A 66,664-nucleotide genomic window follows, 5' to 3' on the forward strand; every position below is an offset into this window, starting at 1 on the left:
TTTGTAAGCCTGTTTTTAGTTGTTCCTAAATGCACCATTCATAATCCAAACTCATTCATTCAAGTTGCTAATCAATATAACATGCAAAATAAATACATAAAGTTCCATCCAAGCCCATCAATAAAATCCAAACTCATATATATTAAAATGAGGTGGTGTATTAATGTATTCTCATATACAAACTGAGCTTTTATCCTTAATAATAAATAAGCATCACAATCAGCCCGTTACATGGGCACCAGACACAGCACAACAGAAGACATTAGGAAACCTGGCCAAGGTCATAGCTCAAAGATATCCACCATAACTCCACCCATACAACCCAATATGGCCAACTTTAGCAAGCCCTCGTTTAAATGTGGGGTGCGGCTCCAGTCAGCTCATCATCAGCATAAATCTAGCCAGCCTTGTATTTTAAAGAGCCTTCATTAAGCCCACGTCGAGCAGTTCCTCTATTGTCCATCTGTACAAATGGTAAGAATATATAAAAAATCATGAGCAATAATTCAATCAATTTTTCAAAATAAGTAGTATGATGTTGGATAAGACCTGCTCGAGAAGCAGGTAGAATATAGCTTTTATCAATATGTTCGACAAAATGAGTGGAGTATCCACTATCCACTCCAGACTTATGTTTGACACCTCAAAACATGTGGAGGATCAGGATTCCAGACTTGACCAAAAAAGGGGCTGGATTGGAGTATTTTTTTTAGTGTGTGTTAGATTTACAATATCTAAGCAACACATCCAGTTTTGGACAGGGAAAGAAACCAGGAACAAAATAACCTATATATCTATATATATATATATAGATATATAAAGTCTTTTATATATATATATGCTTTCGCCTTGATCTGCATATATATCTATATATCTATATATCTATATATATAGATATAATCACTCTCATTTCATTATTACCCTGATCCTCTCCCTCCTTCTCCTTTCCAGCTTTCTCGTCCTTCAAATTCTTCCCTATATTTTAAACAACTTGAGTTTGATATCTCATTCTTGATTGAGAGATATGGGGGAAGAAGCTAAACAGGTGATATTTTTGTATTTTTCAAGTGTTTCTAATTCATTCCCATGCGTTTTGACTATTTTCGGGCTGCATTTAATTTGTTCTAATATTGGTTGATTGTTTTTTATTTGTATATGGTAGGAACAAGCTAAGGCAGAGGCTCAGCCATAGGAGAAGAAGATCAGAAAACAGAGGAGAAGAAGGATCAAGAGAAGCCATAGGAGAAGGAAGAGCCAAAACCACCATCTAATTTTTTTGTCTTGTACGTGGACTTGCATTGTGTTGGATGTGCCAAGAAGATTGAGACTTTATAATGGGAATTAGAGGTTCCTCTCTCTCTCTCTCTCTCTTTCTCCCCCCCAATTTTATTTGTATATTTAATCCTGTTTATGGATGGTATCAGGAGTGGAGGGGGTTGAGGTAGACATGGCTAAAAAGAAAAAAGTGACCATAAAGGGAATAGTGGAGCCCTCAAGCTGTGTGCATGAAAATCATGAAACTCCCAAAAAGAAGAACCAAAGTCCTATCCCCATTGCCAGCATCTGAGGGTGAACCCATCCCAGAAGTTGGAGCTTCCCAGGTCTAATGCAGTATCTTTACTTAGAACTGAAGAAAAAAGTTAAAAAAAAAAAACAATGGAAGTTCTCACTTTTTTACCAATATTCTTAACTCGCATGCATGTATGTGGTTTTGTGCTCTAGGTTTCTGGATTAATAACAGTGGAACTCATTGTTATTAATGCACTGTGAGGCCTGTGCTGAACAACTTAACAGGAAGATACTCAAAATGAGAGGTACTATATATATACGTCGTTGATCATGAGGAGGGTATGAAGAGAATGATGTACTATTACGAGCCAGTCTATGTGATGGAACGAATCCCATCCCCTCAGCTCTTCAGCGATGAGAATCCCAATGCATGTTGCATTTCATAATTAATTAGTAGTGTTATCATCATTTTGTTCATTTTTATTATAATATAAAAATATGCTGTGAGCCTGTGATCCTATATATGATAATGTAAAGTGTTCGACATGAGCAGCAGCTAGCAGCACCAGTACCAGTACTACTACTACTACTACTCGTGATGAGAGTTTTAGGGAAGTTCGGGGTAGTACTGTATGCATGTGAGGTCTCAAATCAATGTAATTAGATGCAAAATGATTAATAATATATATCATTCTGTATATCTTTATATGATATTATAGATCATACCTGCTAGCTTATATATATATATATATATGAGCTGATATTGACCATGCATTCAATCAATCTGATAATTAAACCTAATATCTGCACATATACTGCTTTGGTAAATGCATTTGCTAGGGAAGGACTTTCTGAGAAAGCGGAAGAGATATTTGAGCAGCTGCAAGAGGCTGGGCACGAGCCAGATGTGTATGCTTATAATGCTCTCATGGAAGCGTACAGGTAATATCCGTTAACTGGATGCTCTACAAATATGTGCCATTTTCATTAATGTACCATACCTACTTGCATATGATAGAACAAAATCTAATCTATTGATCAGTTGGTTTGGGTTGTTGGAAGAGTAGTAGAAAATGACCAGTTTATAAAGTGTATGCTTGGTTTTATTAGTGCATATACTCCAATTGTGAACTTTTACTTACCTATACCATCATAAACCGTAACCTTGGCTCTTCCTAGATCCTGAAATCAGTTTCTCCAGTGAATCCTTCATTAGATTTGGTATCATGGCCCTTTCTTCTTCATCAGTTCAAGTATGCTCGGTGTCCCCCTGAAGATTAACCTTTAATGTCAACAAGAGAGGTGTTCTTCTGATGGAGCTAAGAGTCTGCATCATTGTTCTCAGAGATCCTGTTGAAGCGCATTCCTTAGAAAACCATGTCTTAGCCACTAAAAGTAAATTTCTCTTGAAGTAAAATAGATTTTTAGATACTAAAATTTAACTCAATTAAATTAAGAATATTAATTAGTCCTTAAACACCTTATTTTGCGGTAGTTGATGGAAAAGATACATGTGAAGACACCTACTTAAGCCTAAAAGTTCAAGTATATAGATTAAACCTGATCATGTATCAACCCTTTTACTTTAAAATTGTGCAACTCAACACTCACATATGTACCATAACAAGGTCAATAGACCTGGAAAGAAAAACAACTTAAACCGGAAAATCTATGGAAAATCTAGCTAATACTACCGCTCTTTATTATATGATAGATAAAGCCGAAGGAAACTTTTAGAACTGAGCATTACAACAAAAATCTTAAAATTGACTGAAAAAACTAAAATCAAATATCAATCAACAAAATGACATATTCATCACGTCGATTCAACAAAAGCAGTAGTTTTCCAGCCCAACTTTCTGCATCCGATGCTAAGCATGCAGAACACAATAATATATCACTACAAGAAATGAAGTAGAACCCAACATACCTCATCAAATTCCATCTGAAAGGGTTGATAGTGCCCTGCTGCAGCAATGCCTCCAATCTTTCTTGACAGAAAATCTGAAAGTCCAGCTCCTATGCTGTTGCTAAATAAAGAGCGGTAGTATACTTCATTTGCTCAACTGATCCATTCCCTACGACCTCCTCACATTTTCTTCCAAAATAGTTGGATGTTTGGGAAGCAGAAGGGAGAAAATCATCATCAGACGATAAAAGCTCCATTACTTGTTGTGTATAGAAACCAAAGTACATATTAATACCTGCATGGTGTTCAGCTCTAGCAACCATCCCCTTTGAAGCTTTTGACATAACAAGGAAAGCCACTGCTACACATGACAACTGAAGTTTAATGAGAAACTAGATGATAATTTGTCAAGGAAGAGGCCCAATGGCACCCCCTTCCTCTTAAAAATGAAAAATAGTAGAATATGCATTAATATGAGAAATATTAAAGGGAAATTGCAACGCCTTACAAATTACGTCACAGTAACACTCCTACTTAGCAAACCATAACATGCATGTACATAAAATTATAGATTACCATGATTGCGTTTCCAATCAACTTTATTATAATCCAATAATTCTCTATACACCCAAACCATAGCATCAATACACCACAATGTGGTCCAACCCTCAAAGCCTTTTAAGCTATACAAATTCCATTATGTTATTACACAAATGGTCAGCTCAATGAGAGAGAGAGAGAGAGAGAGAGAGAGAGAGAGATCAGTGCAAAAGTAGTCATATTTACTAGAATTTCCAAAGCGACAAAGCTAGTTAAACTACATACATAACTGTAGAAATGGAATGTCATTTTACATGGGACAAAAATAAAACACAAGTTGTAAGTAAACTTTTACAGAGCAGGGAAAAGGTGTCGGAACTTACTCTCTCTCTCTCTAGCCTTAAGCTTCTCTTCCAACACAAGTAATTCCTTCTCCTTCATCTCAAGGAAGCTTCTCAGAATGTCAGCCTTCTGTGATTCAAATATGTCAAAAAAAAAAAAAGGAATTATGTATAAAACTATCAATGAATTATTCATCGGGTTTGGAAAACAAAGTTGCTAGAAATATATTTAACACTTCACTTGTACAAGTACATTTTATGGTGGATAACTCCAAATGATACTAACCTCATTTGCAGACCATGAGAGATCCAAGAGATCCCCGGTGTAGACATAGATCCAAGATTTATATAAATATATATAATACTATATATATATTTATAGTATTATATAGCCCAGTGTCGTATAGAGTAAGTACAAAAACCACCCAAAGGCACAACACATCGACACCCTTGAGAAGCCCCGTTGTGCCCTTTTATAGAGTAAGTACAAAAACCTCATGCCTCCCCGGTGTCACAAAAAACCACCCAAAAAATGTGCCCTTTTATGAGAAGCCCCTTATGGGCCGGGGGAATCGTTACACTGAGTCTGTCGAACTGACTCAGTGAACGACGGGAAAGCCCTAAAGAAAGACTGCATCACTTTGTCATTTTCTATCTGATGCTCCCTCAGCTCCCGCATCTCTGTCCTCATTGCATCCAGCTGACTCTTGTAAGCTTCAGCATCCTTCTTATATTGCTCAGCATCCTTCTTATATTGTTCAGCATCTTTCTTGTGCTTTTCAGCCTCAGACATGTATTGTTGCATTTCAACTTTGTCACATTGTCTACTTGACTCGGGGATGACCATTTCCCCAAGTCCCCGTGCATATCCAGGTCGATGGCCAAGAATCTCCCTAAAGACAGTCGCTGCTGCCTCATCACTACGTTGCTCTGGTCCTAGGCCATCCAACCTACCTTGCATCGCCTTCTGCACATTGAGAAAGCAGCGATTATTAACAAATAATCAGCTAGTGCTATATTAAGGCATGCACGACAGTATAGAAAGAAACATAGATCCCAACGGCTGTTTCTGCACTACTCACATAAGTACTTTCTGTAGCATCGGTGACAAATGCATTCTTTTTCTTCGACCAACGCGTCTCTTTGTAGAAGTCGACCAAATTCCCATTCTCATTGCGCTGTCATTTGTATGAACCATGTGACATTTGAACAACAAAGCTATGAGTAACCACCTTTAGTGATAGTAAAGTAATATTGTCACTAAAATCTCCAAGTAAAGTGCATTTTTACTATTCTATTTAAAATTAAAAGATTGTTTTCCCTTAGACATACCTTTTGCTCAAGTAATCGGACGAATGATTTTCGTCCTGATGTGTGATTAATGGCCTGCTTGTTTCGGTTCTCCCGATTTTGAGCTGAAATTTTCTGTCATACACAATAGGGAACAATTACTTATAATAGACAAACAGATTTTCCACCACAATATTTAGACATATTAAATATATACATATTATATGGTTGTATGTGAGAAAGACTATCTGTACCTTGAAGGCATCGCTGCCCCACCTTTCACACAACTTCACCCATACAATGGGGTCCACCAGACTAGTTCCATTAGCCAACGCTTCTGCGTGGCTTCCATAGGATTCATAAATCTTGTGCAAGTCATGGTGGAAGGAGTTGAAGCGCTTACGTAAGGCCTTTGTCACCGTCAATCGGTGGTTTTCGCGATCCCAGTCCAACACAAAGTCACTCTACATAAGGCAGCATGCAAACAATCAATGTGTCATCTCGTTATTTAGGCGATGATTATACTACATAAACAACACCCCAAACAAGGACAATTAAATTTTTTACTTACCCGAACACGGTCAATGAGCTCCTCTTTAATCGCTGGTTGCACATCCGACCAACGCTTGTAACTCATGTCACAGTATTGTTTCACAATCCACGATACTCGTGTTGTGAACATAGAAGCGTGTTCACAACATGGGGCTGTCTCACCATCGTTTATCTTCAGCATCACTTTCCCGTTCTTCCTTAGCTTGTCAAAGAAAATGCATCTAGATGGCCCACGAGTTCGTCTCCTCTGTTCTTGCGTTCCTTCGGTCTCCACTGGGGCATCTGCAGCTGTATTTTAAGGTACAATATATTAGTATTTTAAAGTGTAATGTGGAATATTCACACTTAATAACACATTCAAACATGCTAATGCTTTCAAAATTAAAGTATTGGAAAAACATGCACCAGTTTGTTCTCCAGTAGGTGATTGTTCCCCAGCAGTATTTGGTTGGGGTTCTTGAATAGGTTGTGGCGCGTGAGTTGCCACAACGCATGGTGGGGGACTTGGGGGCTGTGTTGAGTCATCCGAGGAGGATTGATTACACTCCTCCGTGCTATGATATGAAGATAATTTCGCACCGCGTGGTCGGCAGTGACGACCTGAGTATGGGATATAACGCCTTCCACCTCGAAGGCCTCGAAGTCTGCCTCCACCTCTTGAACTGGGTCCCGGCTGATTACCTGCACGAGTACAAGTTAATAACATAGTGGGATAAAATTGATGCCCTAATTGATACAAAATAATCGCAATATGCACAGACAAGTTCGTAAACAAGCAAATTTATCTACCATTTTCAGTTACTTTTAGGTAGACTAACCCTTACACTATGAGACTTTAAATAGACAAACGAATAACTGAGAGTCGGCCGTATATATACCTTGATACGGCATAGTGCATCCCAGTTGACACAGCCTCCCAATATTGAACGTAACCTGAAGCAAATTAAATCACATGTTAGATACTATTTAATTTAGGTATAGATGTTGTAAAACTTGAATACTACTCTCAAGATTGTTTGCTACTTGCATAATAAGAAAATATGAGTTTGCATAATAAGTAGTTCGAGCCAGGTAAAATGATTTTCTTCATGGTAGTAAGAAAATAAATCAAAACATATATTTCACCCAAACTCATATTGAACTGTCTATATACACATACCAATTTCAAAGTCAATCTCATATTGTCAGATGTCTATATACACATGGAAATTTCGAACAAGAATTCTAATATCTCAACCTTAAATGAACGAAGTTCCTGGGTTATATTTATAGGTCGCCAGACTCATCAGATGTTGTGTGCCCATCCTCATCTGAATGTTCCCCCTCATTTGTTAATAGGTCCTCTTCATCTGAATATTCCCCCTCACTGGCCGCATTTCCAGACTCAGAAGTGATCATGTCATCATTAATAAAGCCTGTTGAATCTATGCGTTGACCAACCGGATCCATGATTTCTCGTGCATCTACATGGCTAGGTAGTATATCAGGCCTATTCAGTTGAGTTGCCACTTGATCTGTGTTATCACACTGCACTGGTTCATAATAATATGATGGCTCATCTTCTTGATCGGCATCAGGAGTACTTGATTCCCCATCAAGTACTTCAAGAACTCTCGGCAGTGGCGGAATGTTATATACATTCCTATTTGCATTGTTCTGCACAACACCCCAATTCCCTTTCGCCCTTAAATCTCTTATGTAGAAACATTGATCAGCTTGACTCCCCAACACGAATGGTTCATCCTTATACCAAGTCTTGTTCATGTTGACACTAATCATATGGTCATCCACCCGCACCCCTCGTTTTCGATCACCAACATCAAACCAATCGCATTCAAACAGGTACACCCGACGCCACTCCATGTAGCGTAACTCTACAATATTATTAATAACTCCATAGAAGTCCAAATTATTTGTGGCCTCATCACCAGTTACCACCACTCCAGAATTTTGTGTACGACGGCGAAGTTCACGCTGTTTCGTATGAAACCTTTTTCCATTTATTATGCAAGCAGCATATGTTGCAACCCAACGGTCAGGCCCGCAAGCTAACGCGTACAGATCATCGGACACATCAAGTGTATGCGAGGTACGATGTTCCTGGATCTATATATTTAAAAAAGCAAATTTCATAACGTTTATTTTCGATTAGATCCAAATCTATAAAATGAAAGCTATAGCAGCACATCTTACATAGGAATGGATAAGAACTTACACGTTGCTTAAACCAAGTTGGGAACTCAGTTTGGTGCGTGCGCTCGATGCAATCTGGGTGTTGCACCTTACATTTCTCATAGTGTTCCCTGCATTTGGTGCATCGAGGCGAAGCAACATATTGAAGTTAGATGGTACTGGGTTCATAACAAATTGTATAGAATGAAAGAGGATTTTTAAGTAGACTCGTTAATGCTTACTCTATATAAGGTCCAATCTCCGCACAATTATTGAGCACGTACCAAATGGCTGCCCTAAATAGTTTATCTTCTCATTGCACGTTCGAAGGCATACCCAAGGGACGAACTTTCTGGTTGAAAATTTTGAACCCATCTAACGTTTCCTCTTCGTCAGCATCAATGTTGCGGTCCGGTCGACTAAACCTCGTCTCAATATCTTTGAGATACATGGAGCAGAATGTCAAGCATTCGGTGTGAATGTAAGCCTCGGCTATTGAACCTTCTGGGCGGGCTTTATTCTTAACATACCGCTTGAATTTGCCGAGATACCTCTCAAATGGGTACATCCACCTATATTGTACTGGACCCCCAAGTCTGGCCTCACGGGGTAAATGGACAGCTAGGTGGACCATAACATCGAAAAAGGAAGGAGGGAATATCATCTCTAGTTTGCATAGAATGGTGACAACATCAGTTTGGAGTTGGGCCAGGCGGTTGACATCGAGTGTTCGAGCGCACAACTCTTTGAAGAAAGTACCAAGTTCAGTCAAAGCCAAGCCAATGTCACTTCTTAAATACCCCCCAGCAGCAATAGGGAGTAGTCTTTGAAGGAAAACGTGACAGTCATGGCTTTTCAACCCTGAGATTTTGCAGTCACGTCGAGATACACAGTTCGAGATATTGGAAGCGAACCCATCTGGAAATTTGATATCAGACAACCACTCACAAAATTTATTCCTTTGCTCGACGTTTAATGTGTACTGTGCATGTGGCATTGTTACACGATCACCATGCCATATCAAGTGTAATTCTTTTCTATAGCCCAAAAGCTCTAAGTCACGCCTTGAATTGATGTTATCCTTACTTTTCCCTGGACTGTTCATTAAAGTGAATAAGATGTTGTCGGCAATATTCTTCTCAATATGCATAACATCTAAATTATGCCGAAGTCGAACTGTTGACCAATAAGGTAACACGAAGAATATGCTACACTTTGTCCAGTTCAGCTCTTCAGCAGTGCGTTTTTTCTTCCTATGAGATTTGCCAAACTGAACATCCCCAATCATCTGCAATTGATTTTGAATCTCTTCAGGACCAAATTCCCTTGGTGGCATGCGATGATCTTCTCTACCGTTGAACAACCATTTCCTCCTTCTCCATATGTGATATGGGGGTAAGAAACGACGATGTCCCATGTAACAATATTTTCGCCATATTTCAACCAATTAGAGTCTGTGTCTGCATTGCAAGACGGACAAGCCAATTTTCCCTTTGTTGACCAGCCAGACAGATTCCCGTAGGCAGGAAAATCGTTGATTGTCCACAATAAGGCAGCATGCAACATAAACGTCTCCTTGGTTGAGGCATCATATGTAGGTACCCCATCTTCCCAAAATTCAAGCAGTTCATCGATCAACGGCTGCAAGTATACATCAATCTCATTCCCTGGTGACCTTGGGCCAGGAATAATCAGAGATGTCATGAAGAATTGGTCTTTCATGCATGACCACGGCGGCAAGTTATAGGGGACAAGGATGACTGGCCAAATGCTATGAGGTTTAGCCAAGTTGTTGAATGGAGTGAAGCCATCACTTGCCAGACCGAGCCTAACATTGCGAGGATCCGAAGCGAACCAGCCATGGTCTTCATCAAATTTCTTCCAGCACTCAGAGTCGGCCGGATGTCTCATACAAGTATCTTCTTTCGTCTGTTGCTCTTTGTGCCATCGCATATCACCTGCTATCTTTGCAGACATGAAGAGACGCTGCAATCTCGGTTTCAAAGGAAAGTGACGCAACACTTTTTGAGGTACCGCGCGCTGTCCGTGTGTATTTGGTATCCACCTCGAAGCCTTACATACAGGGCATTCATTAAGAGCAGCATTTTCCTTCCAATATAAGATGCAGTCGTTGGGGCACGCATGGATTTTGTGGTATTTGAAGCCCAAACCGCGCTCCAGCGACCTTGACTCCTCATATGATCTTGGCAATAGGGCATCAGGAAAGGCAGACCTCAACAAATCAAGTAGCATGTCAAATGACTTAATTGACCACCCACCGATCGATTTGATGTGTAACAACTTGACAACGAATGACAATTTTGAAAATTTTGTACACCCATCGAATAACGGACGTCGGGCATCCTCTAGTAGCTGCTCGAAAGATGGTGAATCTACCATCTCTCGTGGCCTGTTTGCCGCAGGAGTGCTATCTTGGGGCCCATCATCGAAGGTGCCTGCCCGGATGTCATCCAACATATCCTGCATGTCATCTATGTAATCGTCTTCTTGGTTGATATCATCATCAATATCTTCATCACTCACGTTCCATGTTGTATCCTCCTCCCCATGAAATATCCACTGCATGTAATTTGGGTTGATCCCTTTCATAAATAAATGAGTTTCCACCTCAAATATAGGCAGCCACAGATTGTTAAGGCATGCACGACATGGACACCGGATGCGATCCCTTCCACTTGCATGGTTTCGTGCTTGTGCGAGGAAATATTTAACGCCTTCGGCATATGTAGGTGATACAAGCCTATCGGGGTCATTCATCCAACTTTTGTCCATCTGAAGCACGATATGGGAGGGGAAGAAAGTTAGTTAAGCATGGACCGTAAACAACTAAGTTCGATGAAAAACTGACTATAGTGCGCATTCACGTTTAGAAGAATGAATAAGTTGTTTGAAGAAGAGAATTGGAGGCACCGAGTTCACTTCATAAAAAGCATATTAGAAGGTGGTTGAGACACTAGGCTTTTAGAGCGTGGCGCCAATGGGAGTAACCTTTACGTGGAATTCAGGAAACTCTAATCAAGACTATGAAGGATGTTATAGAGGTTGCCAGCGTATTTAAAGAGCATATATGTGTGGCACTGTTCAGTTATTGCATACCAAAGGTTAGTGTAATATAGTTTATTTAAAGAGCATATGTGTGTAACAGTTCATTTTTTGAAGGCAATGAATTGTGTTGCTTACTCGTGCCTACAACTTACAAATAAGTTGCTTTCTTAAGATATAGGAAGGTGGTCTAAGCTGTGGTGTTTGCATACACCACTGGAATCATGTAACAAATACTGAATTCAAGATATGGTGTTTGTATAGTACCTCATATGTACTTGGGCAATGCCTATTTACTTGTATTATTAAAAAAAAATTAAACTTCTTGCAATAACTGGCTCATGCTTTATTATGTTGTCTAAAATGTCCATTTCATTCTATGGTTGTATGTGAGTTCCGATTTATGTTTTCATCTATGGAAATTACAATTCATCGTAGATAGATGATGTAATATTGTTAAAGCAATTTTCCTAACAAAAGTAAGCAAACAACTATAATTGGTCCGACATTATAGTTGAAGATTATATATAGAAGATAAGAAAAGATAGAAGAATCAAGAAGTAATCAGGTTTTCTTGATATCATCTCAGTTGGGAATTTGTTCATTTGTGAGGCCATAACACTGACCACTTTTTCTTGTTTGGTCGGCAGAAACTGCTTATCTACCTTATATACTCCATACTGTTTTAGGCAATTCCTTATAATACTTGTCCAATATATATAATCTAAGAAAATACATTGTTTAATCCAAGGATTGAAATATAGATGCATTAAGCAGTACTTAACAGCTTCATTCTGACTTGGTAATAATTGTTTTTGGGTTTGCATGCAGAGTCACTTTTGGTTGACATCTTTTGCATGGTCTTGCTTAAGGATCCTTGAGTTCTTTGTTGTTATTTTATATCTACCAACTGTGTTATTAAGTAAAGGAAATTAAATCATAACACAGACATAGATCAAATTCAAATTAATTAATTAGCCACTACAAGGAAAAATACCTTTACCAGCAAACAACATCACCCAAAACAAAGAACAAACAGCATGTGGAATTTGTTAAGTAAAATACAATTATTATTAGATGGATTATCTAATAATAAACCATATATATTAACCAATCATTAGAATGTCTAGCATATATAATAACACTAACAAGAAAACATCCATCTATGTTTTGAGAATTCATGAAATGAAAGGAAGAAGGAATTACGGACGTGTATGGGTATTCGCTACCTTCAATCCCCAATACAAATTGTTTCAGCTCACCCCTGGGTGAAATGGCTCACCAATAAGGCCGTCGGGCTCAGCCAAGTGCTTTTCAATCAAAATGACAGCACGTCCGTCCTACAATCTGCACCCAAAAATGAAACATAAAGTGTCAGATTAAATCTTAATAGAAGAGCCTAACACAAACGAAATCAATAAACAAAAGAAATATATACAAATAAAAGCAAACAAATATAGGAGTAATGATTTAATCAGAAGCTTAACTGCATAAACCAACTATATAATTTCAACTAGAAAGCACGTTCCTTACATCCTGTCAACTTAGGGAAAATCAACTAACAAGCACAACATCAAACCATTTAACTTCTATCCATACTTAGCACTAAGCCAAACTTTAAAAGTCCTTATTCCAAGCATCCAAAATAAATAACTAAGCAAACCCAATTGTTGCATGTTTGCTGTCCAATAAAGGCCATTGGGTTTTGTACATGAAAGATAAATGGATGGAAGCAACAATTGGGTTGAGTTCCTATAAGTTCAATAGTATTTCATGTAGTATTGTATTTTCAATATTCCTGTAAGTGTAGAGCTATTTTTTAAAAAATAGCAATTTGAAATAGGATGTCCCGTATACTAGTGCACAAAGTAGGAAAGCTAGTTATAAGCTTGAGATCGGCTCAGACAACGTACATATTAATACCAAGGGGCATACTTAGTATGGTCCTGGAATAAGAGCATGATTAAAAAACAGTTGTATGATGAATAGCCCTAAAGAAAGCAATATCGTTAAAACAGTTGAAAATATATTTATTTACAGTAATTCCACCCTGGCAGGAAAAGAGAGAAGGACAGAGTGGGGTTGGTGGGCACGCATGGCCAATAATTAAATGACTAAATATCCCAAGCAACTATGCAAATGTACCAAAGAAGTTTAAGTGTTCAGGAATTTTAATGAAGCACCAATGAAGAACCCAAGTTCACAATATTTTAAATCCATTAAGGGACTTCTTGATTGGCATTTTATGGTTGCAACTTAAATAAGGAACCCAGCGATCTATTGTAACTACACAACCAAGCATGCACCTGCAACTAACTCCCAGACTTGTTGAAAGCCCCATAACAGAATTGAGCAAGATCATTGAACTTAAAAATATATATAGTAAAGTAAAAAGAAAAAAGACTTTTGGCAGGGAGCATTCACCAAAAGTTTGAAGGTAGGAATGTGACAAAGTTGCCACAAAAGTTAGCAACAATTTTCAAAGCAATTTGTTGTCCTTAAGGAATCAGTAAATATATAGTGTGATTCCAATGAGTATGAAGCTCATGGGCTTGATTATTTAGTCATAAGAAACCTAGAAATTTGATATCAGAAGCAAGCACACCATAAGAAACCTAATCTATCACATGCATAATGTCTGATACAAGGAAATATAACCAAAAGACAAACTTTTATATAGACATGCCAAAACTTGAGTTTTCCAAGTATCATACCAAGAAAAATTTCCTTCCATCAAGAAAGATAACCCAATCCATAAAACCTTCTTACTAAGTTCATATCCTTAGTTAAGATTTTCTTCGAAGTAATACCTTATCGATTTATTTGAAAGAGAAAAAAGAGGAAAAGATTCATTTCAGCCCCAAAAGAAAAATGGTAGCTTGCATCCTAACCAGATTTTAGTGGATATACGAGAAATATGATGAGAACGACAGCTTAGAAAGTGAATTCAGATTTTTGTGCATGCCACACGCACACAAAAATTCCTAGCAACAACACTTAATCAGTTTGTGTTATATGAAGTACCAGTACTAAACAACACACCAATTCAGTGTGTACCTTCAGGGTATAGAGCCATAAACACCCAAAAAAATCCTGTCAATTATAAATACAAAGCACTTTCCTGACCTCCCATTCACTTAGGGTTAATCAACTACAAAGCACAACCTCCCTCTCATTTAACTTCTCTCCATACTTAGCACTAAGCTCAAAATTCCCCAACTCCTCATTTCAAGAATTCGGAAGGAATTAATGAAAATGACTAATACCATGCTTTCTATCCAATAAAGGCCATTGAATTTTCTACCCTCCAATATTATGAAGATCGTGGGTTAAGAATCAAAACAAATGATAGGAATTGACTTAGAAATGGAAGAGAACAAGGAAGTTACAAAAATCTGGCAATTTCACCATTAAAACTGCAATTCAGCTTTTTAGTAACTTGTTGCAACCAAATTAAATGAAGAGCTAAAGCTTACAAAATGGATGGTTGTTGCCCCTTGTTTACAATAGTTTTTCAAAGAAACAAATAACTTTAGTTGAGCAAAAGATGCAAATGAGTAATGGGGATGAAATGGACTGGTTGAAGAAGCAAAACAGAGTGCGATTCAAAATTTTCTGCACTACCATGGACAGCCAGCAGCTAAAGGACATTCATGCTCAACGGAAACATAGAGTATGCTCATTTAACCACAATCTCAACTACACAACCCAAGCATACTAGATTTTGAAACAAACATGAGAATTCACATCATTTTGGGTCTATTTGCATAGCATAAACAGCAACAAAACTATCAGCACCAAGGCAGGAAATTCTAATCGAGCGCTACCCTCTTATTTATTTCTACTTTTTTAAATATTGAGAAGATCTTCTGTTTTAAATATTCTGTTTCAATCATGTTTTGACTATCTTTAACCCTTTATGACTGTGTTAAACTAGTGCAACATGTTTATGTTTTGACTAAATTCTTCATATAACATGCATAATGTCTGATACAAGGAAATATAACCAAAAGACAAACTTTTATATAGACATGCCAAAACTTTAGTTTTCCAAGTATCATACCAAGAAAAATTTCCTTCCATCAAGAAAGAGAACCCAATCCATAAAACCTTCTTACTAAGTTCATATCCTTAGTTAAGATTTTCTTTGCATCCATATCTTAATAGTTATTTGAAAGAGAAAAAAAGAGGAAAAGATTCATTTCAGCCCCAAAAGAAAAATGGTAGCTTGCATCCTAACCAGATTTTAGTGGATACACGAGAAATATGATGAGAACGACAGCTTAGAAAGTGAATTCAGATTTTTGTGCATGCCACACGCACACAAAAATTCCTAGCAACAACACTTAATCAGTTTGTGTTATATGAAGTACCAGTACTAAACAACACACCAATTCAGTGTGTACCTTCAGGGTATAGAGCCATAAACACCCAAAAAAATCCTGTCAATTATAAATACAAAGCACTTTCCTGACCTCCCATTCACTTAGGGTTAATCAACTACAAAGCACAACCTCCCTCTCATTTAACTTCTCTCCATACTTAGCACTAAGCTCAAAATTCCCCAACTTCTCATTTCAAGAATTCGGAAGGAATTAATGAAAATGACTAATACCATGCTTGCTATCCAATAAAGGCCATTGAATTTTCTACCCTCCAATATTATGAAGATCGTGGGTTAAGAATCAAAACAAATGATAGGAATTGACTTAGAAATGGAAGAGAACAAGGAAGTTACAAAAATCTGGCAATTTCACCATTAAAATGGCATTTGACAGCTTTTTAGTAACTTGTTGCAACCAAATTAAATGAAGAGCTAAAGCTTACAAGATGGATGGTTGTTGCCCCTTGTTTGCAATAGTTTTTCAAAGAAACAAATAACTTTGGTTGAGCAAAAGATGCAAATGAGTAATGGGGATGAAATGGACTGGTTGAAGAAGCAAAACAGAGTGCGATCCAAAATTTTCTGCACTACCATGGACAGCTAGCAGCTAAAGGACATTCATGCTCAACGGAAAGAAACATAGAGTATGCTCATTTAACCACAATCTCAACTACACAACCCAAGTATACTAGATTTGAAACAAACATGAGAATTCACATCATTTTGGGTCTATTTGCATAGCATAAACAGCAACAAAACTATCAGCACCAAGGCAGGAAATTCTAATCGAGCGCTACCCTCTTGAATAAAATCCTCGGTTGCTTACAACATATATTATCATTGAAGAAAAGTGTTAAAAATAAAACATAAACATGTTGCACTAGTTTAACACAGTCATAAAGGGTTAAAGATAGTCAAAACATGATTGAAATAGAATATTTAAAACAGAAGATCTTCTCAATATTTAAAAAAGTAGAAATAAATAAGCACATATGGACCGGCCCGGTGTTTTCGACGTTAAAATCCATTGACTTAAAAATGGGTACATGCGTGGGTTAACGAATGTACAAATGATAGGAATTGACTTAAAATGGAAGAGAGCAAGGAAGTCAATAGTGAAATCTGAAAATTTCACTATTGAAATGGCATTTGACAACTTGTTAGTAACTTGTTAGAACCAAAGTTAAATGAAATAATAAAGCTCACTAGGAACTGGTATTTGTCCATTATTTTCACTCTTTGGAGAGAGACAAATAATTTTGTTTGAGCAAAACATGCAAATAAAAAATGGGGATGAAATGGACTGGTTGAAGAAGCAATACAGAATGCAGTGCCGTATTTTCTGCACTTCCATGGACAACTAGCAGATTTGGTAGATTCATGCTCTTAAACATCCCTCATTTAACCACAATCTCAACTACATATCCCAAGCATACTAGATTTGAAGAAATGCTATGCTTTCACATCATTTTAGTGTGAAAGCATAGCAAAAACAGCAAGCGTATCTGTCGAAAAACGAGGAAATTCTAATTTCCCTACTAGTTTGAATAAAATCCTCGGCTGCTTACATAGGGTATTATCATATCAGAAAAGTGTTAAGAATAATACATTCTCATCTCCACTAGTTTAACACATGGTCATAAAGGGTTAAACATAGTCAAAAACATGATTCAAACCACTGTATTTAAAAAAAAATGCATTCTCAATAACCTGCATATATATATGATAAGCAAACTAGTTTTAGGCCAGTTAATTGTCTTGGTGAAAAAAGTAGAAGTCAGATACCAGCTGTTGCAATCTGTGTCTCTACACCTAATTCCAATTTAAAGGTTAATTATATAGAATAGGTATTTATTACATTATTGCACCTTAGTATATTCATATGAACTGTTCCAATACAGTTGGTGTGAAGCTGTTGCATGCATGGTAAAGGAAATTTGTTTCTTGTAGTGAAGCTGCTACGTAAAATGTAATCAATATAGTGGCTTTCAAGGAAGCTACTTAAAATGTGTCACATCATTTGGTGTGACAAAGCATGAAAAATTAACAATAAAGAGTAGCATTGCTTTTTATTCAATTTATATTATGAACAATAAAAACATTGTTATGTGCACCACCAGTTAAGTGTACCTCTTTCAATATTGCATCACATCCAGTACTACCTAAATGAAGAAGCCCGCAAGAAAAAAAAGGATTTAAGAAGAGAAAGACAGAGGCAACAAAAAAAGGAGAGAGAGAGAGACTTTATTCATGATGAAAATCCATCTTTGAGACAATTGTGACAGCACAAAAGAGTTACATTTTATAGTTAAAATAAGCTTATAATCCTCCATTTTAGCCCATTAATTGTGGGCAACAGCACAGTTATCATCAAGGATCTAGGTTTTTTTTGCATTTCACGATCTCAAATAATAAGAGAAATATAGATAAATATTAAATTTTTTAAGATTGTATATTTATCCTACTGCTACTTAAAATGTTTATATGGGTAGTAATAATATAAGTTGAATGATCCTGTCACTTAAAACTGATCTGAAATTCAGCTTAAAATGAAAGTCAACATGATCAAGTTGGACAATTCATTTCCTAGCCAGCTTGTCGAAGTTAGTTATTTATTACATTATTTCTACCAATATTCATATGAACTGTTTCATCTTATTTAACCCCCAACTTCTACTTCTTTACACCAATTATCAAATAAATAGCTTGGGTTGTGTAATCATGTTGAGCACAAAGATCTAGTAGCTAGTTCTAAACCTAATTAATTAACCCTTGAATATTTTAGCTAGTATAGTCTAAAGGGTAGAATGCATGCATGCAAACAGAAAGAAGAATTGGAAGAAAAACAATGAAATTCAGCCAAATATCTAAATCAATCTTCCCTAATTGCGGCCTTAACTAGAAGCGAAGGATTTTACATAAGGTTCATCACAAATCAATGTCAATATTACTTTCTGCAACAAAAGTTCCACACTTATATGTTTTCTAATCTACTTTGATTGTTCACAAGGCATTATTTCTATTTCTGATAGTTATAGATGATCAATATATCATACAGAACTGAGAGGGCTGGACCTAAGTATTTGTATATATCAAAAACAGAAAATCTAATGGGTTTTTGAAAAAGGCATTTATTCTTTATGGATATCAGAGAAAGAGTTAACGTACAATAATTCATGATCAGGAAAACAATTCCCACAAAACTCTAAGAAATGCACATTCAAACAACGCAACATTATTCACAGAAATCTTCTAATTTCTGTATTAGAAGCTACTTGTAAAGGGCCATAAACGCTGCAACTGAAAAGGCTCTGTTTTTGCAAGAATATCACCCACGAATCGCTGCATTATAGTAATATCCACAGCTTAGACCACCACGTACGCATAAGGCAGGTATACAAAAATTTAAACCTCAAGGAAGGACACGGGAATCATATTGACAGTGACAAAAAATTATAGTAGAAACAAACAAAAAACCTATGAACCACTGCAAGAAATTTGGGAAGGTTTCTCTAATAGAAAAATTAGACCCCAAAAATATACCTGAAAGGGAATTTATTCCCTACAAATCAGCCTTGGTCGTTCGCAAGATAGATGCCCAAAGACTTAGTTCCAGCCAAATATGGAGGCACTATTTCCCAGTCTAATTCAAGGGGCAGGAAACGACTGGAAATATTGAAGCGACACTGTCGGGGAAGTCAAAAATCAGCATGTAAACTGGGGTAGGAGGCACTTTAAGTTGCAGGTGAGCTGTCCATGGAGGAACATGAAAGTATAGGAAAATGGGAAATGGGACTCCGAAGGTGAATGGAGGAGTTTCGGCAGTGAGGCCTTCAAGTGGCGTTCCGTCCGTCGCAAACAGGAGTGATCGTCGGCATAAGCAGGAGGTGGAAGCGCCGTTGAATGGTGTTTGGCGAGTGGGTTTTCGTATTTCTTGGATTTCGTCGAAGTGGAGAAGAACAGGGCGTGGGGCGAAAATGTTTGGGGGGAAATTAGAGATATTTTCGTCTTTTGCCTCCCAGAATCAATCCCGGCGTAAATTTGTTTGTCGCAACAAGTTAAAACATATTGCAGCACATAAATTTGTTGCTAAAACATTCACAATCGCCGTAATTAATAAATTAACCGAAGTAGTGCACTGTTTTGTATTAAAACATATGGCGAGTTGGAAATCGCTGCAATATATTGCATATGGCAGCGAATTTTATTGCAGCAGTTTATTAATCGCCGGTAAATGACATATTTCTTGTAGTGCAAGCAAGAGCCATGACAGAGATTGAAAACTTGATCAAGATGCAGACCATATTGCAAGTTGCAACCGTGGAAATCAGACAAACATGCACGATCGAGTACTGCAATCGGGCCATTCAATTCAGCTGAAATACTAAAAATTCAAGAACAAAAGAGTCCTAGCTAGACAGAGAATTGGATTACGCATGCCGGTCTGTGAGGTCGAATTTTAGGGCGTTGAAACTCGTTCATGACTGAGATTTGTCAAAAGTGGAAGGCCACAATAATATTGTTTTTCCAACAAGATACGGTCATGCATGCCCTGCCTTGTACGTCATGAATAGCAACAACTGAGATATATGATTATTGTCGATCGTTGGATTCTACGTATAACTCAGTCGGCATAATCAACCAAAATGTAGTTTGGCAAGTACTATATATACTTTTGTCTTGTAGTTAATTGATCTCTTACTTATGGAGTATATTGACCGTCGTTAGATAATTTGTCAAATTCATCATGGATACGCAAGGATTTGTATCCAAGTCTTTATTTATTCGTTAGATAATTTCCCAAATTCATCATGGATACGCAAGGCTTTGTATCCAAGTCTTTATTTATTTTTGAATTATTTCACATTGAGAAGATAATTTTTAAGATGCGTGTGTATGGGGTTTTATCAAAGAGGTGGGGACGTTAAGTACATAAAAAATACATGCAATATTTGAATTGGGGTTTAAAAAAAAAAATAGTGGGTCCCATTATTTTTTGAGAAGAACATTTGTACTTCATGGTAAACTTACGACTCGTTTGGATAGTGAGATGAAGTGAGATAAGATGAGATGGTTTTAGATGAGTTGAATAAAATATTGTGGTTTATAAAAAATATTTGGATATTTGCATTGGGGTTTTTTTAGATATATTTGTTGGGGTTTATAAAAAAAAAAAATAGTGGGTCACATTAGTTTTTGAGAAGAACATTTGTTCACGGTAGACTTATGGCTCATTTAGATAGTGAGATGAGATAGTTTTAGATGAGTTGAATAAAATATTGTTATAATATTATTTTTTTAATATTATTATTGTTTTGAGATTTGAAAAACTTAAATTGTTTATTATATTTTGTGTGAAAATTTAAAAAATTTATAATAATGATATAAGATGAAATGAAACTATCTTTGTATCTAACCAGGGCCAACAATATTATAGTACATGTTGTTCATGTAAACAGTAAATATTGTACATGAGAGTAATCATATGTAGGTAAGCCCTGCTTTAACAATCAATTAATTTGACTCATAGCTAGGAAACTTATGACAAACAATTTAATTAGTATTTATCCCTAATAATAAAATTGTTGCTCTAGGACAATAATTTAGTATTCCTCTTCCCATTTGCTCCATATGATAGTTTCCATATTTGATCTCTAAGGGGTTGTTTGAGAAGTTAGATTAACTGAGATGTTCTCATCTGAACATCTCAAAATTTTTCAAAACTTCATTTCTAAATATCACTCAAACACAAAATATTTTTCAATTTCAAATCTTAACTTTTTTATCTAATAATTACCTAATCATTATAAATTTTCAAACAAAACACAAAAACAATACAACTTTTTCAAAATTTTTAAAATAAAAATTATAATGTTAAAAATTGTTTGAAAAAAAAAATTGTATTCAAACAATTTTTAACTTTATAATATTTTTATTCAACTTTCTCTCTCATTTTCCAAAACCCAATAAAAAATCTTAAATCAAACTATTTCATTACCATTCACAAACCATTTCACTAATATTCACATAATTCTCATATCATCTTAATACCCAAACATGCACTAATTGCATATCAATGCTTGCTAATTATTTCTACTAAGAGCATTGGCATTTCCTTTATTAAAGCCATCTCTAAAATTTAACGAAAAATACATATATTTCATAAATCCAAAATCTTCATAGTCATAACGCCACATTGAATTAATCATTGGATTAGTCAAAATAATAATATAATAATAATCTTTTTAATTTATTTTTTCATATTTTGTACTTACACTAATCATATGTTAATTAATAATTTAATTTAATACTTGAATTATTATTTTTCAACTATTTTTTTTCCTCAACCTAATTAATACTTAAACCGTCGTAGCATTGATCTGATAGTTGGAGGAAGTGATTTTGTAATAAAATAATGAGAATAGACCATGAACAGTGTGTCTTCAAATATAGAGATGAAAGTAAATACACTGTAGCTCAAAGTTAGAGTTTTAATTGTTTACTGAATCCAATGTACCGTTTTTAACCATTCAAATTTTGAAGATTCCTCCATTTTGAAGAGACTGATGCCAGTGCTCTTAGGTAAGTTTCGAAGAAGATCTTGCTAGCAAAGTTTGTTTTGCATTGTACATTATAAGAAAATTAATAGAAAATACAGAATCGTCAGTAGTCATAATTTTTACATAGAAAGCATGAATAAACCTAAGTGGTCCATGCAGTAGCTACAACAACCACACATGAAAGAAACGTAGGAGATTGCTGCCACCATAGAATGTCTTCTCCTAGTACTCTAGCGCGCATGACGTGCCAAGAGGTCAAGTGCAGCTTCATTGTTTGTGTGCTAACATGAAGAACTTGTGAGTGAAATAAGATAACAATTAAAGATTAAGTAGGAGACGTTTAGACACAAAGAATTTTATTTTCAAACATCACTTAAAAATAAAATATTTTTTAATTTTTAATTTTTGACTTTTTTATATACCCATTACCTAATTATTATCCAAATATAAAAATCAATACAATTTTTATAAATTTCAAAACAAAGTATAACAATTAATACAATTTTTACAAACTTCAAAATAAAAATTATATTTAAATAATTTGTTAACTTTATAATATTTTTATTCAATTTTATCTGTCACCTTTCACAAAACTTACTCAAACATTTTAAATCAAACAATTTTAATACTATTCACAGAATTTTGAATTACTCCAAATATCCATACGAGCCATTAATCTTCTTTATCAAAGGGCTATAGCTAAAAAGTAGCTCCTAATTAATTAGAATGGATAGCTTCCACAACCATATGGGAATCATGCACCTTCGTTAGTCTTACAGTGTATTAAGGGAAGTTTTATTAATTTATCAATTGGTTTCAAATCTTTCCCTTTTCTGTTGTAAGAACCCGAAATAAAGGCATATATCGGCATGCACGCAAGGAACATCACCTCATTTTCCCTTAAAGTTACTGCTAGACTTGTCAGCTTTCATCGCGTACGAAAAACTCACAACTCTTGATCTGCTACTCAAAGCTAGATTGACCGTTGCTTGGAGTGAGACTGACGGCAAGAAAATATATAGGCCAAGTGCTGATCATGAGGAAATGTTCATTAATCATTGAAAATATCAAGTTTGAAAAGCATAAGATTTCCTTAGACGTCAGATCGGGAGAAATATCTAGATCTCCTAGTGGAAGATTTCCTTAGACTCCAGGCACTGAAAGTCAGTCAAGTGGAGACTGTTTATCAGAGCAGTTTGAAAACTGCATGAAGGATGAAAATGAAATTGTGGATCGATATCACATTCTCAAACCAAGATAGGAACAAAACGATATTTTTGTTTCTATATTACCTGGTCAAGAGGCTGGAAACCTGTTCATATTAAGAAGTGCAGGATGAAAATGCAGTTGTTCATCTGGAAATGATGATATACTTCGTGAAAATCTTGCAAACATGTTAATTTCACCTTTCAATTCATATTTTTTTTTTTTGGGACGTGACATGACTGATCTTTATTTCTTATTTCATTTTTAATTATATAAGGTGATCTTGACCTGAGAAGTAAATGAGACGTTATCATTTTTCGTAAATAATTTATGAGATCATGATGGGACCGATTGCGTACACCTTGATTAATCCTAATGATCAAGTCACTACAAGTGATTAGATTTTTTAAGTCACTACAAGAGATTGGATTTTTTGAGGTAAAATATTTTGTCTCAAAAATTTCAAATTTCATCTCAAATTATATTTCGTCTCAAAAAGACCGTCTCAAAAGGCTTTTAGAGATGAAAATCAAATTTTATCTCAAAAATTGATTTTTAGAGACAAAATTAAGCAGAACCAGTTGAAACCGTTCGAATGGAACTTCTTTTTTGAGACGAACCGATTTTGTCTTATTACATTGTTCGAATGAAATATTTCTCCATTCGAACCGACACGTCCATTCAAACTATATGAAATATTTATTCGAACTAATGATTATATTTGATTATGTTCGAACAAACAAAGTGTTCGAATAGATTTTATACATTTGAACTAATAAATTTTTCAAATGACTTGTGTTCGAACAAAAATTATGTCTGTTCAAACAGAAATTTTATTTCCAGAAATTATATCCGTTCAAACGGGGGTTTGTATATTAATGTTGTTCGAACAAATATTTATTGTTCGAACGTCCGTATTTCTCGGTTGTCATTTGAATGAGTTAGTTTTTGTTCGAATATATCTGTTTTTGTTTGAATGGAGTTATAAATGGTAATTTACTGTTCGAACGGTATTAATCATACAGATCAGAATTTAATTACAAATACCGTACTAATATTACACAAATTGTGATTCAAACATCAATTGTTCAAATGTTTTGGAACATCATAATATAAATGCAACCAAAGAAAAATAAATTTTAAAACTATGGTGGTGACATAGAGTTTTGGGATATCATTGACTAAAATTGTTCAAACATTTTTAGGTTGTTCAACTGCATCCTCTCTTCTAATCTCTCCTCAAGATCCGCTACTTGATTTAATCGGTTTAGCAACTTTTTTTCCTTTGACCTCAATCATTCTATCTCAAGTGTTGCTTCATTCAATTCTTTAGTTTTGTCGTCTTTCGATCTGGCTTTAGAAGAGGATGATGATGTTGAGGATGGTTTCACGCAACGTTCTAAGCTCCTCAAATATCCAGAACGTGATCCAAGAACTTGAGAAAGGATCTGAGTATCGTTGATAGATGATGCATCAGATGAATCCGCAGCAGTTTACTTAAGAGATATCATTTTGTCCTACAAAAACAAAAACATTAAAATTAGTATAAGTAACAAAAATATTGTGTGACAATGGAATTAAAGAAACTTAAAACTTACATAATTTGCCTTTACTTTGGGACTAGGCCAAACACCATCACGATTTTTATGTACTTTAGCATACAACTAAGTTAGATTATAGTCAGCATGACTTTCTTCTTTCTGCAAAAGGAAAATCTATATTAGAACTTAAATTCGAAAAGTGTATTATATGTTAATATTTAACAGACACTAAAATGACTTACTATTTTGTTAGACAAACGATGAAAAGATATAGAACCCACATGATGGTTTATCCTTAAATTTGATCTATTTGCTTTATTCACAGTACTCTGTTGCTAAAAAAAATATTAGGCTATGTTTGGGTACTCAAGTATCCTCAATACTTTCCAAGTATTCTCGTACTTTTGAAAATACTTCACATGCCAAACAACTTAAAATACTTTCAATGGGTCCCACAAACCCACTTCAATCTCTACTAATAACTATTCACAAACATTCTATAATACTTATCACTATTATACATAAATAAAAAATAAAATCACTATAATATTTATCACTATTAAATATAAAAAGAAAATCACTATAATATATAAATAAAAAATAAAATCACTATACTATATAAATAAAAAATATTTATCACTATTATATATAAATAAAAAATAAAATCACTATAATATATAAATAAAAAATAAAATCACTATAATATATAAATAAAAAATAAAATTGCTATAATATATAAATAAAAAATAAAATCACTATAATATTTATCACTATTAAATATAAATAAAAAATAAAATCACTATAATATATAAATAAAAAATAAAATCACTATAATACTTATCACTATTAAATATAAATAAAAAATAAAATCATTATAATATATAAATAAAAAATAACATTACTATAATATTTATCACTATTATATATAAATTAAAAATAAAATCACTATAATATATAAATAAAAAATAACATTACTATAATATTTATCACTATTATATATATATAAATAAAATCATTATAATATTTATCACTATTATATATAAATTAAAAATAAAATCATTATAATATTTATCATTATTATATATAAAAGTAAAATAAAATACTATATAAATAAAAATATTTATCACTATTATATATAAATAAAAAATAAAATCACTATAATATATAAATAAAAAATAAAATCACTATAATATATAAACAAAAAATAAAATCACTATAATATATAAATAAAAAATAACATTACTATAATATTTATCACTATTATATATATATAAATAAAATCATTATAATATTTATCACTAGTATATATAAATTAAAAATGAAATCATTATAATATTTATCATTATTATATATAAAAGTAAAATAAAATCACTACAATATTTATTAATATTAAAAAACCACTATAATATTTATGGGACCCACACATTTTTCAACTACCTACTCAAAAGTCAACAACTCAACATACTTTACACATCCAAACAACTCAAAATACTCTCAATGGGACCCACAAACTCACTCCAATCTCTACTTATAACTATTCACAAACATTCTCAACACTTCTCACTACCCAAACGTACCCTTAGTCTATATGTTTAATACATCTATCGTATACTATTAAAAAAATATAGCAACGAAATTGCCTGATAAGTAGGATCTTCAAACATATCACAAACATTCTCTCATTCATTTGATGGAATTGTTTGGAATGGATTTTGGCATGTCTCTATTGAAGTACTGAATTTCTTATAGTGTAGTTATCATAACTTATAATAGTTATAGATATATAGTAACTATATAAAACTTACACTATAGTAGCTGTATAACTAAAAAGTACTATATATATGTTAATTATATTAACTTATATAGTTATCATAACTTATAATAGCTATAGCTATATAGTAACTATATATAATACTTACACTATAGTAGCTATATAACTTATAAGTACTATATATATAATTATATTAACGAGTATAGTTATCATAACTTATATATAGTAGTTATATAATTAAGACATTGTAATTATACTAAGTACTTAGTATGTACTTATATATTTACAAATAATATACTAAATATATTAATTAAAAGTATTATAATACTATTCTTAGTTTTATTTTTATACTTTTGTACATTGTAATATTAGTATTTTTTTTTATAGAAGAGCCGGAAACCACCTGTCCATTAGCGGCCCCGTCCCAATTTTATTAATCAACCTCACTTATGGCGGAGGAAAACCGTGGTAACAAAACTGACACTCGGGATACAGACCATCCCTTGTATCTAAACCAAAACCCAAAAACAAAATACAAATCCAACTAAAACTACAGACCCAAACCAGCAAAACGAAAACTGGAAAAGAGAGAAAAAAACCTGCTTATACCAGCAAAACACGACCGAACCCCGAACCACTCAACCGCAAAGCAACTCCGCACGAAACGAAAACCAGAAACAAACACAAAACTCCTCTATTTCTTCCGCCTAACAGAAGGAAGTCCCCATTTATCAACTCTAATCAATCCCCGTAACAGAGGAGAAACCTCACCCATGCTCTGCCATACCACATCACCATCAATTGCCCCCCTTTTAGCTAACCAATCCGCAGCCCCATTTCCTTCCCTATGAATGTGCATAAACCGTATATCCATATTAATGATCAGAAGTTGCAATTCCTCCCAATAATCCTCCAAATACCAACTACCACAGCGTTTGTTATCTAACCGTGCCAGAACCACTTTAGAATCCATTTCAACATCTACTGCAATCAAATTCAAATTCTTACAATGTTTGACACCCTCCACGAGAGCTCTCAACTCTGTATAATTACTGGTACCGTAACCAATGTTCTTTGAAAATGCTAACAACAGATTTCCATGCATATCCCGGATCACACCTCCTGCCCCTGCCACACCTGGATTCCCAAGATTACTTCCATCCGTGTTGATCTTCACACGACCTGGTTCCGGCTTAGACCAAGCTATGTAATCAATCTTTTGTTGTTTGATTGGAACTTGCTGTAAATTAAAACAATTAAGAATGTAAAGGTCAATCTGATTAAATTTCTTAGGCTTTGAAAACCCTTGACAAATAACGCCCACCCACTGTTTGATAGATTGCCACACAACTTGACCAGATTCAATCTTCCCTTCCATACGGGCTTTACATCTCCTAGTCCAAAGCCTCCACGAAATCACAGTAGGTAATACACCCAAAATGACACCAGATTGAGAGGCATTAGAAGCTCTCCTAAACCAACTAAGACATGTTTCATACCAGTTCCTTCCAATAGGTAGCCCAAGCATTACTCCAATTTTTTTCCAGACTTCGGCAGCCTCTTCACCAGCAAATAAAACATGATTTAAGTCTTCATATGTCCTTGAATACAACAGTTGCATCTCGAGACTAAAGGAATACCAATTCTCCGAATTTTATCATCCACTGCTAAAGCACCATGCCAAGCCTTCCACATAAATACCGAAAATTTTTTTGGAAGAATGCTATTCCAAATCCACTTATTCCCCTCAAAATTTTGACCTCTAACACGAACACAATCCCAAGCTGATTTTGTTGAAAACTTTCCACTTTCACTAGTAGTCCAGATTAACAAATCACTGCCTTCTTTACAATTTGCAAAAACCTCTAGAACCCTCTCAGCAACTTCAGACCCGACAAGTCTCTCTAACCGAGCCATATCCCATCCTCTATCCAATATACAATCTTTTATCTTCAAAAGAGGTTGCTCACTTACCAAAACATTATCAGCAAGAGGCCCCTGATCCAACCATTTATCATACCAAAAAAATACATTACCTTCTCGAATTTTCCATTTAGAATTACTCAAAACTGTAGGAATGTTTCTGACAATCATCCGCCAAAAACTAGTCCCCTTTTTAGAGTCCAACAACATCAAAGGTTTATTCCCCACATATTTTGAATGAAAAAAATTTGTCCAAAGAGAATCTTCATGCATCAATTTCCAGGTAAGCTTTAAATGAAGAGCCTTTTGCATATCATCAAACGATCTAATACCCAAACCTCCTTCTTCTATTGGCATACAAATATTCCTCCAAGCAACCCATTTTTTCTTACCCTTTCCATCCCTTTCTCCCCAAAAGAAATCACTCATTAACCGATTTAATGATGAAATAATTAACTTTGGAACTTGTAAAGCTGCTAGTTGATGTAACGCCATACTAGCCAAAACATGCCTCAATAAAATCACTCGACCCCCCGCTGAAAGTAATTTCATTTTCCAACCACTAATTTTCCTTTTAACCTTGTTCTCTAACTCTTCCAAATCACCAATTTTCATTCTACCCGACACAATAGGCACTCCCAAATATTTGAAAGGAAACTTACCTTCCGAAAATCCTGTCAATCGTTTAAGATTCCTTCTTCTAGCCATCGAAAGTTTTTTGGAGAAATACATAGCAGTTTTCTCTTTATTAATCAATTGACCAGACCACTTCTCATATGTATTCAAAATATTTAGTAGACATCGAATTGATCGACAACCACCATTGGTGAATATGACCACATCATCCGCATACATTAGATGAGACACTAAAATCGTACCTCTAGGTTGAGAAAATTGTCCAAAACTTTTTTCTTCCACCTTTTGTTTTATAAGACGAGACAGAACCTCCTGTAAAATAATAAACAAATAAGGCGACAAAGGATCACCTTGCCTCAATCCTCTACCACCTTTAAAAAAACCTTTTGTAGTACCATTCATTAATATCGAGTACCAAGGCGTAGTAATACACTCCTTAATAAGACCACAAACAGCAGGAGAAAACCCAAAAGATTGAAGTACCTTCAATAGAAAATCCCACTCAACATGATCATAAGCCTTGGTCATATCAAGCTTTAATACCACGTTACCCCCATGAATTTTTTTATTAATAGAATGAACCATTTCTTGTGTTAGACTAATGTTCTCAAAAATACTTCTTCCAGGAATAAATGCACCTTGTTCAACAGAAATAATTTTAGGAAGCAAAACCGCCAAACGGTTTACAAGCACCTTCGAGCAAATTTTATAAAATACCGAACAAAGACTTATTGGTCTAAATTTATCAAACCCATTAGGCTTATCCATCTTAGGAATTAAGACCACATAAGACGACGTATAAAATCTCGACCATTTACCACCTCTAAAAAACTCTTCCACCGCTGCCATAATATCCATTTTCATAATATCCCAGACACTCTTAAAAAAATCCGAACCAAAACCATCCGGCCCTGGCGCACTATTAGAAGGAATGGAATCTAGAGCATTTTTCACTTCATCGAAGGTATAGCCCCAATAATCTCATTATCCTCCAAAGAAATAACATTCGAAATAATATGAGATAAATCCGGTAAACTATCATGACTTTCAGTTTGTAAAAATTGTGAAAAATAATTGACAGCACTTAAATGAATCTCCTCAGGAGATCCCAAATAAGTACCATCATGTAATCTCATGTCCGAGACTCTTTGTTTCCGTTTAAAAGACAAAATCGCATGGAAGAAAGATGAATTTTGGTCCCCTTCCGCCCGCCATTTCATTTTAGCCAATTGAGCCAATCTAATTTCTTCCCGTCTACGCCAACTAGCTAACTCCATGTTTTTACTCACAAGATCCTGTTCAATCGCCGGATTCCAATGCTGTTGTAGTTCAGATTCCAATTCCTCAATTTTATTTTCTAACCCCTGAATATGCGCTTCAGTTCTACCAAAAATACACTTATTCCATTCCCGTAAAGAACCTCTTAATTTTTTAAGCTTGAAAGCCAGCTTCAGAAGACCAAAACCACCCACCTCCTCTGACCAAATTCTACTCACAAACTGATGAAAATCTGGATGCTCTATCCACATCTGCTGAAACCGAAATGGAGAATGACCATACTTAAAAAGATCAGACTGAAATTGAATAAACATAGGCGAATGATCAGAAGTTGATCTAGATAAATAACAATTATTCATATTTGGAAATCTAGTCAAGCAACTGGCATTAACTAAACCTCTATCCAATTTTGCCCAACTACGTGCTAACCCTCTTTGGCCATTACACCAAGAAAATCTTCTTCCCGACGACTTCATGTCCATTAAACCACAATTATCAATCCAATTATTAAAATCCTCCATAGCCATTCTCGGACGTGGTCTACCACCTCTACGCTCCGAGTCTTCCCTTATAATATTAAAATCCCCTACAACAATACAAGGTTCATTACCAATTAGGTGGCCATTGAGAGACTCCCACAATTCTCTCCTCTCACCCAAATTACATTTAGCATAAACAAAACAACAAATGACAGCGTTATTTCCCACTCCAACATGAATTAAAATATATTGTTCTTTGCAAATAATCGGCTGAACTGAAATATCATCATGCCAAAACACCCAAATCTTACCAGACTCCCCATCATTTATAATAAACTTATCCATATGAAGAAACCGAGTGACCTCCTGCACCTTATCCGAGGAAGCAAAAGGTTCCATTAACGCAACAATTTTCGGATTTAATTTCCTAACCAAACTTTTTAAACGACCTCTAGACGTTCCAAATCCTCTAATATTCCATGATAAAATAGGACCAATCATAAAGAAAATTTATTTGGCCTAGAACTTACCCGATTCGAACTTCGAACTTTTTGAAATATTTTCCTCGTTCCTTTTCACTTAATATTCGCACCCTCATTTTCCGAAGCATAGTCTTTTTGTTTCGAGAAATGTTCCACGTGTAGCTCCGTATCTGGTTCAGAAACTGTATCCTCCATGCATTCATTATTCTCCTCAGGTATTTTTCCTAGTTCCGAATCAGAAACTATCGGCTCTAATTCCTTTTCAAAGATCAAATTACTATCCAAATTTTCTGTATTAACAACCCCAGTAAACCTCTCTTCCATCGACCCCTCCCCTGCCAGATTAACCAATTCATTCATTTTTAATCCCTCTGTTTCTTCATCTTCTATCTCCTCTACATGATAATCCTTACCAGTTAATTCATTTTCTTCAATCAACCTAACATCCATTTCTTGACCCTCCAACTTATCCTGAGGTTCCCCCTCCTTTTCACCCATTTCTTGAGCACCATAATCCCGAGTTTAATCCTGCGACAAAACTATTTTTTCCGTATCTCCTTGAGCCATTCCTGCGTCCATCATCATCACTCCCTTGCCTTTATCCAACTCAACATTATTTTCCGCTTGTATCTCTATTTTTTTTTCTTCAAAATCTTTTACATTCTTTCTTATCCAAATCTTTTCTCCATCTCTCCGATTATGCAATTTACAGGTACGATCATTGTGCCCTTGAATTTTACAATGAGTACAAAACGCTGGAAGCGTCTCATAAATGATTTCTTGCTTGCGTCCCGATCCAGGCATCCCAATCCAAAAATAAGAAATTGGCTCTTTTGATGCATCCATCTCCAAACATAAACGAGCTCCATCCGTGTGAGTTGCACATTTGGTTGTATTATCTCTTCTAATAAACTTACCAATCGGAGCAGTAAAAATCTTTAGAAAAGATTCATGATAGAAATTTGGAGGAAGCCCCGGCAACACAATCCAAACTGGGACCAAAGACGGCTCCTCATCTTCATTAAACTCTGGATTCCAGTGAAAAACGCGATACTGAATCCCATTTACTTCACAAGATTCACGAGAAATTGCTTTGACGAAATCTTGCTCATTTGTCATACGAATGAAAACATTTCTTGATCTCCACATAGCTGTAACCATCGGCATGCAAGATAATCCCCAGCGGAGATGTATAAACGATCGAATCACATCCAACGAAGGTCTCTGTCTATAGAGAACCTAAAAGGTTCCGCAGATCGAGCGACTTCCTCCTTGGTGAACTGAAAACACATTTCTCCATCCACGTACTTTGGCCCACGATGAGGCACCAATAATTCTGGAAGTGGTTGCGGAACCACAGATATCAGATCAGCAAAGGAACGTCGACTAGAATCCTTGGCCGCCATGGGCCCCTTCGGGAGGCCCGAAGCTATCTCTCGGCAACTTCTCAAATTCTTGGAGCGTTCTTGGAGTATCCACTATAGCCATTTGTAATATTAGTATTATTATATATTACTATTAGTAATGTAATTAGAAATATATTAGTATAATAACCTTTCAAACGGATATTTATCTAGTTTGAACGAGACGCCACGTCATTATAGACCCAGTTCAAAAACAATGAAACAAAAATCTCCAGTTTGAACCAGTAGCCATCGAGAGCAACGATTTCACCTTTTATCTCTACCGCGAAAACTGCCACTCAACCGTCCTAGCAATCCCACATTTGAACTTCTAAGAAGTATGGATCAAGTCTCCACATCTATTGTTTGGTTTTATGTTCGAATAGGTTGTGTTTAGGGGGGGGGGTATGGATTTAGAATTCTCAATCCCCCATTTTGGTGTCTTTCGTAGAAATAAAATCAAAATAATCGGTATAAATTATTGGGTTACACTCTTTAATCATTTCTACCGATTAAAACAAAGGATGACATCTAGATTTAATTTTTAAGTCGGGGGTGAGTTGACTCAGCCATGGTTGTTTGGCTTGTTCATGTTCGAACTAACTCTAGTCCGTTCAAACGCTCAGTTGCCAAACAACATTATTTCGTTTCGAACAAAAAAAATTCGTTCGAATGAACAAAGATTGCCTGTTCGAATGAATAAAATAGTTCATTCGAATAGATTTTACTAGTTCGAACATAATATGTTCCGTTTGAATTAATTATCTCAATTCAGTTCAATATAGTATAGTTTTTCAATAATATAATTTAAATATTATGGATAATTATATTCTTACTTTCTTTCTGGTTAAACAATATACTAATGACATCCAGTGGAATAAAACATGCGAGAGATCAGCCCAGCCAAAGTACTGGAGCAGCTCATGCTCAGGAGACGAGACCTATACTTATCGAGTGTGAGATCATTTTGTCTTACTTCTTTGATCTTTCATGGTTGGGAAGGAGTATACAATCCAGCTTCACTGAGTGGAGATGGATACCAATCTGTCAGCAGTGGGGGACTGCATATCCAGATATGGTCGGTGAGTTTTACTGTACCATGGGAGAGGATAGCGCTAGCGCTGATGTTCTGTTCTACACCTTATCGGTCCGGGGAGTGAGTATTAATTTCTCTCTCCGCATTATTGCTAAGTTTGTTGACATCCCGGTGTGGGCAACTCATATCCTGCAGAGGCTACACGGGGACCAGTGGCTGCACCTTCTGATTCTGACACACAGGTCGCATCCTCCATGCTAGGCCTGGATGTAGAGTCAGATGCTAGTTCAGATGGTAGTGAGGATGAGGATCTACCTGATGATCGATCAGGTGCGTCAGCTAGTTTAAGACCCTTTGGCTCCTCTATATGATGGGAGCAAGGTGATCCAACAGGCCAATTGTATATCATTTTTCAGAATGCTTAATTTGATTGTTGACTATAACATCGATCCGAAAAAATATAAGACTGATTTTAGGATCGATTGAGCCAGATTTTTGCTGCGGATAGCACGGGGGGACCCCATTGATCTGGCATTGTATCTCTTCCTCTGCATTCGATCGGAGTCACGCTTTTCCAATAGAGGTAGTCTACCATTTGCACTACTAATATCTAACCTCCTACTCCAATCGAGGGTTACAGAGTCTATGACTGAGGGGAGGTCGTCAGAAGATCACATTCAACAAGAGCAAGGGGCACTTGCGGAAGACTGCTCTAGAATAGCCTAGTGATCCTCCCACAGATCTAGCTTCTAGTAGTACTGTCGCTGTTGAGAGACAGCCTCCTGGGGCTATTTTGGATAAGGTACGAGCTCTGTTTGTAGAGTTCGTTAATGAGCCCATCATGAAGAAGTTTAGGGATCTGGAAGGACACATTAAAATCAAGAGAATGTTGATCTACGTAGCAAATATTGATCGTTTTAGTTATTATTTTATTTTTTTATGTTGTATTGAACATTTTATATTTATGATGTAATTAATGTATGATTTTTATTTTACGTGTTTGCTACCTTGTTTATTTTTTTCATTTTATATGCCGTTCATGATAATATAAAAAATGATACTATCTTTAAAGTTATATTTATATAAATTTGCCATAAAAGAAATCACTATAAAGTTTTGAAATTAATTAGATAAAATTAATTTATGAATTTATAAATATTTTAACTCACCACAAATCATAATATATAATATATACACATTTTTATATTTTGAAAATGATAACAAATAAATGGAAAAAATATTTATTACTTTAATGAAAAAATTATATGCACAAATCCAAACTAATAAACAAATTAATCGAAAAAATGTCCGTTTGAACAAAGAAATTTAAGTTCGAATGGTTATTAACTTTCTCCGGGATAAATAAATTAATTTCCCACCAATATTATTATTCAAACATATTATTTACTGTTCGAATATACATTAATTTCATGTTTGAATATGTTTTGTTCCGTTCGAACGGTTTTATTTTTTTGAGATAATTTTATTCGTCACAAAATATCTTGTTCGAATGGATATTTATCCGTTCGAATGAATTTAGTAGCTCAAGAATTTTTGGAGAGAAATATTTCGTCTCCAAAAATGACTTTTAGGGACGAATTTAATTCATCCCTAACAAGTTTCGTCCCTAAAAGTCAAATCTCTTGTAGTGAGTTTTAATTTTAATTTTAATTTAATTTATTTATATTTTTTACCATAGGACCTATTAGTAATCTAGAAACCTATTAGTAAATAAGTATACAAAAATAGTTTTAACAAACAAACATATTAGCCATTGAAAAATGCTAAATGTATTTAAGAAAAACATACAAAAAGTTTATTTCTCCACGTGTCAGTTATTAATATACTGAAAATCTTGAAATTTGAAATTCAAAAGAAAACTAACAAAAAGTCTTGGAAGTAAAATTATAAGTAAAAATATAAGTACATGTAACACTACTTATTATCTGTTATTCTAAAATCTTTACATGGACTACATATTATTTATATGACATAATTTGAAATTTAGAAGATAATATTTGATTTGTAAAATTCAAATTTTATAATTGAATAATTCTATTTGAAATTCTTTAATTACATGATTACAATCATCTGCCTAATTGTGGTGTGGTTTGGTTTAGAATATATATAAACTTTAAAATTTGAATCTTACAAATTATTAAATTATATTATGTAGATAAAGTGTGATGTAAAGATCTTTGAAATAGCATATTCATTTAAAATTTGGAAAAATATATTTACCATCTATTTTATCTTCATCCTCTCAACATTTATTGATTTGATATTTTTAAGAGTGAAACATAATAAATAATATTTAATTATTTAATAACACATCACAAAATAAAAAGAGAATAAATGCATTACTCACTAATTAATGGTATAATAAAGCAAACAAGGGATCAGACAGCTTTGAAAGTACTGTAATAATTACTGTCTAATTTCTGGCTGCAAAACAGCTCCAGTGAATTCTAAGATCATGACATACATTGAGATGATGAATATTGTGATTAGAAATAGAGATTTTTGGTTGTTATGTATCGAACTACACCAGAATAACTCATTTCTCTGGCTGTAATTAGAAGCCACAACGCCACTCTGGGCTTGATATAAAGCGCCGGCCACTTTGTCTCCAATTTCATTTGGTAGGTGAGAAAAAGACGTATGAAACTGAATTAGGAAACTAACCCAAATAACAATTTGAAGCAGATCTCAAATTGACAAGAGCCTCCTTGCGAGAAGCAATTGTTGACTGATAAATTTCTGTGGACTTGCTTCTGTCCCCAGTTTTTCCTGTAGCAATTCTTTGTTTACCAAGTCAAAGAGCTTAACACATGAAGTTGCCTCAAAATATTATAAATACACATGATGAGAGTTCCTACAATATTACAACTTCTTCAGTTGCCCCTTCCATCCAATTCGAAACTCATAGCCAAGATTCATGGGTTTCTCTTCCCGTCTAATGCTTCAGGCTACCATATTGTTTGTCCTGATATGTTTCAAATGCATATTTCTTGGAGTTGAATCAGCCACTTTAAGTCTATCTACAGACAAGGAAGCCTTGATCTCATTCAAGTCTAAAATTAATCTGGTGCCTCGCAATGCTCTATCTTCTTGGGACCCAAACACATCGCCCTGCAATTGGACTGGGGTGGTCTGCAACAAGTCTAGCCTGAGAGTGATCAGCCTTGATCTTTCAGGTTATGGACTTAAAGGATCCATCAGTCCTCGTATTGGCAATCTCTCCTTCCTCCGTTCCCTTCAACTCCAAAATAACCAATTCACTGGAAAGCTTCCCACTGAAATTGGTCATCTTTTTCGTTTGAGAGTTCTGAACATGAGCTCTAATGGAATACAAGGTGGGCTACCCTCAAATATAAGCCAATTAACTGAGCTCCAAATCCTGGACTTGACGGCAAACAATATCACAGGGAGAGTTCTTGAAGAGCTTACCTACTTGACAAAGCTCGAAGTCTTGAAGTTGGGAAGAAACCAGCTTTATGGTGCAATTCCGCCAGCCATAGGTAACCTTTCCTCACTCACCAATATAAATTTCGGTACCAACACTCTAAGTGGCATGATTCCTGGCGACTTGGGCCGCCTCCCAAATTTGAAGGAACTTGATCTCACCATTAACAATTTGTCCGGCATCATTCCTCCATCATTATACAACATATCCTCCCTAGTTTCCTTGGCTTTAGCTTCAAACCACCTATGGGGGGATATTCCGGGAGATATTGGGATTAAACTCCCAAATCTTCTAGTTTTCAATTTCTGCATTAATAAATTCACCGGAAAAATTCCATGGTCTTTGCACAATCTCACAAATATAAGAATCATCCGCATGGCCCACAACCTTCTAGAAGGAACAGTTCCGCCAGGCCTGGAAAATCTCCCAGTTCTTCGAATGTATAACATTGGTTTTAATAGGATTCGGTCGGGTGAAGATGGCCTTAGATTCCTTACTTCTTTTACAAATAGTACTCTCCTATACTTCCTTGCCATTGATGGCAACCATTTGGAGGGTGTGATCCCAGAATCAATAGGCAATCTTTCTAAGGTTCTCACGAATCTGTACATGGGAGGAAATCGTATTTCGGGTAACATTCCCACATCCATCGGACGTCTTAGCGGCCTGCGTTTGCTAAATTTTACTGACAATTCGATTTCAGGTGAAATCCCACCTGAAATAGGCCTGTTGGATGAACTACAGGAGTTGAGTTTGGCAAAAAATAAGATCTTTGGCAGTATTCCGAATTCTCTTGGAAATCTCCAAGGGTTAAACCTTCTTGATTTATCAGAAAATAGCTTTTTGGGTAAAATACCCACTACTTTTGGAAACTTCAAGAATCTTCTTTCCATTGACCTATCCAGCAACAGGTTTAATGGGAGCATACCTAAAGAAGTTTTGAGTCTTCCTAGCTTGAGCACTGTTTTGAATCTATCTAAGAACTTTCTAACTGGACCTATACCTCAAGAAATTGGTCTCCTAAAAGGTGCTGTTACCATTGATCTCTCCCACAACCTTTTGTCTGGTAGTATCCCCAGCTCGATCGAAAACTGTAAGAGCTTGGAGAAATTGTTCATGGCCAGAAACACGCTTTCAGGTCCAATTCCGAATACTATTGCAGAAGTGAAAGGTCTGGACACTCTAGATCTTTCCTCCAACCAACTCTCTGGATCTATTCCTGTTGAACTCCAAAACCTTCAGGCCCTTAAGTCCTTGAACCTGTCTTTCAATAATTTGGAAGGGATTGTTCCCAGAAGCGGAGTTTTCAGAAATCTCTCTCAAGTCCATTTGGAAGGCAACCCAAAGCTTTGCCTAAATTTTGCATGTGTCAATAGTCAAGGGCGTCGAGGAAGAACAGTAGCCAAAGTTCTTGTTATAACAAGTATCCTTGTTACATTGGTCCTGTGCGTTATATTTGGCTCACTGTTGTACATAAAGAGAAGCAAACGAAAGATGGCAGAAACTTCTGAAACGTTCAAAGGACAGCATCAAATGGTGTCCTACAATGAAATCCGTCAAGCGACTGGAAATTTCAACCAAGAAAATTTTATTGGCAAAGGGAGCTTTGGGTCAGTTTATAAAGGCTATCTTTGGCAAGGAATCGCTATCGCAGTTAAAATCCTTGATCACACTGATAAGAAGAGCTCTTGGAAGAGCTTTTTGGCAGAATGCGAGGCTTTGAGGAACGTTAGGCATCGGAATCTTGTTCGACTCATCACATCATGCTCTAGCATAGACTTCAAGAACATGGATTTTCTGGCTCTGGTTTACGAATTTATGAGTAATGGCAGCTTAGAAGATTGGCTAGAAGGCAAGAAGAAGCATGTAAATGGGCATGCGCTGAATGTTCTGGAGAGATTGAACGTGGTCATTGACGTTGCTTGTGGATTAGATTACTTGCACCATGACTGTGAAGTTCCAGTGGTGCATTGTGATTTGAAGCCCAGCAACATCCTTTTGAGTGAAGACATGACTGCAAAGGTAGGAGATTTTGGTCTTGCCAGGTTGCTAATTGAAAGAACAGGCAATCAATCTCATATTAGCTCCACAAATGCTCTAAAGGGATCCATAGGTTACATACCTCCAGGTTAGTACTATAACAATATCTCTCTTCGATCTCATGTAGTTGATAATTAATTTCAGCTATGTTGTTTTCTTCTTGTAAGTTATGAACATGTTTTCTCTGAGAGACCATTTCTGATATCATTACTTAATTATTCAGCTAGTTTTTTCTAAATGTTGTGAACATGATGAATCTGATTACAATGTGTAGAGTATGGTTTGGGAGAAAAAATATCAACTTCTGGAGATGTGTACAGCTTTGGGGTAATGCTGCTCGAGCTCTTCACTGGGAAGAACCCAACACACGGGAGCTTCAGTGGAGGCCAAAACCTAACCAGATGGGTGCAGTTAGGTTTCCCATCCAACGTGAAACAAGTACTCGACCCTGTGATGCTAGCTCAGATGAGCAGCCTTGACCACAATGAGAAATACATAAGCCCTGATGCTCAACACGAATGCCTCATCACAATCCTTGCGGTTGGGCTATCTTGCACTGCAGACTCTCGTGATGCCCGCATTAGTATTAGAGGTGCTCTACACAAACTGCAATCTGCAAGAGACAGCCTTCTTAAACCAGGTCCTAGTGAGAAAACTGAGAATTAGTAATCAAAGATGGCACTAATGGGTGAATGGTATTAATTGCAAGAGGTATGTCAGCAGTCAGTAGTCAGCTTAATATTGATCTCATGTAATAAGCTTACGTCCTTTTGACTTCATACAATGTCGTTGGTCCCTCTTGCTATGGAGTTTTCTTTTCTTTAATTTAGTGGGCTGTAATTTTTGTTTGATGCATTGTAGTTTTCCTAATTATATAGAAGGCTGCTTAATATTCAACGTAATAGTGAAGTGATGCATGATTCATCGGATTATGATCACATAGTGAAAAAGTAGTAGTTCTACTCAACACAACACCAAGAGGGGATGAATAGGTGTAGTTCAAATTTTTATGGCCCAATAAAAAATATTGACAAGTAAACAATTAATCAAAGACATAAATCAAAGACAACTAAAAGAATATGCGGCTGGAATCCTCTTCCAAGAGGCTTTTTTAACTTGAATGTTGATCTGAGAAAAGCCGATGTGGGTGTGGAACTTCAAAATGACAGAGGAAAACTAGTGTTGGTTGCAAGTAAGATAGAAAATGAGGTTGAGAATCTGGCTACTATTGAATTGCTAGCCTTACTTCAAGGCTTACAGCTGAGTGCCCATTTGGGTTTTTCCCAACTTATTGTTGAAAGTGATTGTCTAATGATGGTTCAAGAGCTTAAAGAGGATCAAAACTCCTTGTCGTCAGATGGTAATCTTATTAAGGATGCAAAGAGTCTACTACATCTTTTTCATGAGTTTGAAATCCAACATGTGCATGGCATGGGAAATGAGGTTGCACATAGATTAGCTCGTTATGCTTGGAATGTTGACAATATGTTTGTGTGGTGGGAGCATGTTCCTACTTTTGTTGATCATTCTCTTTGGATTGATCAAAACAATTTGTATTGAGGTTTTATGAATGAACGAATGTTTTGGTTAAAAAAAAACATAAATCACACAAACCATCAACACAAAAATTTGTTCACGAAGTGGTAACTCATTTAAAAAATGTCTTCAAAATCTGAAACCACTCTAGGTGTAGGTCACCGCCACAAATCTACTATAGAAATTTTAATTCGTTAGAACCAATTTAAAAACAATTACAAAAAACTTTTGCAGTAGCTAAACTTGGCTTGCAACTCCACGAGTGACCCACTCGATCTCTACACATATGTAGCTTCAAAACTCCGACCTTTCTATAGTGTTCCACAAGAATCTCTCGATCTTTGTAGCAACAGCAGCTCCGAAAACCTTTCGGCCAATGAACACGTCCACTCCAATGGACTCAAATGTGTTTGATATTCAGTGTGATATGATGAAGGTATATTTCACAAGATAAGCATTTTTGAATGTAGGGAGAAGCTCTCAAATGCTCTTGGAAGATGGCTTCAGTCTTTTGGTTCTCTAACTATCAAAATCCCGCCCCGGAGAGGGCGGGATTGCGACGTACATGCCTGTCCTTTTTTTTTTTTTCTTCTTCTGATAACATGCGATCGACATGAACATGACACACGTGTACTCTAAATTTCTAATTTAATAAAGGGAACACCTGATAGACATTCTATTCGAACATTCATCCGTAAAAGACTCTCAGAGTTCATCATACGTTCATAAAAACATAACCCATCAACCATAAACATAACTGTTATAGTTAGGGAAGGTCCTAACCGTCTTCATCTCCCTTTGCAGTAGTGTCTTGCCCCCCAAACATTTTTCATCATTATTTGGACGTTTAAAACATTTAAAACAAAAGTGAGTCGAATACTCAGTAAGTAGTATACCATGCAATGAACATATTATGCCTATATTCTTTTTCTTTTGAAAACATGTATATATAAATATTTGCTAATTCTTGACAATGCTTTCATGCATAAATAGTTTAAGGAAAAAGCCATACTTTCGTGCATAAACATTCTAAGAAATAACTATGCTTCCATGCATAAACATTTTAAGAAATAACCATACTTTCATGTTTCACTTTCTTTGGCCGGTACACACTATTACGTCTCATGTGTTGGGGTTAGCGGTCTTTCTTTAGACTTGGATTCCGTGCATGACCACAAGTTGGGAATCCCTTTCAGTCAGGGGCAGCACTGGGTGCACTACCAGTACTATTTACCCGGCATTGCAATCTGCCCATTCATTTGGTACCCTCTTTATTCATATGGCCGTTATGTATCTTCATACATTAAAAAATTCATTCATTCAGTCATTTCTTTCTTTCATTCATGTCAGTCCTTTCATTTAAACAGTTCATTCATGGAAAACGTCATTTAAAAGCATGAACTTAAACATTATCTTTTCATTTAACAGTACATTCATGAAGAAACATCATTTAAAAGCATGAGCTTAAACATAATTTTTCATGACATCCATAAAGCGTCAATTCATATGGACAATTTAACATGAGTTCATAAGGACATCTTAAAATACTTTCTTTGCATCATTAAAAGCATGAGTTCATAGGGACACTTTAAAACACTTTCTTCGCGTCACTTAAAGCATAAGGCATGAGACATTCATTTCCTTTCCTTTGCAATCAAAACATTTTCATCATCTTTCTTACTTCAATGCATATGAAATTTTATGAATAAGATATGTTTTCATGCTATACTACATATAAGAATAATCAATAAGTTTATTGAGAGCATGTATGAAAATTTCATGACTTAGTACCTACGAGCATGCATTACCTTATACACATACATACAATTATAATCGATAGGGTGCTTCACAGGACTATCAAGAAAGGGTTTGTACATACCATATACATTTACTCTTTCTTTAGAAGAACATTTGAAGAGAGAGAGACATTCTTTCATAAAGAGAACTTGGGGTCATAACTACTTACCTATATGCCCCTCGATACTTCCATCATCAATATTCATATTCCAATAAATAGCATAAGCGTGTTAATACTCGTACAATATTCTTTAGCCCTCCCTTAAAAAGAGAAAGCCAATATATTTCAATCTATTGTCCCTTCTATGCTTAGCATTAAGCCAAATGACTTGTCCCCACCTCAACTTACAAGAGATATAACTTAAATATTAAGACATGCTAGCTGTCCATGGAAAGGCTATTTTAAAGGCTTACATGAAAAGCAGTTAAGAATTCATAGGCTTCAAGCAAGGTTTCTTTGGTTCAAGCTCATTTTGGGTTATGGACATTAGGAGATAAAATTTGGAATTCTCAACAATGGCTTTAAAATAGATTTAGGCATCTCAAGTAGGCTAAACAAGCTTAAGAAACATGCCCCTTTAAACCAACTTGTGGTCCCTCATTATAAAAGGATAGCTTATCAATATTTTGGACTCTCGGGTTAGGTAGAATTTAACCAAACGAGGGACAACATAAATGAGCTATTTTTACATCAAGACATGGTGTGACATGGGCTTAGGGGTACTTGGACAGTTTTGGATATCATAATATATCATACACAAATAATCTCTTATATCTAACTAACTAAGCTATAACTTATTCACATAAGCAATATATTAAATAGTTTAGATAAAACTTCACATTTAAAATTAAAGTAGCATAAGGTATGACAAAGTTACCCATTAAGAAACTTTAAAACCTTTAAACACTTAAGCTTATGATTTACTCACTTAATACCTTTTTAAAAGCAAAATATAAAATTATAGAACCAAGCAAAACCTTTAAACCAAACTTCTTGCATCCTAAAAATAGATTACCAACCAAATCTCAACACAAGGCACATGATACCATCATATATAATTTAAAATCACTATAATCATCACCTATGATTAAACCAAGTTTAATAACAATATAGTATTTTCGAAATATAGGAAAACACATAGCAAAACAACTATAATACCGTTCGGTTTGGGCCAAAACAGGGCATACATATTTATTTGCAATATAGGAATTTAACTACACAAAAACATAAGCTAAAATAACTTAGTGAGCTTCCAAAATCACATTAAACATAAATAAGTCAAATTAGGATTTTTACATTGAGCTCTTAGCTCCTTTTAAAATACAAGTGGAAGACCAAATAGAGGTATAGCTAGGGGTGATAAACGGTTCGGTTGGACCGAACTGACCGACCGTTTCGGTTTGGACTGGACTAGACCGAGACTGAGACCGGTCGGTCTCGGTCCACATTTTAGAGGACTGAAAAGTTTCGGTTTGGTCCATGGTCTAGGATTTTTCCAGACTAGACCAGACCAAATGAAAAATAAAAATAAAAAAATACTTTATATATATTTTTTATATAATAATTGTACAATTAACAATATAAAATTTTAAATATGCTATTAATACTTGTTAATATTCTATAAATTAAAAATATCATATATATATATATTCATCTAACCTATCAATATTAACAAAATAAAATTTTAAATATGTTATTAACACTTGTTAATATTCTATGAATTAACTAATATATAATATCAATTAGTTAATTATATAGTAATTATATAAATTAATAATATAATTTTCATTTAATTTATTATCATTGGCCATATAAAATATTTTTTTATTGAGTTTGTTACATAATCCACATTAATAAGTCACTCAATTTAATTTAGTATTTTAAATCATTTTTTTATTAATTATTTAAAAAAAAAAATTAGGCCGGACCGACCAGTCCGGTCCCTTTTGGTGTTCGGTCCAATCCGGTCAAGAAAAATAATGGACAAAAATATATGGTCCATTGTCGGACTGGACTAGACCATTTGCACCCCTAGGTATAGCTGTGTGGATGAAGAGCAATACAATATCACTGTTTTAAACTCCAAATCCGAAACATCAAAAAAATATCAAAAGAAAACTCACTTGATCAACCATGACTAAATTCGAAATACACAAGAGAGAATGATTAAGGGTACTCTTACCTTGCTATTTTTCTCTTGAGAAGAAGGAAAAATGGATGCTTGGCATGTTGAAGATGAGAGGAGTTTGGTTTCTTGAAGAACAAAAGAGAGGAGAAGAAGAGAGGGTTGACTTTATGTAAAACCCGGCTCATTGCCAATCCCATGTACGTGGATAACGTCTCTTAATTCCATCACACGAGTTCACGCCATCTTTCCTTTTTCTTCATGCACGTTTCCCTTCCCTTTGTTTTAGGTGTTCTGTTTTCTATTTATAGCCTATATATAGATTAAGTTTTTCTCAACCCTAATTTCATTTCCTTTGTTCTCTTCACACCTCAGCCACCCCAAGCCGTTCGGTCATCACTCTCCACTGTGAAACTCAGTCCAAACCTCACCACCGTGCCCAGCCACGTGGAGTTGCCACCCAATGCCTATAGCCTCTGTTGCAAGCCCCAAAATACTATGTTTTAGTTGTCTAAAATAGAGCAGCGTCCAAGCCATTGCAGTCACGCTCCATCGAGAACTCCACCACGCTGTGCCCCCACGAAAATAGTCAGTGAGGACTTCCCATCACCCTGGTCCTCCACACGCCGCCTTAGGTTTCCCAGTAAGCTCACGCCATTTTTGTTGGTTTCTCGGTTCCTTCAGTCCCTCCACCTCTTCTCTCACCTCTCTCTCTCTCTATCTCTCTCTCTCTCTCTCTCTCTCTCTCTCTCTCTCCGTGCGACGCCGTCGATGACATCACCACCACCTTAGCCCAGCTTCCGTCGCACTTCCACGGTGCCACTGCCTCGGTCCTTCGTGGGCGAGCTTCTGTCGCCACTCCCATTTGAGCCTCTATGTGTTTGTTTTTGTTAGTTGTTGTTAGTGGTTTAAATAGGAAACAGATGGTATATATATATATATATATATATATATATATATATATATATATATATATATCAGTGAACCCAGTAGGATGAAGATGGTGTTTTAGTTTTTACCTTTTTACCCCTTAAAGTATGGCTCCAGATTTATTTGTTTCAGGTATTTAGTTTAAAGAGTTTATATTATGTACTTTGGGTTTGAAATCAAGAGTTTATTACGTGGGTCGTAGAGTATGTTTTTTCACGGAATATTTTTATGGAAATACTGATGAATTCTTGGAGTGATCGGTGTGATCGGTAAGTGCGAATCTTATTTTGAATCCTTTTAAAAGAATATTTTTTATTTAAACAAAAGTATGATTTTCTACTTATGACGATTTCAATATAGTTATGTTATTTGGTTTTATAAATTACAGTAAGACCTCAATCGTAAATAAGTTAGAATTTAATGTTTTAATTCGAGTTAGTAAGTTGGATATTACTGAGTTTAGAAAGTGATGTTGGTATTTTAGGAATAATGAGAATTTCAGATTTTGAGGAATTAAAAATAGATTATTTTAGAAGTTTAGGCTTGAATATTCAAATACAAGATTGATTGGAAATTTATAGAAATTTACGTGATTATCTTATAGGTGACGATTAATCTGGTTCGACATTGTTGAGGAATATGAATATCTTATAGAAATTTACAAGAGTTTGATATGAATATGTTTCGCTCGTGTTCTAATATGATATGGATATGATAAAACTTTGGCATACTTATCTGTTCTGAATCTGATTTTGAATATGGTTCTAATATGATGATACTGGTTCACGTGATATGGTTGGCACCAACATGATATGATATGATATGAGTGCACCCACTTTGGAAACAAAGTGGTCTTTTTACGTGTTCTTTCCTGTGTGCACACTCGGGGCTTCGAGATTGAAAAATGGGAAGTTCGCCATATGACACTGCCTGGTTTGGCCACCGAGGATAGCACAACCCTACCACAGGGGTTAAACATGGTATATGATATGATACGATATGATATGATAAGATGAAGATATTTAGTTATGTTATGCCAAAGCTTTTTTGAATATCAAACAGATCTTTAAATATGAATAGTTGATTTTGAGTATAAAAAGATTGAAAAGTCGCTCTGATTTTCTGATAACACGTTTTTCTGAGATCTGTATATAAAAATAAAAGGTTTTGTTTCTGCATACTGAACTTTCTGAAAAGGCTCATGTTAACATACTAGTATATGTTCTCTGCTTACTGAGTTGTGGATAACTCACCCCCTTATCTTCATATATTTTCAGATGACATTGATTTCCCAGCTGGGGGTCTGGATTAGAAATTGGAGCTTGACTAGATATGGATAGAAGGTCGAGTCCTATTGTTAGTAGAAGGGTATAACTTGAGTATTTGAAGTACTTTGAGTTGTTTGGACATATTGAGATTTAAAGATGTATCATTTTATTTTGTTGAGATTTTTGAAAAATTGTGAGCCCCTTTGGTTTATGCTATTTTGTAATGATGATTTATGGAGTTTGTATTATGGTTATTTGGAAATATGAGATTGTGTGTTATTTATGAAGTCTTTGGAGTTTTAGGTGCTTGGAGAGACAGGTTTGTAGGTGACATGTAGTAATTCTCCGACCCTTCTGGGTATGGGGCATTACACTTTAGCTTGGAGAAGAATATAGAAACTTTCTCTTTTTCTTTTTCCTAAGGCCTCATTTGCTTTAAGAGATGAAATACAAAACTTTGAAAATTTTTCTAAGTTTTGTACGGTTAGAAACTTTTTGAAAACAAACAACCATTTCTTATCTCATCTCATTTTATCTCTCATTATTTTATCACTATTCATCAACTGTACTAGTGGGTCCCAGTGGTAGTAAATAGCTTTTATGAGTGGGTCCCATTTCCTTACAAATAAATAACTTATTTTATCACTTTTGAAAAGAGCGGGTCCCAGTGGTAAACAGGTCCCAGTGGCAGGAAAAAGAAAAAAAAAACAAAACAAAAAATAAAATGCAACACAGCCTACCACTAGTGGGTCCCAATGGCAAGAAAACGGAAAAAAAAGAAAAGCAACAAAGCAAAGGTAAAAGTTAAAAAACAGAAAAAAAGGGCTGTGGGTCCCACAACCACAAATACTTAAAAAAAAAATCAAACTAATCTCAACTCATCTTTATAAACAAACACAATTTTATCTCATCTCATCTCATCTATACTCAACATATCTCAATACTATTCACACCTATCTCAAAAAATCTCATCTCATCTCTGAAAACAAACGAGGCCTAAGTGTAGTCGACGGTTTAAGGGACTAAAGGGAATTGATTTTAATTCTTGCCTTTTTGTGTAGCTTTGATCGACGGTGCAATGATGGAATGCCTTAGGATAGTTTTTGTTTTTGTTTTCTTCTTTTTGGTTGCTTCCTACGTAAGCTTCGAGGAGGAAAATGACATTTTAGTCTTTGTTTCCTCCTTGTGTTGCCTTAACCAATGGGTGCTAGGAAAAGAACAAGAAGTCAATACCTTCCTTAGGAAGCTTATGAGTTAAAAGAGCTTAACGGCCTTCCTTAGAAGCCTACGGGTGAAAAGAGATCAAGAGCTTTAGTTGCTTGGTCAAAACTTATCACATAAGCTTGGAATATGGATGGTGGAGATCTGTCTACCTCAAGGTACCTTTTTCACCTACCAATCCAATGGTAGAGATTAATTAGGTCATTTTCTAAATAAATAAAATTAAAGGGCTTAAGGGAAAATATTTCATAGTCTTAAAAATAATACCCTTGATTTATTTTAATAAATCATATTTTAAAAAAAATAAAGCATACTCTTCTTAAAATAAAATAATAAAAAGTAATAAAAATCTTTATCTCAAAATATTTAACTTAAAGAATTAATAAAATGACATAAGGAACAACACAATAGGACTCGGGTAATACACTAACCTCTACCAAAAGGGTAGAACAAAATGTTGTATTTATACCTCCCAAGAAGTGAGGCCCTCAAACCCTAGGGAAAATTAGGTTTTTTGAACATTGGCTCAAATGGAGTTTCGAATGCGAGTTGAGCACACGTGGCACTTCTGAAGCTGCTCGAGCGCCATGTCAAGTGAGGCTTGAGTGAACTCTCTGGACGACCTTCACTCAAGCACCATATTGGACGCATGTCGAGCGAACTCTCTAGATGGCCTTCGCTTGAGTGTTGCGCAAGTAGAGCTAACTCTCTATATGAGGTTCAATCGAGCGGTGTGTCAAGCGCATGTCGAGTGAACTCTCTGTTTTGAGTTTTGTTCGAGCGCCAGTCGAGCGAATGTCGAGCAAACTTCCTGTTTGTGTTTTGCTCGTGTCGTGTTGAGCTCACTTGGCCCCCTTTTCACCTTGACACACTTCAACACTTGTTACAACACAATTTTATAAACATTTTCACAAGAATATGCCAACACACTCATTTTTACATTAACAATCTTCTCCTTTGGCATTTCTTTGACAAAACCTCAAACCTATACATTTGGATCTAATCCTGACACACCCCATACAAGATTTCCAGATATAGGTACAGTCACGAATAAGTTGGGATATTTCTACACACTTGACAACCAGGTAAGCATACCAACATAAAAGTCTAAGAAATATTCACACATGTGTAATCAATATCTGGTATCCAATTTAAAGCAATAATTCAAGTATACACATGACATGCACAATTTTTATCAAAAAAAATCTTTATTAAGAAAATATCAGACATTGAGTTTCAATGAAAAATACAATACAATAGCAGCTCAAAAATTGTGTTCACAAAAAACTTTCTCACTATGTGCTCCCCTACCTACATATGTGCTCCCCCTAATACATCTATTACTCCTCCTTTTTGTCACAAAATCCAAGGGGTTCGATCACCATCATCTGAAAGGTTGCCACCACCTTCATTATTGATGAGCTCCTCCATGTCATTGAAGCATTGGGTGACGAACTGTTGGAGGCCATCAACTCGACTATCAAGATGGTCTAGGCAAGCATCAAGATGGACCAAGCAGTCAAGAACCATCTGTAAACTGGGCTTGGTCGAATCTGGTGCCGTGCAAAGAGGTGCCGAGGTGGATGGTGCGGAGCTAGAGGGCCGAGAGCTCGACAGATGAGATGCGGGTGTCGAAGGATACTCAACGATCAAAGGAGGAGGGCAAATGTGAGCATGGCTGAGCTGAATGGTCTTACGACCAATGGGAGCCTTAAGCTTAATCCTAGGCTCATGGGGAAGAAAGGAGACAGACTGAGCCAACACAATCCAGATGATGAGGCAGGCAAGTGGTAGTCCAGTCTAGACTTTGTTGGACAGGAAGGCCTCAAGTGTAATATTCCTTATTTTAGTGTATTTTAATTGAAGGAGTATTTTAACTAATTTAAATATTGGTTCTCTAGTTTTAAGTTTATCGGATTTCTCGTTGGTTTATTTTTATGATTTTTAAGTTGTGAAATTTATTTTGATATGCTTTCTTAATATTAATTATTATTATGCAATTAAATTGCTTTTTATTTTAAATTAGTTTATTGTTGGATTTAATTATTTTATTTTTATTTAGTCACTACGTTTAAATTATTTTATTTAACTCGCTGTTTTGAAATTCTTTTTATTGGATCATTTTTGTGACCCAAATTGTGAGGATTGAACCTCATTTCTTTCTCTCACATTTTCTTTTTCCCTTTTTCATTTTTCCCACTTTTTTTTCTTTTTCTTCTTCTATTCTTTTTCCCCTATTTTTTTTCCTCCTGCACGCGAAGGTTTCCTCCCCCCTCTTTCCGTCCGTTTTCTCTTCAGCCCACAGCGCCGCTGTGCACAGTCCACTGCCGTCACCGCCTCTCCCATTTTCTTCCCCTTTGGCCGGCGACCGCACCCATCCATTTTCAGCTCCTCCCTCGCCGCCAATCTCCCCCACGCACAGCTTCAAGCTGTGACCCTCTTTCGTTCCAGCGCCGTCATCCCGTCGCCATAGGCCACCACCTTTTCACCATAGCACCGGCGGCCTCCCAGCTACCCAACCCATCCTTCCTTAGCTCCGATCCACCACCGGTGAAGCCCATCCATCTCCATTTTTTATTTGAGCTTTTTGGACTCCAACCACCGTCCACGCCGCCACCCATGGCCATCTATCGCCACCATTAGTTTCACCAACACCTCTAAGCTCGTCTCTTGTAATCTCAAGTATTCGTTTGTTCCCGTTCAAAATCTAGCATTTTGAGACCCACGACTATTGTCCAAAATACACTATTTCGTTGATGTGCTACTACTTCTAACATCTTCGTGATCCTTCAAAAAATATATTGTAGTGCTGTAAATATTTTTTCAAATAACTTTTGAAATTTAAATGTATTTTTACCGTAACTCATTTTTAATGTGAACTGGTTGGTTGTACCAGACTGAGTCCGAGGAGTAAGGGGGTTGGTTGGATTGGAGGATGGAGTTGTTATGTGATTGGGTTATGTGAGGATTTGTTGGTTGTTGGATATTTGTGTCTTGTCATGTACATTGCATATTTGCATGCATGTTCATGTTTGTAAATGAAAAATGAATTTTCGCATAATTGCAACATGTTCATGTGTATATTTGAAAAACTAGATTTTCATGTAAGAGATAATTTTGAGTATGTTTGAAATGATTGGATTGATCGGTTTGAGAGAAAGGAAAAGATATTGTAGTGATGGTGGTAAGCAGGGATGGTGGCATAGTCCCGCCTATGATTCCCGCCTACGGTGTATGCGGTAGAGATGGTGCTAAGCAGAGATGATTGTATAGTCCTGCTTGTGATTCCCGCCTACGGTGCATGCGGTAGAGATGAGGGTAAGCAGGAATGGTGGTAGAGTCCCGCCTGTGATTCCTGCCTATAGTGTCCTATAAATTATTATGTTGGGTCATTTTCTAGGAAAATGGCAGATCTTATTCACGACGTGTTTTGGGTCAAATGAGATTTTTGGCATGCGTTGGAAAATAAACATTTTCAGGAAAAATAATGTTTTTGGGTCTAATGCATATTTCATCATATGCATGCATAATTGTTGGTTGCATTAATGCATTTTCATCTCATGGGTTGTTTAGATTATTACTTATCTGCGGTACCATTTTATGGTATCGCAGATTTTGAAGATACTGATGTTGAGCTTGAGGATTTGGCTCCGCCGGAGGAGTGATTTGGGATCACTCGCTCGTGTTTGAGATTTGTCTCCCGCTTGTTGAATTATGTATTTTGGAATATTTATGTTTTTATGGGATAACTGTATTACTCTTTAAAACGTTTTGTTTTAAGTGAACTTGTATTAAACAATTCTGGTATTTAGTTGACGTATTTAAATTATCCGCTGCTTTATTTTTGTTGAACACTATTGCATGTATACACACTTGGCACTTATTATTGGGATACGTGACTGTATTGTCATCATCTCGACGTCACATCAAAGATTGAAACCCCTAAATTAATTTAGGGTATCGGATTGGAGCCCTAAATTAATTTATGGGTTCCAATCCGAATTAATTAGAGTCTTAGACACAATCAAATCCAATCCAATCCGAAATAATTACAGCAATGAGAAAACAAACACAATTCACATGCACGGAGTCACAGACTCATTCAAAGTTCAAACCAAACCACATGCACAATCTAAGTTCCACAGCACACAATTCACAAAAATCCCATCCTCCATCTCCGATAAACCCCATCATTCCTCCAATCTCCATTAAAAATATAAATCACAAAAAAAATAAAATGGGATAGGGTTTCTTACCTTCGAATCTTCGGTGACGAAGATGAAGAGAGAGAGACCGGATGCGAGTCTTGCGACGGTGATGTTGAAGGGGACGCTGGTCGCTGGGGGCGGCGCCGGGAACTCAGAGAGAGGAAGAGACGAGTTGCAGCGGTCTGGGTCACTGGGAGGCAGAGACAGAGAGCATTGAGAGTGAGCGAGGGAGGGAATCGGGGAGGGGGGGGATTTCGTTATTAACCCAGGCATGAAACGACGTCGTTTCATGCCTGGGTTAAAAAAAAAAAACCTACACATGAAAAGACGTCGTTTCATGCATAGGTTTTTTTTATATATATATTATAAAATAAATGGGCGGGGTGGGGCAGGATATTTGCGGGGCAGGTGTCACCCCATCCCGCCCCCGCCCCCGGATAAAGCCCCAGATGCGGGGCAGGTGGCCCCGCCCCCGCCCCCGCCCCCGCATCTGGCAGACGGGGTGGTCCGCCCCGCCACACGGGTGCAGGGTGGAAGCGGGGGTGGGGCCCCGCTGCCTACCCCTAGCATGAATATAAGAAGCTTGATTGGGAAACACCAGACGCGTGTGTATGGATTGTGCATGGGCTGCATGCCACAACGGACAAGTCAATAGTTAACATGATTGATTATTGACCCAACAAACCTGACATGGCATGGCATGCCATGCTAGCATAATTAAGTACGACGCAGCATTATACGCCAGTCCGTACACAATCCATTCACAGATTTGCATACCCTTGCATCACTCTACAATAACAATAATTTTTTATGACCAAAAATGTATCCACAAATAGAAAAATTCTATTTACAGTTCTCAAATAGGGACTGCATGTGCAAACTCTTTATTAAATAAAAAAAATACCATTTTGATAAGGATATTATTGTAATTTTGAAAAAATTTAAAGATAAAATTAACTAGACTTGCAATGCAGTCCCTATTTGGAGATTGTACATAGTATTGCTCCCTCAAATAAATGAATAGTGAATTCAATTTTAGAATATCTTATGAATGGCGTTGAAATTTAGTGGTGAATTAGAAATCACCGCAAATAAGGACTATTTGCGACGAATTTTTTTGCGACATTCTAAAAATTGTTGGAAAATACTTGATTTTTGTAATGAGTATAATAATATATTAAGCTATTTTGATTGAATAGGTACTCGAAGTCTATAACAATAAAGCAACTTACCCACTAAAAAAACGAAGGGCTCATTTAGGTTGAAATTTGAAAAATTCTGTTCATCATACTTTTTATTATAAATATCTCGAAATCTGATTGGTCATGTGACATCAAATAATTGAACTACAAGTGAAATATAATAATAAAGAAAAATCAATAATATAATACTATCCCATAAGATGGTGTGAGAATCAAGATAAAAGAGACAACCCGTGTTAAGACCGAAGTCCAAATTTCAGCCGAGGCCTAGGTACCTCACAAATTTTCTTTCTTTTCTTCCCCTTTCCCTGTCCACCAACCCCCCCCCCCCCCAAAAAAAAAAAAAAAAAAAAAATTATGTCTTGACTCTCCCTCACTATCTGTGTTGCCAAACCATTGCTGTCCATTTTAGGCCTTTGCCGTTCACACCCCTCTACTTTATACAACAGGAACTTAACCCCCCAAGCCGTTTTATCCTCTCCAATTTTTTCCTCCACGAACTCTGACACCGATCATCTATCTCTGTCTCTGTCTTTGTCTCTCTCTAATTCTCTCTGCTAGCGTCTTCGATTAGGACCCACTCGATGCACAGCAGGTCGTCGAACGTCATCAAGATGGTCTCTATCTCTCTCTCCATTGTGAGTGATGCCGCCCTCATACTCTGAGCACATTGTCACCCATCCACCCTTGTAATGACTATTGTCCTTCTCTGAATATGAAACCGCAAACCACAATGACTCGATCACAACAATGACATCCTTCGCGTCGCGACACCACTATCGGTATGCCCGTCTTTCTATCTTGTTTACTCTCTTCCCTTAATCCTCTGCCCGATTTTTTTCTTACACCGTGTGTCTCCCTCACTATTCTTGAATTTGGTTTTTGATGTGTTTTCAATAACACAGTGCATCCCGAATATAAAATAGGCAAAGTCACTACACCCTTGAGTCTGATCGATTGCCATTTCAAGTTGAGTAAGCTACACTCAATCTCTACTCATGCTATCACATGTAGTTGTCGTGACTGTTTTGTTTGGCCCTATTAGATTTGGGTTGTATATATCGGAGCTGGTTTGAATTGGGGTTTGAGTATTTTCACGGCTTGGTTAATGCTAGAAGATATGAGTTGCTATTTTGATATGTCGGGAGTATGAATGTAAACATGATGCGTGTTGGAATGGGGTTTAAGTGAATCTAAGGAGATTGGGTTAATCTTTTGGTGAGGAAGTGTGTGGATGTTGTACTTGGAACATTATATATTTTGCTTATGGGCTCACTTTGAGCTTTAGTTTTGGGTTTTACAATTTCATTCGTTGATTGGTTTTGCATGTGTATAAGTTATTAATATGTTAGTGATAACTTTTTGGATTAGATTGTGAATCTGCTACAGCCTGTGGGTTCTACTCTTAGGTTTTACTTTGTGAAAATCTGGTAAGTGGTGTTCTTATGTTAGATTTTGCCAAAAATTGACTAAGGTTGATTTTATAGAAAACCTGCATATTCTGTTATGAAAACATTCTCAGTTATTTTCTACACTAGTCTCTATTTTGAATTTTGAAATTTTATCATGACTGGTGTAGAAATCAACAATTTTTATACTCATGTTTCTATACTACATAAAATGTGAATACGAGGTTTGAAATATTTGATCTGATTATATGCTCAGTACTCTATTATGATATGATACTGCATCTAAAAAATCTTAGAACTAAGATTCTGTTATGCTTTGGTTACGACCCTACCACAAATTATAGTAGTGGCCTCCGACCTTACCATAGGTAATAGTTGCGACTTTTGGCCCAACCATGAGTGATAGTAGTGGTAGTTTGCTGCTGCCGCCGCTCACGTCTTGGTTCTATGTTTTTGTGATAGTTTGCTTAAAAAGGAAATATTTTTGTGTCTTGGTTACCTAATAGATGAGATGTACTATTACCATTTTGCCCCTTAGTATGATGAATCTAGATACATTATTTCAGATGTTTAGGTTAATGGATTTATATTTTAATGAGTTGATCATGTATATTGAGTTTGAAATCATGTGTTTTATATTACATGCAAGTTATATTTTTTATTTGGACGTAGACGTATCGACTTACATTAAACTCACTTTCTATGAGTTTTGTTTTAAATACAAGTTAAATAAATATTTGAAATATATTATTAGTATTTATATATATTTTTAGAAGTACTTAGTAGTGCAAGATTTTTTATTTTGAACTCTTTAAATAGGAATTAATTAGTCTATTTTTATTAAATGAAATATTTGCACTCCTACTTTAATTAGTTTTGATTTAATGAGTCTTTAAACCAGAAATGTATTTTATGGCATAATTGTATTTATTATTAATGTTATTATGCAATTTTTACAAATACTCTGAGTTTAATAGTTATGTGGATATTGATGAATTTAGGAAGTGATATTATTTTAGAATTAAGAGAAATTTTAGGTTTTTGAGGAATTAAAATAGGTACTTTATGTGTAATATGAGATTACCTGTTCATTGGAAATTTATTTAAGTTACATGAATTTTTATAGGTGACGATTGGCAATTGTTTAGTACTGTTGTGGAGAATTTCTGAAAAGCTAATAAGCCCAAGTAAGCGGGATTCATACACTAATTTTGCACAAAAGAAATGAAATAAGGTTGAGTTTGAAAATCTACATGTTTGTTTTTTAAAAGAAATCTGAAAACGACCTCAGATGTTTGTTCTGCAGATGCATAAATTCTATATAAGAAAAATATTTTCTCTCATGACTGGTGTAGACATGAGCTAATTTTGTGCATTTTATTTCTGAACTATGCAAAAAGAGCGAATATGAAAATCTAAAAGTTTTTGCTATTAATAAATGAAGATGATTTGATTCTATTTATTTTGAACATGTGAAATGATCTGAAAATGTTCAATAATGAATTAAGCATAGAAAGTTTTTATGAGTATTGTCGATTTTAATTAAGAAATTGTTATTGTGTTATGATGATTTGACATTTTGAAAAATTGGTTATATTGTGAAAATTAGATTGAATCGAAATTTTTATATGATATTGGAAATTTGAAGTCTATTATTATATTGTTGAAATATAAGTTTAAGTGATAGGAAGTAACTCTCAAACTCGTGCGGGACCGGGCGTTACAAAATTTGTCTTACTTAAAAGAAAAATGTTTTCAGTCACTTTCTCAAGGGTGGTATCCGAAAAGAATTATTTTATTGTCAAGCCGTTGAGAAGAGTAGAACATTTACATCACTTAAATGATAAGATTTAATTGGAAAATGAGATCATCTCATCTCAAAACTTTTTATAATTTTCTTCATAAATATCACTCAAATACAAACACTTTCAATTTCAAATCTTCAAATTCATTTAATTATTACAACTTTTCCAAATTTCCAACCAAAATACAAAAAACAATACGACTTTTTCAAATTTGAAAACAAAAATTATATTTTAACAATATTTTAGCTTTATAATATTTTTATTCAACATTTTCTTTCCCATTTTCCAAAACCCAATAAAACATCTTAACTCAAACTATTTTACTACTATTCACAAACTATTTCATTACTATTAATAGAATTCTCATTTCATCTTATTACTCAAACATGTCCTTTGGCACTCTTATATGAGTAAATATATTCATTATCCATTTTCTTATTATCCTCTCATCATCCTATGATGTGGTATTAGATTATTGGAGACTATTTATTATATTTTACTTGTGAACCAAACTAATTGAAATCATAATTCCGAGATAAGAAAATTTAAAATTATTGCAGATTCAATTTGGCAAGAGTCGTGTAAATTGAAATTGCAAAGAGTTATTATATTCTTAAGTCAGTGTGTAGAGTACACCATCCATATTATCTAAATAGTAAAACTTTCACACCAATTTGAAAATAGAATTTCTCATTTGGAAAACTCGCTTGACTAAATCTCACGCAAGGTTCATGCAAACTTGTTTTTTCTAAAACAACACTAAAAAAGCACCCATCTTGTACTGCACATCCTCTCAAATTTATATGTTTGGGAATTTATATATTTAAAAATAAATATGACATATTACATCAATTTACTTATTAAACATCTCTTTATTTTGTAAATAATTAACATGCATCAACTTTAGGATAGCTACAATGTGAATGTAAGGTGGAAATGTTTATCCCAAACCATCCCACTTAGGAGGAAAATAATATATTTAAATAACAAAAACCATATAGAAGGACAAGCTTGTAAATCTAATCTCTAATGTTTAAATTGGGAGAAAATTAAAACATTTACGAATTTTACGAAAAACTTAGTATGTTTTATTTTATTCCATTCTTTAAGGGTTTATTATTTTTTATGAGCCTAATTGGTTGGTTGTGGCTTTTTGGGTTGTGTGGGTGCTGTGGGCTAATTTTTAGGCCTGAAAGAGAGGAGAACTAGGCCCAGCCCATGGGCTAGCTAGGAGCCCAACCCCCCTCCCTTGAAAACGGCCCCGTTTAGTAGCCTGAGGAAGTGAAAATTTTTCCCTCTAGAATGACGCTATTTTGGTTATTTTGTGAAAAAACCCTAGTTTTCTTTCTTCCCTTGGCACTGCATGGTTTCTCTTCTCTCCTCTTTCTTTATTCTTTCTTTTGTTTTTCCTCCTCTAGCCTGCAGACCCGTGAGCCCTCGACTCCCCAAGCCACTACTAAGCCTACGCCACTTGTACATTGATTATGGGCAGCCACCACCTTCACCTGCATCACCTTTGCTCCACCCAATTCGCAGCTCTCTCTCTCTCTCTCTGTGTATGACCCGTGAAGCTTCAACCATGAAAAGGGCTTTCCATCGCTGCCCACCACCCATCAAGCGCCACGCGTGCAATACTCGTGGTCCTTCCATTGCCCTGCCAACCACCCCTTGGCCTATAAATAGGCCGTGCTCCTCATCCCTAAAACCACCCATCAATCGGCTTCCTCCCCTCTCAAAACCATGTTCTAGTGTTTCTCCACCCTCTTATCTACTTCCCGAAGCCCATAGGGTCAATTTTGCCCAAACGCCGCCATGCGCCACCATGGGCCTCCCAATTCCAATAGCCTTGCAGTGGTCATCCGACCCCTTCCCCCTCAGGCAGACTTTTTCCCTCTCAATTTCATGCCAACCTGAGGTCAAAGGCCCCCATTAGGATTTGATCTGCAACCACTTCGAGAGAAACCCCATCAATAACCCTTTGTTCTACTAGTTCCACCTCTGCCACCTTGCTTTGCCATTGCCCTACCGCCACTCCGTCACTCTTGGCGCCACCTTAGTAAGCTATCTACCATTGTTTGATATTTTTTAATCGTTAGTCTATGTTTCAATCTAACCAACTTTGTCCATCCACGTAGGGACATGTGTACTCGTTCAATTGCAGACACCATAAACCATCACAGGTGATCATCTAGAATATTTACCTTCCACATCATAAGTAACTCTCCAGCGTGACTCTTGAAGGGCCTTGATTTTTGACATAGTTGTTGTTAGAATTTGGGTTGAGGGTCTGATGGAGGTTGAGAAACGTGTGTAGTTGGGATTTGTCAAACTATGGTATTGTGGCTACTTTGTTGTTGTGTGTTATGCCATGCCATCCAATAAACTGTCTGTCAAGCATCTACATATTACTGTTATTGATATTTGCCATGATTTATTCAAGCTGTTCCATATTATATGTTGTGCTGCATAATTTGAAAATTGGATTTTTTGGTAATTGTGTGGTGTGTGCATGTCATGACTCCAAGTCGAGATATGATATTATCTCGGTGGATCAAACTCCTTTAGTCACTTAGGAGTGTGTAAAATTGAGTGACGTCTCATGGGCTGTCTCTGGGTGACAGTAGGCTCGATCAAGATGGAAACGCTCTTGGTATGACTCCAGAGCCCTTCTGGTGGCAGGGGCTAAACGATGCTTGGATACGTTAAGCGCCGGGAGTGGAGTTGGACATCACTCTTAATGAAGTCACTTGCGCAGTCATTACTCGTGATGTGACGAAGGGAGTCATGGTTTGCAAGTAGTCCCTAGGGTAGACCATGGTGTACACAGTAATAAATGATGTTTGGGTACAAAGAGGTTCTTGGCCTGAGTGGCTGTAATTAAATGATTTTTGGGAGGTGGTAAAAATGATTATTTTGGAGGTTATTGCTTTCATAACTGTTGAACATGTTTGCTTGTATAATTTCATGGGTGAATCTCTTGGTTGTTATTCTGTTGATTTATTTACTGAGATTGAGAAATCTCATTGTGGTATTTTTACTTATGGTTCCGTTTCATAGAATTGTAGACTTTGATGCAGATGAGGGGTATGAGCAGGAGAGACCAACCCCACCCAAGGAGTGATGGCCAGGGGGCTTTTTGCGTTATCTTGTTATTGGAACTTTGTTTTTTTTTCCATTCCTTTATTTCAGTTGGATGACTGTATTAACCTTTTGGAGGACTTTGTTTCAGGTTGTATCGTTTTAAACTTTCTGGTATTTAGTTTTCGACTATCTTATAATTTTTTGCTGCATTATTTATGTTGTACACATTTGTGCATGTTTGCACACACTTGCACATGGCGATGGGGTGTATGATCCGTGTGGTCATCATCTTAGTGTCACGACTTCCACCAAATCACGCGTGGGGGTCGAGGGTGCCACAATTTTCAATGACAATTTTTTGAAATTTATTAAATGATATATAATATTGTACGCGTACTTCTATCTTTCTCACATTCTATGCTCTAAAATTGAAATAAAAAATCAAGAAAATCTTGATTCTACCACAAGTTAATTCTAGATGATCAGTGAGATTCAGCAGGTTGGAAAACTGAGTCAAGTACTCCTCTAATCCCTAGCTGTTGGAAGACTGAAAACATGTATGGCGATCAACTAGAAATGAGGTTATACTAGTCTATGAAAGAGACTTTGATTAGGAGTTAATTAATTGAGGGGAGGAGGATTTTTCAAGCAAGAGCCATGTCAGAGATTGAAAACTTGGTAATCAAGATGCAGACCATATTGCAAGTTGCAACTGTGGAAATCAGACAAACATGCACGATCGAGTGCAATCCGGCCATTCAATTCAGCAGAGATACTACAATTGGATTACGCGTGCCGGTCTGTGAGGTCGAATTTTAGGGTTGAAACTCGTCCATGACTGATATTTCTCGAAAGAGGAAAGCCAATCACAGTTTTTCCAACACGGTACGATCCTGCCCTACCTTGTACGTCATAAATGGCGCGCAAATGAGATATATGATTGTCGATCGTTGGATTCTACGTATAACTCAATCGGCATAATCAAACAAAGTGTAGTTTGGCAATTGTACTATACTTTTGTGTTGTAGTTAATTCTTGTGATAAACACAAGCAGAGTTCCTTCCACTTGAGAAGGTACTCAGTAACCACGAAACAAGACCCAAACAAGAAATCTCAAGAATCGTAGATCAACAGCACGAATATTAACAAGAACAAGTAAAAATAACAAGAAAAGTAAAAGGATAAGAAATACAAACAGATATAACGTGGTTCGGCCCTAATGGCCTACATCCATGGCAGGAACAGCCTCAGAGATTATTCTTTATTGAGCAATCTTCAAAAGCCAAAGTATATACACAGATCAAGCCAATACTGAGCCAAAATACAAGCCTCAATACAGCTTATTTCTTCCCTCAGTAAAACCCTAGAATCCCTCACATATGTACAAAGCTCTCTCTCTGTTCTCTTCGCAAACGGCAGAAAACAATAGCTCACACAATAATCCCGTAACCCTAACACGGCTAAGAGGCATATATATATACACTGTAGAGATGACCGCACGTGTCCTTAATCCAGCGGCTGAAGAGCACAAGTCAGAAGGCCAAAAGGTTGCTCACGTGAGAATCACATGACCTCAACTCTGCATATCAATAAGTGCCGCTGCTTATCACCAAGGGTCCCACTCTTATAAATGCTGCATACACACGGTGTTAGAGAAAACAATATACAGAATGATGGGAGAAAATAGTTGACACAGAACTCACAATTCTCCACCTTGACAATATTAAAACCATCACTTCTATCCTACTCTCATATCGGCTGTTCCTGCAATGTCCCTCTATTAGGGATCCTTAACATCCTGCATGTTAATAAGGTTCAGACAGTGTCTGAACTTAGCTACTGGAAGGGACTTAGTCATCATGTCTGAGGGATTTTCCTCAGTTGGAATTTTCTCTACTCCAACTTCCTTAGACTCTATTACATCCCTTACAAAATGAAGCCTAATATCTATATGCTTAGTCCTTTCATGATATACTTGATTTTTGGCCAAGTATATGGAACTTTGGTTATCACAATGTACAGTAATATTTCCATTGAAAATCCCTAATTCTCGTGATATACCATTTAGCCATATGGCTTCCTTTATAGCTTCTGTCAAAGCTATATATTCAGCCTCGGTAGTAGACAAGGCCACAACAGATTGTAAGTTTGACTTCCAACTAATAGCCCCTCCATAAGCAGTAAAAACATATCCTGTTAAGGATTTCCTGGTATCCAAATTACCAGCATAATCAGCATCTACAAAACCCTCCAACTCACAACCCCTTTTAACATTTGAACCATATTTCAGGCCCAAATTTATAGTTCCAGAAATATACCTTAAGAGCCATTTAATAGCTTGCCAGTGAGCCTTACCAGGATTACCCATAAACCTACTGACAACACTGATAGCATAAGTAAGATCAGGTCTTGTGCATACCATAGCATACATCACACTTCCCACCATGCTAGCATAGGGAATTTGTTGCATGAATTTAATTTCAGATTCTGATTCTGGTGCCTGGCAAGAGGACAGCTTGTAATGCTGACCCAGAGGTGTACTAGCAGGTTTGACTTGGTCCAAATCAAACCTTTTTAGAATTTTTAAGAGATAATTTTTCTGAGATAGGTACAAACATCCCTTTGACCTATCTCTAATAATATCCATTCCTAAAATTCTACTAGCAGGTCCTAGTTCCTTCATGTCAAATTCTGATTTCAACATACACTTAGCCTGTTTGATTAAAGCAGGGTCTTTACAAGTCACTAACATATCATCTACATAAAGTAAAAGATATAGTAATGTTCCATTAACATCTTTATAGTAAACACAGCTGTCATAACAGCTCCTTTTAAAATCATTTTCAAGCATGTAATTATCAAATCTTTTATACCACTGTCTAGGAGATTGTTTTAGACCATATAAAGATTTTTTAAGTAAACAAACTTGATTTGAGTTAATGTCTTTTATGAACCCCTCAGGGGGTTGCATGTAAATAACCTCTTCTAATTCTCCATGTAAAAAAGCAGTTTTTACATCCAGCTGTTCTAAGTGCAAATCATGATATGCAATGTGAGACAAAAGTAATCTAATGGAACTATGCTTAACCACAGGAGAGAATATCTCATTAAAATCTATTCCCTCTCTTTGAGTAAAGCCTTTAGCCACTAGCCTTGCCTTGAACCTAGTACCTTCTACCCCTGGTATGCCTTCCTTTCTTTTAAAGATCCACTTGGATCCCACTAGTCTAACCCCATTAGGTTTGGTAACTAGTTCCCAAGTTTTGTTTTTATTTAAAGACTCCATTTCATCATGCATAGCAAGTATCCACTTAGTGGCATCCTTGCTGGATATAGCCTCTTTATAGGTTCTTGGTTCTTGATAAACAACTTCATCTGCAACAGTCAAAGCAAAAGCTGTAAGCTCAGCTTGACCGTACCTAAGAGGTGGTTTTATAATCCTTTTCTTTCTATCTCTTACTAAATTGTAAGAATCAGAACCTGGTTTATCTAATTCCTCTGAGTTTGAGTCCTCAGAGTTACTGTTTTGCCCAGTCTTAGGATCTATTGGGGTGTTTGCCCTCTCCACCTCAAATTGAACATTTTCCCTAGTGATACTAGGTCTTTGGTCTACCTCTGACTTAGGTACCCTAGCCATTTCGGATTCATTAAAGACCACATCTCTGCTGATGATGCACTTATGTCTACCAGGTTCATCAAGCCACAATTTATACCCCTTCACACCCTCAGGATATCCCACAAAGATACACTTGAGAGCCCTAGGGTCTAACTTATCTGTTTTTGAGTGTGCATAAGCTGTACAACCAAAAATTCTAAGATAATCATAGCTAGGTGGTTTACCAGTCCACATTTCTTGAGGTGTTTTGAAATTTATGGCAGAGGAAGGACACTTATTAATTAAGTGTACTGTAGTGGCAGCAGCTTCTGCCCAGAAAGTTTTAGGTAACCCAGCATTAGATAACATGCATCTCACTCTCTCTAGAATAGTCCTATTCATTCTTTCAGCAAGACCATTCTGTTGGGGAGTTTCCCTCACAGTTTTGTGCCTTAAAATCCCCTCTTTTTGACAGAAAACATTAAACTCAGTTGACAGAAACTCTAGGCCATTATCAGTTCTTAAGACTTTAAGTTTCCTGTCAACCTGATTCTCAACTAAGGATTTCCAGTCCTTGAAGGTTTTAAAAGTGTCACTCTTGTGCTTGAGAATGTAAATCCATACCTTCCTAGAGTAGTCATCAATGATGGAGAGGAAATAATTCCCTCCACCATGAGAAGCTACTCTAGAAGGTCCCCAAAGGTCAGAGTGTACATAATCAAGGGGCTGTGTAGTCATATGAGTTGCCCTTTTAAAACTGATTCTTTTAGCCTTTCCAAAAACACAGTCTTCACATAAAGGTAAATTTTCCAGACTATCATCAGTTAACAAACCTTGTTTGTGTAATTCTGAAAGTCCTCTTTGACTAACATGCCCTAACCTCCTGTGCCAAAGCACAACTTTATTTTCAATGGCATTCTGCACAGGGGATGCTTCCCCTACAGTGGTTTTTCCAATTAGAGTGTAAAGGCCATTTTTAATTACCCCTTTCATAATAGTGAGTGAACCTTTAGTAACTTTAAGGACCCCTGCTTCAGACTTAAAGGAATAACCTGAATTATCAAGTGTGCCAAGAGAAATCAAATTTCTCTTTAAGTCAGGTATAAATCTGACCTCCCTCAAAAGTCTCTCCATTCCATCATGTAATTTAAGTCTTATACACCCAATGCCCATGATTTTACAGGATTTATTATTCCCTAGAATTACATGTCCACCATCTAATTCAGAAAATGTTTCAAACCAGTCCCTGTTGGGACACATGTGAAAAGAGCAACCAGAATCTAAAATCCACTCTTTTCTAGACCCTACCTCAGATACATTCAGTACCTCAGCACTTTCATAGCCATCTAACACCACTGCTACATCTCCATCCTCTTTAATTTTGTTACCTGTCTGAGTTTTCCTATCAGGACAGTCTCTCTTGAAATGTCCTTCTTTATGACAAAGAAAACATTTTAACTGTTTTCCTTTTGACTTAGACCTTCCTTTCTTAAAATCTAATTTATTTTTCTTGCCTCTCTTTTCTGGTCTTCCTCTAACAGACAAACCCTCACCAAGATCTCTTTTGTTATCTTCTTGATTCTGTAATTCCCTAGCATGAAGAACAGACTGCACTTCATCTAGAGACAGGGTATCTCTACCATACATCATGGTCTCCTTAAGATTCTGATATGAAGAGTCCAAAGAACTCAGCAAGAGGATTGCTTGATCCTCATCCTCCACCTTAATGTCTATATTAGCTAGGTCTAATATAATTTTGTTAAAGGTATCTAGATGTTCCCCTATTTGAGTTCCAGGAGTCATCTTGAGAGTATATAACCTAGTTTTCTTACAAAGTCTGTTAGCCAGAGATTTTGTCATATAAAGATGTTCTAGCTTAAGCCAAATACCAGCAGCAGTTTCCTCACTTGCTACTTCCCTCAAAACTTTATCTCCTAAAGACAAAATAAGAACACTGTGGGCCTTTTGGAGAATGTCCTTATGGACTTCTCCCTTTCCTTCCTCTTTCGAGGAAAAAACCCCTTTTATCAAAGGTGAGAGCATCCTGTAAGCCCTGTTGGACTAACAGAGCTCTCATCTTTATTCTCCATAACCCGAAGTCATTAAACCCTGTAAATTTCTCAACATCAAATTTCGTGGTCCCCATAGAACCTAAGCTCTTGATACCAATTGTGATAAACACAAGCAGAGTTCCTTCCACTTGAGAAGGTACTCAGTAACCACGAAACAAGACCCAAACAAGAAATCTCAAGAATCGTAGATCAACAGCACGAATATTAACAAGAACAAGTAAAAATAACAAGAAAAGTAAAAGGATAAGAAATACAAACAGATATAACGTGGTTCGGCCCTAATGGCCTACATCCATGGCAGGAACAGCCTCAGAGATTATTCTTTATTGAGCAATCTTCAAAAGCCAAAGTATATACACAGATCAAGCCAATACTGAGCCAAAATACAAGCCTCAATACAGCTTATTTCTTCCCTCAGTAAAACCCTAGAATCCCTCACATATGTACAAAGCTCTCTCTCTGTTCTCTTCGCAAACGGCAGAAAACAATAGCTCACACAATAATCCCGTAACCCTAACACGGCTAAGAGGCATATATATATACACTGTAGAGATGACCGCACGTGTCCTTAATCCAGCGGCTGAAGAGCACAAGTCAGAAGGCCAAAAGGTTGCTCACGTGAGAATCACATGACCTCAACTCTGCATATCAATAAGTGCCGCTGCTTATCACCAAGGGTCCCACTCTTATAAATGCTGCATACACACGGTGTTAGAGAAAACAATATACAGAATGATGGGAGAAAATAGTTGACACAGAACTCACAATTCTCTTACTTATGGATCGAGTATATTCACCGTCGATAGATAATTTGTCAAATCCATCATGGATAC

General features: G+C 36.0%; 3 protein-coding genes and 1 pseudogene across 3 annotated transcripts; 2 read left to right on the top strand and 2 right to left on the bottom strand.

The window, feature by feature from the left end:
- The first annotated feature begins 926 nt into the window (after positions 1-926).
- On the top strand, positions 927-2,455 carry LOC108999314 (annotated as a pseudogene).
- A 27,892-nt stretch (positions 2,456-30,347) lies between these two features.
- Positions 30,348-31,553, bottom strand: LOC118348596. Its single transcript, XM_035690631.1, has one exon. The coding sequence runs from the start codon at positions 31,551-31,553 to the stop codon at positions 30,348-30,350; it is 1,206 nt and encodes a 401-aa protein (XP_035546524.1).
- A 605-nt stretch (positions 31,554-32,158) lies between these two features.
- LOC118348597 lies at positions 32,159-32,785 on the bottom strand. The gene has a single exon (XM_035690632.1). It carries the CDS (start codon positions 32,783-32,785, stop codon positions 32,159-32,161), a length of 627 nt encoding a protein of 208 aa, XP_035546525.1.
- A 4,196-nt stretch (positions 32,786-36,981) lies between these two features.
- On the top strand, positions 36,982-40,493 carry LOC108999312 (putative receptor-like protein kinase At3g47110). Its single transcript, XM_018976201.2, has 2 exons — positions 36,982-39,669; positions 39,856-40,493. The coding sequence occupies exons 1-2, from the start codon at positions 37,014-37,016 to the stop codon at positions 40,245-40,247; spliced, it is 3,048 nt and encodes a 1,015-aa protein (XP_018831746.1). The 5' UTR covers positions 36,982-37,013; the 3' UTR covers positions 40,248-40,493.
- Positions 40,494-66,664: the final 26,171 nt, after the last annotated feature.

The sequence above is a fragment of the Juglans regia genome, chromosome 6 (genome assembly GCF_001411555.2).
Source record: "Juglans regia cultivar Chandler chromosome 6, Walnut 2.0, whole genome shotgun sequence".
NCBI classification, from domain to species: domain Eukaryota; kingdom Viridiplantae; phylum Streptophyta; class Magnoliopsida; order Fagales; family Juglandaceae; genus Juglans; species Juglans regia.

Bases quoted from the DNA above. Each gene is read 5' to 3' on its own strand.
- LOC118348596 (XM_035690631.1), bottom strand. From the start codon at position 31,553: ATGGAACCTTTTGCTTCCTCGGATAAGGTGCAGGAGGTCACTCGGTTT.
- LOC108999312 (XM_018976201.2), top strand. From the start codon at position 37,014: ATGGGTTTCTCTTCCCGTCTAATGCTTCAGGCTACCATATTGTTTGTC. The intron at 39,670-39,855 runs GTTAGTACTATA...TACAATGTGTAG, and splicing joins CATAGGTTACATACCTCCAG to AGTATGGTTTGGGAGAAAAA.
- LOC118348597 (XM_035690632.1), bottom strand. From the start codon at position 32,785: ATGTGGAGATCAAGAAATGTTTTCATTCGTATGACAAATGAGCAAGAT.